Genomic DNA, 72089 nt, shown 5'->3' with positions numbered 1-72089 from the left:
GACAAGTTCCCAAGCCTCCCCCAAAATTCCGTCGGCTAGGAAACCAGCATTCAAAATCTGAACCTGTTGGAGATATTTCAAATTTACCCCATAACAGTTTGTCTGGAACCCCAGAAGATCCATGGCCATCCCATAATGCAAAATAAACACCCATAGCTTTAACAGCTCCAAATTTGTTTAAAAACCCAAATTCAAAGTCTCTTCTGAGACTCAAGGTTAACAACTCTCAATTGTGAGCTCCTGTAAAATGAAGAGAAAGCTGCGGGCCCGGAAGAATGTTCCCATTTTGAAACATTGGGAATTGGAGCATGGACACGGGAGGGGTGAGAGGAGAGCCAGAGAGAAACTCCGCAGAGCAGACATTGAATCCTACAGTTCCATGTTCAGCACCTGAGGCACACACAGCATGGTATGGACTGTGGTACGTGTGCGTCTGTCTCCCCATTTGCGCACACATGAGCTCGTTCTTAGGCTGGGTCTAATCAGTGTCTACAGCTTTCTCTATAAATATGCTGCGTTCCTGGAAACTCTAACATGTGGAAGTTCCTATTAAAATCCGGCTCACCCTAAAAGTTTTGAACAGAGCACCAGGTCTCCCTACAGAGAATCCAACCCTGACATGTGTGCTCACAGGCTTTCCTTTAAACTTTGGGTAGGAGACTTTATAATCCCATAACTTTGTTATCCTGAACCTGCTCCCACCCTACCAACTCCCCCATAAACAGCACCACGTGTGTGATTCTGAGTTTTCCTCCTGGGTCGAGCAATATCTGGAACCTGCTGGACTACAGTTGCAAAAGCCTCTGAGAATCTAGGCAGCTCTACCTGGGCAAACATTTTTGTAAGCAGTCTTGCTTGAAGAGAACACTGGCCTCACTCCTTTTGCTAAGGGAAGTCTTCCAGGTGGGTATTCAGTTTTACACCCTAGCACTTCTGATGGACAAGGTCTCACCAAGATCTGAGATGCCACGACAGTGCCTTCGTATCATCCTAGCAAACTGGACAGTTTTTACGTGTTTCTATTCTCTTAATAGTTAAAACTTCTTATACAATTTTAAATACATAATTTTGTTTTTTAACCAAAAAAATCACATTTTCATATCTTTATGGTTTGCTTTATGTTCCCAATGCTCTTGCACCTTTTAGGACATTGTCGGAGGAATCCTATACCCACATCAAACACTAAAACAACTGCATAGAAGACAGCCAGAAATCTGGTGTCCCAAACACCCCTCATCCCCTCTGGCTTTCTGGTGTCTGAAGAAACTGTGTCAGTATTGTATTAGCTACTCTTCCTATGGCTGTGAATGAACTCCTAACAAGAAGCGACTGTGGAAGGAAAGGTTTGTTCGTGGTCCATGGTAGGAGAGTATAGTCCACCACACAGAGAAGGCATGGTGATGGGTGGCTTCTAGGTGACAGGAGCTTGCAGAAGCTGCCTAGAGGAAGCAGAGAGACAAAACAGGAGGAAAAAGTTTGCTATAGATCTCAAGCCCACCCCTGGCATCCACCTCCTCCAGATGTCTCTCCTCCTCAATGTCCCTTCCTAGATAATACCACCAAATGAGGAATTTGTTTTCAAACACATGAGTCTATATGAGCCATTTCATAGCCAAACTGTAGCAAAGATCAAATGTCTGTGCTTCAGACAGCCTTGACATGGCCCAGGCAGTGAGGACGCTATGCTGTCGTAGAGTCCCTAGCTCGTATGAGAGCCATCTGAGCTCCGAGGTATTGGGAACGTTCCATCCTGGTCTTGGGTCCACCTCTTACTCTTTATCTACTTATGTCTATTAGAGCCACACGACCAAAGGAGGAGTTGTGAGCTTCAAAACACAGGATGCCAGAGAGTGGAGTGTAGTTATATCGCTGTCCTATGACTCTCTGTCCTCCAGTTACAGCAAGATGCCGTTCTTGTTACACAGTTATGGCAAGTCCATGGAACAATACTGCGGCGGCAGCCGTGTCTTTAGTAATGATGCTTCCTGGAGACATGGATTCTGGGTCTTACTCCTTACCTCAGATGCAAGTAATCTTGAGAGATGCTAGGCTACATAAAAAGTAAAGGCTGATTAAAATTTGGGTTTGCCATGAAGCAGTGTCTGCGAGGTAGCCATCAGAGTTGGTAGGAATGAAAGTGACAACTTTTGGAAAGAGGCCATGACCATAAAGGTTGGCTGACTTGTTAGAACTTCAGTGACAAAGAGAGGGTGGAATGTTACAAAGTTCATGGGCAAATCTTGAGCCATTTTTAGGCCCTTTGATGGCCATTTATTGCCCTCTGCTGTGCATGACCTAACATCTTTGTAAGTGTTAGACGGATCGTTTGGAACGTACAGACCCCATTTTCAAATCAACCGAAGGGCTAAGAACGCTGTCCGATAGTATCGAAGGACTCAGAGGTTCCCTACTGGGTTGTAGACTGCAGCCCTGATATTTCTAACAACGTCTTTGAAAACTCTGTTATTCTGTCACCTTATTTGTTCAGCTACCATAAAGTGTTCATGAAATTGCTACCTCACTGGAACATGGTGTTTGGGAAAAATTAAATCTGGGAATTAAAAATTCCCAGGCCACTGCCAGTCATACTCAGTTCTGGAATCAACCATCTCTTGTTCCTTTGAGATGGAAGTTAATTCTTTCTTCTACAGTATGGTGGGTCTTTGCAGTGATCCATCTGTTTGCGGTACCTATGCTCCCCTAAGTAACTCCTTCTTGTGCCCTGTGAGAAAACCTAATAATCTCACTGGTCTCACCAAATTGGACTTTGGTGATATCTGTCCATCTATCATTGGTGCCTGTCTTAAGGTTCTACTGCTATGAGCAGACACCATAACCAAGGGAAGTCTTATAAAGGACAACATTTAATTGGGGCTGGCTTACAGGTTCAGAGGTTCAGTCCATTATCATCAAGGCAGGAACATGGCAGCATCCAGGCAGGCATGGTGCAGGAGGAGCTGAGAGTTCTACATCTTCATCTGAAGGCTGCGAGGAGAAGACTGACTTCCAGGTACTTAGGATGAGGGTCTTAGAGCCCACAACCACAGTGACACACTTATTCCAACGGGGCCACACCTTCTAATAGTGTCACTCCCTGGGCTGAGCATATGTAAACCATCATGGTGCCCATCTGAGGTGATTATAAATTCATTTGTGTGCTCCCCCCCAAAAAAAGCCACAAAAATCACCATGGCAGAGGTACTGCCACAAGAGAGGAGAAGTAGGAAGCTGGGGTTGGCCTCCAACTTCTTAGATGAGGCAGAGAGTCTTCTGTATTGAAAATAACAATGCCAGCTGTTCATGTCTAGCAGACGGTGCAAACCCGTCTTTAAGCCAGCAGAAAGTAAGTCCTGTGACTGGGCCAATGGTCGCTGTGAAGACCAGGCTTCCGTCTGTTGTCTTGTGAACTCCTGACTGAATAGACTGAATGTAGGTATCCGTGCTCAGAACCGTCCCAAGGAGATCAGCAAACATCTCTGCTAGGTCAACATTCCTACTGAGTCCTGCACCTCTGGTTTCAATGCATTTCCCTGAACGACATTACAGGTTTTACTCTCGCTTTAATTGTCTTCTCAGGTTTTAACTTTTTAAAGCAAAGCTCCTGGTCTCTCTGGGCAAGGAGTAGCCAACACCTCAGGATAAGAGATCAGATAAGGCACCAAGAAGGTGCTTCCAGTGGTATGACCAAACTGAAAGGATGTGGGTCTTGAACTAAATACTCAAAGGTGATTTGAGGGGCGTCGCGATGGATAGTAGCCCTTGCTGGCTCAACAGGTCCCTCTGCTAGCAGCAGAGGCTCAGCCTGGCAGAGAACACTTGGCAGAATGCACAGTGGGACCTCCTGAGCTCTACAACTCTCTGTGCAGACCTTCCTCTGGCATTTCTGCCTGTGAGTGGCACAGCCTCTCTTCACAGTACAGGGGACTTGCTGGCACTAGGCTTGTCCTGTTTCCAAGTCTCTACCGCTGCCTGATGCTTGACTTTATCTTTCAGTTCCTGTCCTTGTTCCATTCCTATGCTGTGACTTCTAGAAAGACAGCACTCACCAGAGTGTGGTGTCTTCATTAAAGGAAGGCTCACCATTGTCTTCTCAGTGGACATCCACACCAACTGACCTTAGTAGACTTCAGTGTGAGATAAAAGGGAGGAGGTGTGTCGGAAAACAATCAAAGAGGACTACAAGGCCCGGCTTCTCTCGCTGGGGAAAGAGGGAAGTGGATTTTGATGGGAACCACGTTTTATATTCTTCCCTTAGATTTGTACAATAGTTCCACTTCAAAGCCCCCATAGAATCCATGTAGTGCATCTTCTAAAGCGGAATAGAGCCACTGGACTGCAGGGATAGGAGTGCAGAGGAGAAAGGGGTGATCGAACCTGTCCTGGAAGGGCACTGGGTCATGCCTGCTCCTCAAGGGGCCATGAGCAGATGCTAGGGTGAGGCTTTGAATGCATTTGTGTTTCTTCATCTCAGTGGGGAGTGGAGACAGAAGTCATTTCTGAGGTCAGGAAGAATGGCCACCTTGACCAAGGAAGTTAACGAACATCCCAGAAGCATTAAAGTGTCAGCTTGTCTCCAATGTGCTATGGATCTAAGTGACTGTCATAGGGCTTCACACACACACACACACACACACACACACACACTTGGAGAGACAGAGACAGGGTGACAGGGAGATGTCAGACTTCTCTACCCTATGGCTTTGGTATGAATGCTCTCGCTAAGACTGGAGCAGGGGGATGGAGATGGCTCACCTGGTAGTGATTGCCTAGCATTCATGAAACCTTAGGTTTAACCCCAAGCACCACATAAACCAGGTCCAGGGCCACAGGACTTCAATGCCAACACTCGGGAGCTGAAGGCAGGAGGATCTGAAGTTGAAGATCATCCTTTGCTACCTAGAGAGTGCAAAACCAGCCTGAACTAGAGACACCCGGACCCTAATACAAAAGGGAAGCTCAGATGTAAAGACTGGCTCTCTGCTTCCAGAAGTTTACCAAGATCAAGTGGAAAGGCATCCAAGACAAGACAAGCAGAATGTCCCCTGCCCTCCTCTTTCAGTAGGTACAGGGAACAATGTTAGATCCCCCAGTCACATCCATGTGTCAGACATTTGTGAGTTGTCACTGTCTGTGTGCCAGGGATGAAGGGAGAACAATTATCAACAGCCTCAACTGAAAAACAACGACAATGAGTATCCCCTGGCCTCAGTCACAGCAGCAAGTCAAGGTGTATGAACAAGCCAGGGTGTAGGGCTTCTAAGCCAGGAACTTGAATAAAACAAAGGTATGATGGCTCCAAGGTAAGGTTGAGATTTTTATTGAAGATGTGAGGGAGACTACAGACTGGGGCATCTGGAAGAATCCAAAGCAGTGAGAAAAAAAGGAGTAGACTTGACATGTTGTGAGAAAGGAGAGAAGGAAAGAGGAGAGGAGAGGAGAGGAGAGGAGAAGAGAAGAGAAGAGAAGAGAAGAGAAGAGAAGAGAAGAGAAGAGAAGAGAAGAGAAGAGAGGAAAAAGGACCAAGAGAAGGGATCAAGAGCTAAGAGTGAAGGACTGAGAGTGTGGCTGAAGCTGCAGATTTGTCTAGGAATTAGAAGCTAGAGGAAGGGAAGGGGAGGGGAGAAGAGGAAAGGGAAGGAAAGGGGAGAGAAGGGAAGGGAAGGGAAAGGAAGGGAAGGGAAGGGAAAGGAAGGGAAGGGAAGGAAAGGGGAGGGAAATTGAGGTGAAGGGGAGGGGAGGGGTAGGGCAAGAGAAAGGAGAGCAGGAGAGGGAAGGCAAGGCAAGGGAGAGGAAGAGGAGGGAAGGGAGAGGAAAGGAAGGGAGGGGAGGGGAAGGGAGGGGAGGGGAGGGAAAGGGAGGGAAGGAAGAGGAAGAGGAAGAGGAGGGAAGGGAAGGGAAGGGAAGGGAAGGCAAAGCCTTGGGCTAGACAGGTTTAGGGTAGGGCATGGGGTGAGAAAGCTGAGAGGAGTCACAGATACTGAATGAGTCTACAGGCCAGCATGCGCTTTGGCATGCCAATAGGCACCAAATGGCACAACAGTTAACCATTTGTCCTGAGTTTCTTTGCGACCTAACAGAACTGAGTCACATCTTGGAGAGCCATGGTCATTGAGCAGGGCCTGGGCATGAGTCAGAACCTAGGAGGATGTGGAGCAAATGAATGTGACCCTGTGTGACCATGGAAACTGCTTCAACTACTCCCGGCACTGTATCTACTGAGAGGTCTGGAATCCCAGTAACGAGGACCGAAGTGAGGCAGAGCAAGGGAAAGTGGTTGGGCCTGCAGGCATGGACTGGAGCCCCTAACTTCTGTGGAGGGGTTCTGCAGAGGCTGCTCTCATTCTTTCCCTTTGAGCCAGACAGGTACCTCATGGTACACCAAAACCAGCACTGGGGTGGTATGACCTGGAGTCCAGCAGCTCTTGGAGGCATCAGATCTGGGTATTAAATGGCTGCCAAGGGCTGTAGTCCTGGCAGTCTTGCTGGGTGGCTGTTCCAGGGCTTCACAAGACAGGCGGGTCATCTATCCAGACGCCGTGGCTGTCAATGTATGGGTGGCAAGTTCTATTGGAGCCAAACAGCCAACCCCCCCACCTGGGGTCCGGCTGCATGTGCTTGCAGGAGGAACACTCATTTCCAGGTCCCATGTAGGCGCCCAGTGGGCTGGAGGCATGCTCCCAAGAGCAGAGCCTATTTGGGGTACAGGAATCTCATCTCAAGGCACATAGGGCATGCCAGGGGGCACTCTCCAGGCTCCTCATCGGAAAGAGTCACTTGAAAGTTGCCAACAAATCTGTGCATCCATGTTAAAAATCAAAGGGGTTCTGCATAAAAGGGGACTCAGCCTCAGATATGTATGTACATATGATGCATGTGTGTAGTATGTATGTTATGTATGTATGTTATGTATTTTCTGTATGTTATGTATATATGTATGTATGTATGTATGTATGTATGTATGTATGTATGTATGTATATATATATTAGTGGTAGCATCAGACCCAAGACCTAGCACATGCCAAGCAAACAGGGTCCCTCCAGCTCCAATCCTGACTCGGCCGACAATTTTGTAAATCATTTCCACATACTCCACCAGCAAGTTCTTAAAGACTTAGTCAACGTGGAGTATATTACACGAACTTCCTCTCTCACATATCCACTGGAAACACGAGCCTACTTGTATGACCAAAAATAGTTCACATTACAAATACAGCTGTTTCTATTTTCAAAAAATAGGGCTCATTATTTATCAAATAAAGGGCACTAAGTACTTATGAGCTCCAAAAAGCTAGAAAGCCTGTGCTTGCATTTCGAAGCTTCTGCTGAGATGTTAGACTCCTCTGAGCACCCGGAACACCTGAGGTGGAGAAGCCGGGCTTCTGCCTTCTCCATGAACTTCCAGGTGACTCCATGTGCAGCGCATGTGAGCATCCTTCCCTGAATCAGACTAAGATTCAGGTCTGGGATGTATGAAATGCCATCTGAAGACTCAACCTACCATTTTTCTTTCACTCTAGAGCCAGCCTGCAGATAATGCTACACGAACAGAACACTCGCCCACAACAATGTCACGCATGAAGCAAGGAGACAGGGAGGCAAATGGGACCAAGCCACATGCAAGCACACGGGAGCTCAGGGAAGCAAAGCAATCAGGTGTACTGAGGGTTCTTCTCTCGGTACCAGGTGCCCTTGCCCAGTATTTAGAATAGTCAAAACCGTAGGGCATTGTGGGGAATCCCATGGTGGGTGAATAGAGACTGCTCCCTCTGTTACATAGGGAACCTCACACTTCCAAACTAACAAAATACCCTGCAGAGAGTAGCCTGGCTTCATTAAGATTCTGGAACAAAAGCTATGAATTTCAAACCTTAGCTTCTTCAATAACTTAACTCAGCCAATAAGCATCACGTAAAATTGATTCCTAATAAGGAAATGAATAAATGCTACTTAATGGCTTTGGTAAGTATATAGATGTGGACGAATTATGGCCCAATAAAAATAGCTGTTCTGCCTTCCCCTCCACATTTACCACTGCAGGGAACACGGGCCGGCAGTGTCCCACAGCTGGAGTGTGACAAAGCTCACGTTATCACCCTTCTCTGCCTCTCACAGGTGACCTCCAGTTATGTGAGGACAGTTCCACTGCGTACCAGCTTAGTGGCTTCCATAGACCCATTAAACTCAGTGTCAAGCTTCTCTCCAAGGAGTGAGACAAATGTTGGCACCTTCCTGCCTTATTACAGGGCTGCTAAACTGACATGTAGGAAGTGCAGGTAACATACCTGCCCGCTAATATAGCCTATATATTTTATCTTGCCCCAGAACATGCCTCAGAGACTGATATGACACATGTATATGTGTATGTATGTATGTATGTATGTGCACACACTTACACATAAATATGCATTCCTCAGAGACAGATATTACCTATATAGAGATAGAAACTACATATATATTTACATAAATATACATTCATTCCTGAGACACACATTACATATATGTAGAGAGACAGATACTACATATTCATCTACACATTCACATAAATATACATTCCTCAGAGACCAATTCTACACATATGTGGGTATACACATTTACAGATAAATATGCATTCCTCAGAGACATGTATTACATATAGAAAGATGGATGCTACATTTATATATACACATATATAGATATGCATTCCTCAGAGACAGATACTATACATGTATATTGTATATATACATATACATACACATTTACACATAAACATTTTAGAGACATATACTACATATACATATGTACACATTTATGTAAATATGCATTTTCAGAGACAGATATATATATATGTATGTGCATATAAACACACACACACACACACGTATCCTACATGCAGCAGTCAGTGAAGCAGTCCACAAATCTTCATTGCACTGAACTGGCGATGAATTTTTAACAAACTCCAGAGATTATTGTTTTAAATAATACATCATTTTTTTCCAACAGATTCAAACATTCTCATTTCAAAGAGCTTAATTGGGTGCCATCGTCGTTTTTGTAAGTTTTTGTGTAGAACATTATTAATGACGTGCTACAAAAAGGATTAGCCCACACTGTCTGGGTTGCTTAGCATTTTGGTTTCAAGAGGAGGAGCTCATCACAAAAGCCCAAGGAGCTCCTGTTGGAGGCTTCCATCGGCAACTGTTGGCCCCTTAGCGGTCAGAGAGAGAGCCATTAATGAAGCCCCAGAATTAAGGTGGGAAAGTGGATTGGGAAGAGAAGCGAGACGAGAGAAGGGGGCCTTCTACAAATTACAGAAACACAGAAATAAAACCTTAAAGCTCAGCAGCTGACCCTTCTCCCTGGGGTGGGATGGGTGTGTAAAGCAAGACATCTGGGAGCACCAAGCCACCGGCTAGACAAACAGGCCCGGAAGAAGCAGCAGGATTTCCCACAGTGGAACAAAACCAACATGCTTTAAACTCCACTTCCCTACTGCCCACAGGCCTTCAGTGTGCTGTGTAAGGTCACATGATCTTCCTAGATTTACTGATGTATCAAGACACAACCCTTGAAATTTATTGGTGAGATTTCTAGGGTAAGCTTTAAAACGCCAAGCATGTTGAAATGTTAAGGCGTCAGCCACATGCTTTGGAACAGGGTCATTCCTCATGCGACGTGGACTTTCATCACACAAATTGGATACGATTGATCTAATAATTAGAAGACGCAATCTGAGTTATTGCAGACCTTTATCGATTAGGAAGGACCCCTATCTAGTGCCCAGCTGAGGGAGAAGGGGTTGCTGTCCCACACAGACCTTCGCTGAAATGGTCGTCACTGCCTTTGGGAAGGCATGGGTTGCTAAGTCAGAACCAGCTGGAGCCTCATTTTCAGTTAGAGCGAGCCGGAGAAAAGGCTGTGCAAAGCATTTGTAACAGGAGGTAGAAGGCAAGTGCTGCTTCTGTGTGCCGTGGGTTTACCTAGAGTCTACCCTGAACATCCAGTGATATTTATATCTCAAAGCACATCATATACCGCATGTGCAAAAAGCCTTTCCATTGAAATTTATGCAAGGAAAGACTATTTATTCTTCAGGAATTCCAATAAAAGCAGAATTTTTTGGTTCTCCGGAGTCTGAAATTCCTTCGTGGCAAATAAATTCCGCTTTGTGGGTGTTTTATGGGCTATTCAAAGGGAAACAGGTAAACAGCTGTAAAAGTAAGTTCAACTCACCTGTAGAGCTGGCCTTCCCTGCAGAAATGTGAATGGCTGGTTTGGGGGTGGAATTTCTTGTTTTCCTTTCTGTGTGTGTGTGTGTGTGTGTGTGTGTGTGTGTGTGTGTGTGTGTGTGTGTTGTGGTGTGTTTGCGTGTCCCCGCACATGGACGTGCACATGTGTGCGTTTGCATATAGAAGTTGGGGGTTGGTGGGGGAGTCTTGCTCCATTGGTCTCCATCTCAGTCAATGAAGCTGAGTGTCTCAATTGAAGCCAGAGGCCTCCAGCATCACCCCTGTGACCGTCCACCTTGTTTCTGGGCTGTGCCTCTACCACCTAAGCACAAGAATTATAGTAGGTGGGGGCTGGGGATTTAGCTCAGTGGTAGAGCGCTTACCTAGGAAGCGCAAGGCTCTGGGTTCGGTCCCCAGCTCCGAAAAAAAGAACCAAAAAAAAAAAAAAAGAATTATAGTAGGGCCTCGACACCCACCCATTATTTACATGGGTTCTGGGAGCTCTGACTCCAGTCTCCACGCTTGCTACATGGGCAGCAGGCACTTAATCACTGGGTCATCACCCCAGCCCTGGGCTAATAGGTTTCCAGAGTGCTCATCCACAGGATCTATTTACCTAACCCATTCTCATGTCAGGTGAAGTGTTGATCCACAGAATCCCATGCCCCTAAACGCCAGCCGCCCTTTGTAACAGACAACAGTTTATAGAATATGGCAGTGCCTTATGTAGGTCTGTGTGTCAGACATGACATCTAATTAAACTTTTTGTTCAAACGAGCCAGGAGATTGACACACCAACTCACATAGGTAGCCCCAAGAAGTGACCACGTACTTACACACTGCAAGTCAGGAAAATAGTGGACAGTGTCAGGACACCTCTGTGACAGGATCACACAACACTTCCACCTGTGCGACTGACCACCAGGAGGTGTCCTCATCTGCTCTGAAATTTGCCACCTCAGCAATGAATTAAGGGGTGGAGTACTTGACTAAACAGGAAGAGGGTTTCGTATGCAAACGAGAGGGCCTGTGTTTGCACCCCCTCCAGAAGCAGCGATGTGCTCTTTCAATCCTAGCACTGGAGATGTAGAGACAGCAGGAAGCTTGGAACTTGCAGTTCATGGAGAAAAGACGCTGCATTCACACTGGCCCGAGTATATAAGATACCCCTCTGCTGCCTCCTCCCTAAGGCCTTCATTCTTGCAACCATGAAATAATTTACTCAGCATTTAACCCAAGTAGAATCCAAGCCAACGGACCGAGTGTTTGATTCTGTGCACAGCGCCTTTGTGAGCTGGGTTTGGTGTTAGAAACGCTTGCAGTTACACATCTTGCCTGTTTGTGGTGTCTCTTGGGAGTGAGCAGACAAAGGGAGTACTGTCTGCAGTGTCTCAAGCCCTGACTTCCAGAGCTCTCTTTCACTCACACCAGCAGGGGGTGAGCTTTGTCCTTTATGACAACTCATCAGACGACTGGGGATGGGTGGCGGGTGGGTGCACAGAGAGGACACTGGGCATAATCTAATCTTTTCCCTCTTCTCCTGTCATGCATGCAGGGAGATAGAATATTGTAAGTGAAATCAATTGGCTAAAGTGTTCCTGAAACTGCTGACATCAAACCGCGAGTTTGCGAAGGCCACTGATGGTGCTTCTTTGAGCCTGTGTTCAGCCACGCAAGGCTAAGCCTCCAATAGCCCACCCGCCCGTGAGCAGGAGAGCACGTGTGTCTCCTATTTCACAGAGCTTTGAGCATGAAGGGGTGAAAAGCTTTCCATCACCTACACCCTGCCTCCTCTCGCCTGCCCCCTTAGCTTGTCCGGTAGACCACATTTCAAATAGGGTATCAGTTGTTACCACCACTGTCAATGGTTATTGAAACTCTAGCATCCTGAGCACTGGGTACTCAGTTGTCCTGGGAGAACTTTGTTCCTGTCCAAATTCTAATGAGAGGAGTCCCTCTTAACCCCACTTGATAAGAATAACCTGAAGCAACAGGAGACAACTGGTCTACCATTACCTGGGGCTAGGTTGACCCTGTGGATGACTGTGTGTAAAGCTATGGTGCCCATAACATGTCAGCATATGTCCTCATCAATGAAGTGCATGGATGCGTCTCTGGAGTCCCCTGGTAGCTAACTTGTGTTCAGAAATGACTCCAAGTCTTCCCCCACAGTCTTCCCTGCCAACAGCACATCACCCATTCCTCTAGTGGTCTTCAGGCCCTATACCCGGACTTCTTGTGGCCAGCCTGTCACTTTATGTGCTTAAGGAGGGTTGACATGCAGTGGGACTGGGAAGATGCCAGTGCCCCTCCCAGCAGCCAGTCATCTGGGAAGGACACTTGAGGATCCCCTGTAGAGGGCTAAGGTATCAAACCCAGGAAGAAATCTGTTCAGGTGGAAACAGATTTGGGGAGGACTCTGAGGAGGACAGAATGAAAATATAAATTGTGTGCAGATGATGTGTGATTGTGTTGAGGGAAATGGGGGGGCCAGGATCAGAAAGGAGGATTGACATGTGTACCAACTGGGACCACAGGCAGAGCTTAACGCGTGCTAGAAACCCATTACTGAGCATGGGGCACAATGGGGAATGAGAATAGTTAGACCTCAAAACCAGCGTGCGTGCAGCTAACTTGTATTGGCTTGGAAGCAGGTGTCTGAGAGACAGCTGGAAGGCAGACAGTGCCATGGAGCCCCTGATCCAGCTCCTCAGAGCCATCAGCTTGGTGTTGTTTCATGCTGGGTTCCAGGGCTCACTGTGTGCAGCCAGGGCCAGCTGGTCCCTTTCAAGTATCTCCTGGTCAGCACAAGCCTCAAAACCAAGAGCCCATACTCCCTGTGTTTCATCATTGACAGCGATCATCATGGTATATGCCTTCCCAAAGACGTGTGCCAGAGGGAGATGCCATGATCCCTAGAACAAATGTACACCTGTATATGTGGGTGTGAGTGGGTGCTTGCACCCATACATGTACACATCAGAGAACACATGCACACATGTACATGAGCATGTGTGTAGAACCAGAAGGAGAGATATACTTTCCAGGGCTGGTCCCACGCTCAACACACACAGAGCTTTGATACCTCATCTGGGAACAGGTTCCAACCTCAGAGCAAGAGCATGAAGGAGAAAACCTTTAGTCCAATGAGAAATAAAGAGATCGCTAACTCAAATTAGAATAACATTTGCTCTTCCTTGGGTTGTCTCAACAACCCTCATCTCAGAAAGGTTGTGGCTTCTAATGTTTCGCTAGTGTTTCGTGTGTTCCTGATGAGAGTCTAACTCTACACTGGGATCAGTGCTAGATACCTCCCAGATTTATTGATGTTTCCACAGGAGTTTTATTTTCAATAGTGTATATTCTAAAGTCAATATGATCAATGGGCTTTTTCCTTACAAAATGTGTGTGCATATTTGTGTGTGTGTGTCTGTGTATGTGTGTGCATATGTGTGTGTATGTGTGTGTTTGTGTGTGTCTGCATATGTGTGTGTGTCTGTGTGTGTGCACCTCTGTATGTGTCTGTACATCTGTATGTATGCATGTATGTACGTGCACATGTGTTTGTGTACAGTCATGTGCATGTGTGTGCATGTACATCACCATACCTGTATTCTTGCAGATCCAGATTCTCCTGACACAGGACACCATGAGTAAAGTTAACGATTTAGAGAACCTGCAATTTAGTTGTAGAAATAAGGCATTCCTGTGGAAGGAAGGTCTTTGACCTAGTCACCAACAGACCATTTATAAATGTAAACAAAGCATACTGAGGCCACGGAGGATGCAAGCAGAAAGCAGAGGACATGGCAGGAGAGTGTGGGAGAAGGGGCTTCCTGAGAAGACCACTGTGCAGCCAGGTTACCATCGAGGCAACAACCACATGGGCCATCCAGAGCCAGGAAAGGGCTTGGCTCTGATCCTGGATTCTGGAAAGCATGGCTACAGAAGCAGACAGTTGACAGGAGAACAGCTCAAGCCTGTGGAGATGAAACTGTCAGTGTAGACAGTGGGGGCTTGAAGTGACTATTCAGATATGCTGGGATTCAAACACTTCTCAGGGATTTAGGTCAGGGATTTAGCTCAGTGGTAGAACGCTTGCCTAGCAAGCACAAGGCCCTGGGTTCAGTACCCAGTCCAAAAAACGAAAAAAAAAAAAAAAACACTTCCAGAAGTCTACCCACAAACATGCAGGGTATGTAGAACCCAGGCCTTTGAGCATGTTCAAGTGAGGTGTACACAAGAAGATGGCTTGGAGAACTTTCTGAAAGGCATGGGACAATCTGAGGGCATGCTACTCAAGTTCTGCAGTGAGCAGAACCTAGCTGGAGACCCAGTGTCTCATCAAGAGAATTCGATCTTCAAAATACTCAAAATAAAATAGAGACCACAGAGCTATGGATGGGTAGAGACCAAAGGAAGGGACAACTACCAAGTCCTCTACTCCTCTAAGAGCAGCAGGAGGACAGTGACCAGCCCCATCCTAATGGCTTGGTCCTACAGCAAGTGCAAATGTTGCCCATCCACATACTTCAAAGCATCAGCAAGAGATGTGGTCACTGGTCCTGCTAGTTCTATAAGACTTCAAACATGGTATTAAAAAACTAGATCGTAAAAGGCTTTACAAGAAAGATCAGGACAGAGGTTTCAGTTTCATACTTTTTAATCCTGTTAAAACTTCCTTTGAATGAGGCACCTAATGGGTCCCCTGAATATAATTCTGAAGCAGGCGTTTTAACTCCTACTCCATGATAGCTTCATCACCCAGTTGTCCGTCCATGACAGAGCACTCTTGCAGATGCTCTGTCCCCACCTGAGAGTCTACACCTCTACACCCAATACCCTCATTTACAAGCAAGAAAACAGCACAAGAGAATGTGATGCTTTCCAATATGCAAGCAGGGAGGTGTTCAGCGGTTCTCTTCCCATGATGCAATGCTTGATGCTGCTTCTTCCATGTGCAGGCATGCTATCTACATATCATCATGTACACGTGTACATGCATTTTTGTGTATACGTGGAAATAAGTATAGAAGTTTATCTTTTCAGATGTATGTGTGTGTACATATGAGCATGTATGTGTATATGTATGCATGTGTGCATATATGTGTGTATGCATTCATGTATGTATATGTGTACATGTGTACACACATGTGTGTATATATGTGTACATACACGTGTACACGTGTGTGTATATGTGCATATGTATGTGTGCATATATGTATGTGTGTAAGTATGTGTAATGTATATATTTATGTATGTATGTACATTCACATTTGCTATCCTGAGTCTGTGACTTCTACATTTGTTTTTCATACTGTTTGGACTTAAACAAGTTAGGTCAATATCTTACAGTTCATAACTGAGAGATGCTTTGAGCATGTGCCACACTCAGGACAAAACACGGAAGCCTAAATAACATGTCAACAGCCATGCTGGATAAACACCACCTATATCCAAGGGAGGACATGCAGAAGACTGCTAGAACAGAGCACCCAGTCTGTATCCATCTTGGTTTGCTATTACTGACGAACTGCACACAATTTATTCCCATCTGCAGATTCACCTCCTTCTAGTCAGTTACTTTGTTCTTTTCCTGTGAGAAGCAAAGTATCCATTAGACTAGGAGAAACAACGTGTATGTTTGTGAATATACATGAATGAAGCATACACGGCAGGCCAAGACAATGCCTGTATTCATTTGCATTCTGTTACCATGGTGATAAACACCATGAGCACCTTGGGGACGACGGGGCTTATTCTGATTATACTTCCATGTTCCGGCATATCACTGAGGGAAGTCAGCCCAGCATTCAAGCAGGAATTGTAGCAGAGGACATGGAGGGATGCTGCTTACTCGCTTGCTCTTTGTGGCTTGCTCAGCCTGCTTTCTTAGTGAAGGCAGGACCACTTGCCGAGGGGTGGCACTGCACACGGTGTGCTTGGCCTTCACGCTGAAGTCATTAATCAAACAAAAGCCTCACAGACATGCCCACAAGCCAGTCTGACGGAGACAACCCCTCAGGTGAGGCTCCCTCTTCCCAGGTGACTTCACTATGTGTTGACAAAAATTAACCAGGACAATATTATTTCTTTGAAGTTCACAAATGCGGCCGCTGCTTATGGCATCTGCCGGAGGTGCATGACGAGTGATTAATTGAGCATGACCGAGATGTACCAGTGCCTGTGATATGTTCTGAGAATGAAGGAACAGTGTGGGATGCACCTGGGCAACGATAGCTTCATCGCTGGCAAACTGCCCATCAGTGGCGATCACTGAATGTGCCACTAATGCCTTCACACAGTGACATCAGTCTCACAATCACACTGTTAACACACCTGTCACATCACATAGCCAACACTGGTTTTTGGGTTTTTTTTGTTTTTTTGTTTTTTTGGCTTTTTTTTTTTTCATCAAGAGCACTACAGTCAACTACGTAGACTTGGATTATTTGATATCAGTTACAGTCACTACATGATTGCATATTGGGCCTCCTAAGTGTGCCACTCACCTTACAACCAATGCTTGGTTCCCTTGGACCTGCATCTCCCCAAGTTTCCCATTTCCCAACCCCTGCAGCCTTCATGGGCTTCCCCTCTGAGCTTGGCCCTTCATATTACACAGACGTGTGAGATTATACACATGTGAGATTTCAGATACACACACACACACATACACACACACACACACATACACACACACACACACACACACACACACACACACACACACACACAAACGTGAGATTACCCAGCATCTATCTTTCTGGCTTCCTCATATTTCACTTAGCATAACATCTTGTAGGCTCCTCCACGTTGCCATGGGAACACGCCTCCCTTTTATGGATGAATGATATTCATTTGTGTGCTTGCATGAATCTCACATTTTCCTTATCCATCCGCAGACACTTAGATGGTCTCTAGATAGGCAATTGTGGTGAACGCTGCCATGGACATAGGAATCCAGATGTGTCTTTGACTTACTGACTTCATTTCCTCTAGGTATAGACTGAGAAGGGGGAGGCTCGGCTAGCCTGTAATTTATTTCGGATTTTTGGAGGAAAAAATATGTTATGTTTTCCCACTGAGAGTGTATACGGATTTCATTTTCTACCAACCCGTCCTCACACACACCATCCCTAGTCTTCCCAATCACCGTGCTAATGTGCGTGAGGTAATGTCTCAGTGCCGTTTAAAGCTGCCTTTCTCTTTCGGTCCCCAGCTCCGAAAAAAAGAACAAAAAAAAAAAAAAAAAAAAAGCTGCCTTTCTCAGGATAGAGCTCGCCTTTGGGGACCCCCGGCTGTTGTCTTCTCTGTAGACTACCTAAATCCTTTCTCTATGCTTGAAAGATTTCATTTTATGTTTAACATGTGAATATGGATGTGTATGTGTGTGTGTGTGTGTGTGTGTGTGTGCACATGAGTGCAGGCGTCTGAGGAGTCAGAGAGGCTGTTGAATCCCTTGGAGCTGGAGTTACAGGTAGCTGAGAGCTGCCTTCAACGGGTCCTGGGAACTGAACTCAGGTCCTCTGCAAGAGTAACATACTCTTAACTAACCACTGAGCCTCCTCTCCCGCCCACCCCTGTCTTTTGGCCTTTTATGGGGTTGCTTTTTGCCATTGATTTGTTATTGTGGATACTAACCACCTGTCGTACATACTCTGAAAACACTCCCCATCCCACGGGTTACTGTTTCTTATTTTTTCTGTCTTACTCTTCAAGAGATTGGGAGTCGCTATGTGTAATCTCACACTTCTTCATTTTTACTTCATGTCTGTATTTTTGTGACAAATCCAAAACGCAGTCTTTACAGAGATTCAAATAAAGGAGCTCCCCACATCCATTATTTTGATCTAAGTTTTTTGTGATTACCTTGTCTTTCAAGTTAGGTCTTCAGTCTATATCCCATTGGTTTTGACGTATTGTACAAAGTAATGGTTACATTTTTCATCTCGCTTGTAAGGTGAGTGGTACGCTGATGGAGCCCGATATGCAACCATATAATGACTATAGCTGATACTGCATAATCAAAGTCTACGTAGTTGACTGTAAGTATCTCGCTACAGTAAAAAGGTGGCTACGTGATACGACAGGTGCATTAATCAGTGTGATTTTGAGAGCGATTTCACACCTATTCTTAGACAAGAGACTAATGCTTCCCTGATGAATTTAGGACTACAAACATCCATATGTGGCCAGGCGCTCCACCCCAGCTGTGTGTTTATTTTTTTATACCAGCGCCATATTGTTTTGATTACTATGGCTTTGTAACGTAGTCTGAAGTTGAGAAGTAGGATGCCTCCAGCTTTGATATATCTCAGAACTTTTTTGTAGGATCTTTAAGTATTTCTACAGACAGATACTATTTAACTTCTTTCCTTCTGACTTATATAGGTAGCTTTGATTTCCTTTTCATGACTAATTGCTTTGGCTAGGGATTCTATGCTGTGGTGAACATCCTTGTTTCATGTTGACCTCAGAGAAAAAAAACATCCAGCTACTCACCATGGAGTATGTATAGTTGAAGGATCATATATGGATTGAATCATATGTGGATTTTCTGGAGTTAAAGTGCATTGTTGGTAAAGATCATTTATAGCATTTTTATTATGAAATTCCATTGGATTTTGTCAAATGCTTTACAGCAGGCACCAACTGAGATAATCTTACGATTTTTATCTTTTGTGCGGTTAACACATCACCTTTACTAATTTATATAGGTTGAACCACTTATCCCAGAAATAAATCCTTTACGCTAATCATTTGTGATCATTTTGGCATTTTGTAGAACTTTATTTGCTATTATTTTTGTCAAGGATATCTGCAGATACATTCAACAGAGATATTGGCATGTCTTTGCTCTTCTTGGAGTCTCCTTGTATCTGGATTGGGTAAAAGGCTAATTCTAGTCTTACGAAATGAATTTGAAAGTGTTTAGATTTTTGAAAAAAAATGAAGACCTTTAATGTTTGAAAGAAGTAAAGTCATAACCCTGGTCCTCCTGAATATTGATATAGTCTCCTCATTCATCAGTCATCAGATCAGATATTTTTACTTCTTTATCAATAAATCTCAGAAAGTTGTGTGCTTCTAGGTATCTATCATTTTATTCTAGGCTGTCCAGCGTCTTAGCAGGAGGTTGTCTATAATAATCTCTTGTCTCCTCTGCAATTTACACTTGTTCTTATGTTCTTTCTCTCTCTCCTTCTTTTCCTGGCCTAGATTAGCTAACAATTAATTGATCCTGTTTATCTTTTCCAAAACCCTAGTATGAGTTTATTGTCTTATTTATATTTTTAGTCTCTGTTTCATATATTTCTGCTGCAATCTTTAATATTCATACTACTCGGTTTGGGTTTTACTTACTTCTTTCCTAGTCTCTTGAGCTGTGAAATTATTTATTTGAGGGTTTTTTTTTATCTAGCTTAGACTTTTATTGCATAAATGTCCCTCTTAGAACTGCTTTTACTGCCTTTCCCTCTCCCTCTCCTTCCCTTCCTCCCCCGCCCCCTCTCTCTGATGTCCCATTTTGTCTGTTCTGAGAGACTTTGTAATTTCTTTTTTATTCCTTTTTGGTCCAGTAGTTGTTCAGCAACATGATGGCCATTTTCTACATATTCTGAGTTTTCTACCTTTTCTCCTGTTACTGATTTTCAGTTTTGTACCACTATAGTCAGAAATCCTTGACGATTTAAATCTCCTTTAATTGGTTAAAACTTGTTTGTGGCCAAGCACATGATCTATCCTGGCGAGCATTCCATGTCACTAGGGGAAAATCCATTGCACCACCTCCAACACTGCAAAAATCTTAACTGACTGCCTTTCCATCACTCCCTGGTGTGTGAAAGTTGCTCTCTCCTAGCTGCTGTCCAGATTCCTTGTCTTCAAATTTGACAATTTGATTATTCTGTGTCTTGGGGAAGTCTCTGGGTTGATCTTTCTTGGATTCCTTGAGCTTCATGAATCTGGATGTCCATATGCATCCTAGTGTTTGAGAACTTTCTCTGAATTGCTTTTCTGTTCTCTTCCTTGCCTTGCCGTCTGGGGCTGACAGGACAGATGCATCTGTTTCTTAGATGGTGTCCTGTGGATCTCCTCCACTCTCGTGCTCTCTTTTTGTGTGTTGTTCCTCAGGATGACAGTCTTCAGAGGATTTGCCCTCGATTTCACCAGTACTTCCTTCTAAGGGATCAATATTGTACTTCAGCTCTCTACCGAACTCTGTCATTGTGGTCTTCTGCCTCAAGACTTCTGTTCTCCAAGATTTAGTTCCCTTTATGGCTCTGAGAGAGAGAGAGAGAGAGAGAGAGAGAGAGAGAGAGAGAGAGAGAGAGAGAGAGAGAGAGAGAGAGAGAGAGAGAGAGAGAGAGAGAGAGAGAGAGAGAAGAGAGAGAGAAGAGAGAGAGAGAGAGAGAGAGAGAGAGAGAGAGAGAGAGAGAGAGAGAGAGAGAACATGTGCAGGTACGTTTTAAGCCAGTGCTCACTGATTTGGCTCTGAGGATCCCCTCTCTCTGTTCTGAGAGTCTACCGGAAGCTGTAGTAGCAGTATTGCTAATATGAAACAGTTTCCATATTTCCTCCTCAGTATGTTTGTCATTGGGATGTCTGAAGGCTACTACTATTTCTATGTTAATTTTGTCTGCTGCGACTTTGCTGAATGTATTTATCAGCTGCAGGAGCTTTCTGATATAGTCCTAAGGATCTTTCGTGTATGGAATCATAAAATGATATCATCTGCAAATAAGAGTCCTGAAGCTTTTGGCTTCTTCCTTTCCCGTTCACATCCGCTTTATTTCCTTCACCATCCTATTGCTCTGGTTAAGGCTTCAAGCACTGTACTGGGCAGGATCAGGGAGTTCGGACATCTTCCTCTTGTTCTTGCTTTTAGTGAAGACGTGTCAAGTTTCTCTCCATTCTGTGTGATGTTGGGGCAGCCTGGTTTTACATTACTATGATTACATTGTGACACGTCTCCTATTTCCCTAGCTTCTCCTGAACTTTTATCAAAAATGGGTGCTGGACCTCGTAGAAGGCCCTTTCCTCATCTAATGAGCTGATCACGTGGTTGCTGCCCCCGCGTCTATTTGTCTGGTGGATTGTGTTTATTGATTTACATGTGTGGGAACATCCCTGCGTCTCTCGGATGGAGCTCGCTTGGTTTCAGTGGGTGATCTTTCTAATGAGTTTTTAAGCTCTGTTTGCAAACATTTTACTGAGGGCTTTTGTATCTCTGTTCATCAGGAAGACCAGCCTATGGCTTTCCTCTTGCCACGGCTTCCTCTGGTTTAAGCATCAGTGTAATGCTGGCTTCATACGCGGGGTTCGGAAGCAAGCTCTTCCTATTGTATGGAATATATTTTAGAATTACTGTGTTGGTTCTTTAAAGGTAGAAGTCTGCAGTACACCCAGCTGGGCCTGTGATGTTTTGGTTGAGAGTGTAGGGATAATCTCGTATGTTCTACGTAAATGCAGCGTCTGTCAATAAAGAGCTGAACAGCCAATAGCAGTCGAGGAGAGAGTTTGGGGGAGTTCTGGGGAGAGAGGATTCTGGGAAATGTTTGGGTGGGAGGGAGATTTGCCATCTGGACTTGGAGAAAGTCAGGCATATGAAACCGAAGATAGATAACCAGACGTGTGGCAAACAGAGACTAGTATAAATGAGTTAACTGAGTTATAAGCCTAGATTAGGCCTATGCATTTATATTAAACAATAAACCTCTGAGTTGTTATTCTGGACCTGTGAGCAGACAGACTTAGAAAAGCCCAAATAGGGACATGAGATGGCGTTTGGGTTTGGGGTCTTGCTTTTGTTTTAATTGTTGATTCCATTTCTTTGCTCGTGATGGATTTATTTAAATTGTATCTCTTCTTGGTTTAACTTTGGTATATCATAGACATTAGAAATTTCATCCATTCGTTCAGAATTCCAGCTGTCAGAACAAGGCTTCGATGCACATCCTCACCATGCTCTGGGTTTCATTGATACCTGCCATGTTATCTCCACTTCCCTCTCTAGTTCTATCCCTTTGAGTCTCCTTCCTTTTGTTTATTTGAATACGAGTTTCTAATCTTGTTAACCCTTTCAAAGAACCAACTCTTCATCTCATTGATTCTCTGTGTTGGTTTTTATTTGTTTTTATGTCATTAATTCCTACTCTGCTCTTGATTACTTCTCCCTACCTCATTAGCTCCTGCTCTGATCTCGATTACCTCTCCCTATCTACTGTTCTGAGGTGTGGTTCATACTTGTTTTCCCGAGGTCTCAAGGCACATCATTACGATGTTTGTTTGAATTCTCTCCGGCTTTTTGATGCAAGCACTAAGTGCGCTGTGTTTTAATTTTCATTCATTTCTAGAGAGTTCTTAACTGTTTTTAATTCTGCTGTGATCTATTCCTCATTCAGAGCGCGCTGTGCACTCTCCACAACTGCGCCCCCTATGGTTTCTCTTGCTACTGACACCTCGCTTTGTTCCATTGTAGCCAGATGGTTCAGGGGATTATTTCACTTTCCCTCTGTAGAGAGAAGCTTTATGCCGGAATATGTGGTCTGCTTCAGTGAAGGCTTTACGTGCTGCTGAAAAGGAAGTGTACGAGTCTGGCGTTTGGATGGAATGTTCTGTAGGCTCCTGTTAGGTCTCTTTTATTTCTGATGCTGTTTAACTCTATTAAATCTCTGTAAACCTTTTGGTTGGGGTGATCTATCCATTGGTAAAAGTAGGGTGCTGAGTTCATCTAGTTTTGTTGTGTTGGGGTTAATCTATTGCTTCGTGTCTAGAAATCGTTTAATGATGTCCCATACACATGGACTTGGTGCATATGTGTTTAGTATGTAGAGGGTTTCTTGGCCAGATGTTCCCTTGATCAAATGAAGGGCCTTCTTTATCTCCTCTGGGTTTGAAGTCTATTACGTTGGGTATTAAAGGAGCAACTCAGGCTTGTTTGCTCCAATTGTTTGGAGCATTTTTACACATTCTATACTCTAAGGTGTTTTCTATCTTTGATTGTGAGGTGTATTTCTTGGAGGCAGCAAACAGTAAAACTTTTAATCTGATGTCTTTTGATTTAGACACTTGATATCATTGCTTCTTAAAGTCACTATTAAAAGATGTGTGGATTTCTGTCATTTTGTTAGTTTTTGTTCTTTGTCCTTAATCCTCTTTTGTTTAATCATTACTACACACACACACACACACACACACACATGCACATACATATATATTCATATTCATAATCGTACATATACAATATCATACACACACTAAAGTACACACACACATATATACACATACACATGTACACACATGCACACACATACATATACATTATTATATACATATAAATAATCATATAATACACACATACCCACACTAAAGCACACACACATGCACATACATATATAATATATACATAATTGTACATTTACAAAATCATAAAATACACACACACACACAGGTCTATGCCCTCACCTCTTGAATGTCATTACCCTTTTTCTTGAGTTCAACTCAAAACATTAATTCAAGTGTCTTCTGCAGGATTGGCTTGGTGATGATAAATTTCCTTAACCTGCCTTTATCATGGAAAGTTTTTTTCTCCCTCACTAGTTTTGCTTGGAAGGTAGTTTGGGCTGGCATGTGTGGTCTTTTGGAACCTGTAGAACGTTGGTTAGTCCCTTCTGGTTTTAGTCTCTATTGCAAGATCAGCTGTGTGTTTGGCCTGTCTCTCTTGAAGCTCCTCACATCCCTCCTTGTTCTGCACATTCAGTGTTTGGATTGCTGTGTGACAGAGCAAGTCTCCTTTCCAGTCCTGCCCAGTTTGTGTTCTGCAAGCCTATTGCACCAGGATGTGCATCTCTTTCTCAAGGTTTGGAATTATTTTTCTTCTATGAGTTTGTTTAAAATATTTTTATGCCTCTGACTTGGAACATTATAATTTCTTCTCTTCCTCCTCTTCTCCTTCTCCGCCTCTTCTCCTCCTTCTTCCCCTCTTTCTCCTTCTTTTTCCTCTTCCTCTTCTCCTCCTCCTCCTCTCCCCTTTTCCCTTTCCCCTCCCCTCTCTCCCTCCCTCCCTCCTCCCTTTCCTCCTCCTTCTTCTCATATGATTCATAGGATGGACCTTTTTGCCACAGAGCTCCTACACATTCCCTTCTTGGGTCTTATTTTAGTCTTAACATTTTCCTTGACAGGCTGCCCTGTTTTCAAGTCCCAATATTTTCTCTTCCCTTTGATCCATTTTGTGCTTTGTTTTTGGTTTACTAAATATTTCATTTCAAGTTTTATTCCATTTTGGATTTCCTTCAAAATTCTACGTATTAAATCTTATTTTCATATCTTTAGTTGTTTTCATTTCATTCCACTTTTGTGTTCTTTTAAAATTAATTTTTAACTAATTATTTATTTTATTTACATCCCAAATGTTGCTCCCTCTCCTGGTTCCCCTCCTAGAGTTCTTCACCCCACTTCCCCTTTGCCTCTGAGAGGGTGCTCCCTCCTCCTCCCACAGCATCCCCCTTCCCCAGGGCAACAAGTGTCTACAGGATTAAGTGCACCTTCTTTCCCACTGAGTCCAGACAAGGCATTCAGTCCTCTGCTACATATGTGCTACATACGCTTTGTTGAAACCATTGTCTTGTGTTTAGACAGGGTTGTTTTTCTCGGGGAACATTGCTATGTCAGTACTGATTTTTGGACTGGATATATTATGTTGGATACTTTGGAGTGGACATATTATTTTGGTTATTTATGTTGTTTGTGTTTGTACAACATTCCTCAGCAGCTGGACTTATGCCATTGCTACTGTTTCTGTATGTCTGTCCCACCTTCATTGTGTGGATATCTGGATCTCTGCTTCTTATTACTCCAGCTCGTCAGGTTTTGTCACAACTAATTTTCCATCATGAGGTTCCCATCTGACAGGACTTCCTCCAGGATTGCAATCTAAGAAGGGCAGAGCCAGGCCACATGGCTACTTCTGGGTCCACACTGGAACCTAAAGTTAAGGGGCCTTTTGGGAAAAACTAAGAGTGGTATGGCTACTGCATGGGTTGGTACTGAGACAAGGATCTGATTTAAGAGTCCAAATTGAGCTGGAGAAAGAATGTCTATTACCAGGTAGATAGACTAATGTAGATTCCACTAGGTCACTGGCCAGCCCCCTAGGTAAGTAGGGACGTTCAGAGACCACAGCTAAGAAAGGCAAGAATAAAGCCATAGTACCACATCAGGGTCTGTAGCATTTTCAGAGTTAGTGGACCTGCCTCTGGAACATAGATGGGTGAGCCTCCTCACAGGTACCTGAGTGAGTAGGGCTTCTAGACTGTATCTGAATGGAACTGGAGACACATTAGAGGACCATATCGGGTCCCCAGGCAGGCCCAAGGCAGGGTTGCCTCCTGAGACATGGGAAGGTCTGTCCCTTGGAGAGCCCATGGATGAATAGCATCTCAATGAACACAGTGAGAAGCATTGGAGGAGTAAACTCTTCAGGCCTGTTTACTGAGGCACAGGGAGGTGTAGCTCCTCCCTAGTCCCTTAGTCGGTTAAATCTGTGGCAGCATCAAAGTCAAATGAGGTTGCAGCTGAGATCATAGATGATGGGATTCTTCCTATTCAGAAGGCACAGTTAGGGCACTGAGCTATCTTCTCAAAGGAGCCGCCATGCTTGCAGACTCCCAACATTGTTCACAAACTCCTCCCAGATTCTAATGTTCCTGCAGAGTTTTATTTCTGTCCCTGGTAGCCGCCAGCAAACCACTGATGTGGGGAGCATGGGCAAGAAGATCACCTCTTTTATTGTGCAAAGTCACTGTCCCCAAGGGACAGTATATTTTAATATTGAAAGATCTATTGCAGAATGTGGTGGGGGATGCAAAAGAAAACTGGTTATTAGCAAAAAAAAAATTCATACATACGTGGAAATAAAAATAGCAAACTTAGGAAAATTGAGCCTCGTTAATGGTCAGACTGAGAGAGAGAGAGAGAGAGAGAGAGAGAGAGAGAGAGAGAGAGAAAGAGAGAGAGAGAGAGAGCACTCTTCATCTTCCTCACCAGAGTTATGAATGGCTATCATTTCTCTGCAAGATATTTCTGTGTTTCAAACTTTCTACAATGGTAGTATTATTGTTGAAGCCATCAGTGGGACGGGGGAGAAGGCGGGCAGGGAGTGTCGTGGTGTTGGTTTAGGGGCCTATTGTAGATCTGGTAACACAGCAGGCAGTGCCAGATACACTTAGCAACACACTATGGAGGATGTAATATGACATTTCCCCAAATCTCGATGTCCAAATAGGAGGAAAACGGATTAGACCTTCACCAGTCAGTATATATAGAACACACGTACGAGTATCCTTGCTGAAGAAAATTCAATGTCTCTTTAAAATTTACAGAATCAAACCAGGCATTGTGGCTTATGTCTGTAACCCCATCACTCGGAGGTAGGAGACAGGAGAATTGCCCTGAGTTCAAGAGAAGCCTGGGCTACTGGAGTGAGATCCTGTCTCAATAAATTAATTAATTACTTAAAATTATAGACTCGAAGTCACTGAAGTTACATATTGCTGGAGGCTTTGCCTGTGCCATCTGTAACGTCGCCCAAGCCTGTTCTGCTATCTTTCCTCGGGACCTTAACTTTAAATTTCCTACAGCAACCAAGATCAGAGGCAAGGCCACAGAACCCAGCCCACGCATGGCATGCATCGCTGCCAGCGCAATGTTTCTTCTGGCTTTCAGCCAGGAGCAGAGGCGGGAGCTCAAGCAGGATTTCCTGCCTTCGCCCAGAATTTGCAGGCTTTTTTGAGGTGGGCGCAGATGTTGCAGCTCCTTACTTAGAAATAGTTTGACCTAACAAAAAGAATTCTGAAGCTTACTTTCAGAGGAGAGAGACGGCGCATGTACACGCTATCCACTGAGCATCTAGAGACAAAGAGACAGCGCATGTGCACGCCATCCACTGCCCATCTAGAAACAGAGAGCGCATGTGCAAGCCATCCACTGCCTACCTAGAGACCGAGAACACTGCTCCTATTTCAACTTCCATGCGCCATTGGAGAACCATTAAGTGTGTTCTCTGGGAAACTTAAACTTCGGAACAATCCCTTGTACCTCAGAGCAGGTGACAGTGCGTCTTCTAAACCAGAGGCAGCTGCAGCATCCAGCATGTTTCCCAGGGCACAAATAAACACAAGGGACTTTTCATGTTAAAACCAGGTTTAATTCTCCTGAGGTCAAATCCTTGCAGGTTGAGAGGTATATATGACACTGGGCTTGACATTGTTCGAATACCCACTAGACTGATTTGTGAGCAAAAACAAAACCATTTCTTCATCCTTCGCAAAATTCAAATATATGAAGAAAAGTTTGTTCTGTACAGGCCTTAAAGCCACTTAGAAGTAAGAAAGAAAGGAGGGATGAATCTCCGCAGAGAAACAAGTTAGCTTTTAAAAGAACCAAAGCGGTCTGGCGAGACAGCGATAACCGAGTTCTAGCCCTTAGGACCCACCCACACGATAGAACAGACAGACTCCTGATTTAAAAGAGAAATCAAAGTCTAAAAACACAACAGAGTTGTTTAAATAGTAGACAGTAAAACGGAAGAAAGGGAGGATAAAATTAATGAAAAGAAGAAGACAGGAAAGTTATTCAAACAGGAAATAGAGAAGGAGTCAGAGGAAGTGAAGGAGGGGCTCAGAGGCTTCAGGCCAATAGCAAACAGGGGGCGGGGCAACATTTGTATTATACTATCATAGTCTCTCCAAAGATGAAGGGAAACTGGGGCTGAAAGTACACACAAGCAGACAGTGCAGGAAATTCCCAACATGGTGATTACTGTGCATGCACAGACTTTAGTGATCAGGCAAAACAGAACAGGAGGAAGCCAGGGAAGTCCATGGCAGGCATGCTGTGGTTAAGTTATTGAACACCAGGGACAGGGGAGCACCGCTAAAAGCGAGCACCTCTAAGAGGGAGCACTACCGCATATTCATAGGGATCCTGAGTTCCCATCACAGTGGACTTCTCAGCAAAATACACCAAGGCTGATAAAGGGCATAGCATCTTTTTTTTTTCAAGTCCTTTAAAGAAAGAAGCAACAGACCTAAAACTATCCTTCACAAATTGGGGCCGCAGGGAGGAGGGGGGGTGTATATGCCTGGCTCCAAGAGAACTCTTAAATCACAGCTAAAACCAACTCTTTTTTTAAAAAAAAAACTTTTTAATACTTTTAGTTTCACATCATGCACCCCAATCCAAGTCATCTTCCTGTCCCTTCACATGTACCCTTTGCCCTTACAACCTCCCCACAAAAGAAAATAAGACATAATCGTAACAACAACAACAACAACAATAACAGTAAGATTGTTGTGGAAGCAGTCGTGTGTAACACAGTGTGCCCTTCTGTCCACACATCTTTACCTGCAAATGTTCATTGCAGTGAGTCATTGGTCTGGTTCAAGGCCTCTGGCTTCTGCTACTCCAGCAATGCTGGATCTTCACTGGGACTTCTCTTGGATATCCTGATGTTGCCCTGTGTGGTGGAGACCCTGGAGCTTTGGACCTCAGGACTGGCCCTTTCAGACACAGATCATAAATGAGGTAGATATTGGGATGGACCAGTTCAAAACTCTGGATCTGGGTCTGGGAGATAATTAGGTTGGCCAACCCATCAGCCTTCAATTAAGATTCACAAAGATACAAAGGTGTTTTATTGAAAGGGGAGACTTTTAAATAAATTCTCAAAAAATATATATATCCATTGAACAAAATAAATCTCAAATTTAAATCACAGACATAAAAGTAAAACAGAAATCTAAAACGCTTTTAGGGGGGAAAAAAGGAAAATGCATGCTGGGTTTTTTGTTTGTTTTCGTTTTCTGTTTTTGTTTTTGTTGTTTGTTGGTTTGGGGGGTTTTGGTTGGATTTTTTGGGGTTTTTTTGTTTGTTTGTTTGAGTTTTTTTTTTTCTGGAAGAGGGGTATTTAAAGCTAGGTAAATACCCCTAGATTTAACAAGAAAGCACAATCCATTGAGCAAGACTTGGCAAATGACACTATATCAGAATGTGAAGTTTGATCAGTGAAAGCTACCGTTAGGAGGATGCGCTGACCACCCACACAATCCAGTCTTTTCCAACTGCTTATCTACTAAGAGACTGGAATCCAGACACCGAGAGCTTTCAAAAGTCAACAATAAAGTCCTGTGGTAGCAAAGGCATGGATAGACCTGTCTCCCACAAGGCCATGTAGAAGGCAAGCCACACAGGGAAAGGTGTCCAACAGCCTGGGAAACTAGAAAGTGAAAATTTGAGGCACGGGTGCCTCTGTATTTTCCAGAATGGCTAAAATAAAGAATGAAAACTCGTCAGTACAAGAGCACACAGAAGTAGACCACGCACGTCGCTGGCATGAACGTGAAAGGTGCAGAGGCTCTGGAAAACAGTTCAGCAGTTACTAATAAAACTAAACAGACAATTACCACATGATCCCACAATTGTGTTGCTTGGCATTTATCCCAGATAAACGAAAGGTTGTTCAAACTGAACTTTCTATAAGAATGTTCAGAGCGGCTTTCTACAGAATAGACAAAACCCACTCAGACACCTTCAGTGAGTGTATGGTCATTCAAGGCAATCCATGAAATACTACCCAGCCGTAAACATTACAGCCAGTGCCTGATTTGAGCCAAGACTCCCATGAATGTTTCTTAGAGGAAAGGACCAACCCTCAAGGCTATCTATCCATGGCACTTGTGCTGTTGTGCATTTGAGAAGTAACAAAGTTACAGATGTGGAGGGCCCATGAGTAGTTGCAAGTGTCAAGCATATAGACAGAGGAATGGAGAAGTAACAAAGTTATAGATGTGGAGGGCCCATGAGTAGTTACCATGTGTCAAACACGTAGACAGGGGTGGGAGTGGGGGCAATGAGGTGGGTTGTGATGGAGCCAGACTGAGATTTGCCTGTAGTGAACTTTCAAAAACTAATGTGTATGCAAATGAGTGTGGGTGAAGCAAGAGAGCTATCAAAAGTGCACAACCTGCCTGGCTGTCCTGGTGCACTAGACTTTTCACAAGAGGCATAAGAGAAGAAAAAAGACCACTCGATCCTCATTCTCCTTTTGGGAAGTGCTGATATGTGTGGAGTCCCTGGACGTCATGTGTGTATGGGTGTGTCGTGTGTATATAGGTGTGCACGTGCACATGTATGTGTGTATATGTGTATGTGTGTGTGTATTTAAAATCTTCCTCATTTGATCTTCACTTTAATTACTGAGGCAAGATCTCTCATTAAACCCAGAGCTCACCAATTTGGCAGTCTAGCTAAGTGTCAAGTGCCAGGGCTGCCTGCCTCTGCCTCCTGAGAACTGGGATTGAAGGCTGAGTGTCACATACCTCCCACATTTTTTATGTGACTGCTGGGGACTTGAAACCCAATCCTCACACTTGCACGGTGTGCTGCTCGGTTTCATATGATCTTGATGCAGCCTGTAGTGATCTGCGAAGAGGGAACCTCAATTAAGAAAAGCCTCCATAAGACCCAGCTGAACACAAGCCTGTAGGTCACTTTCTCAGTTAGTGACTAATGGAGGAGGGTCCAGTTCATTGTGGGCGATTTCATTCCTAGGCTGGTGGTCTCGAGTTCAAGAAGAAAGCAGACTGAGCAAGCCACAATGAACAAGCCAGGAAGCAGCGCCCACCATGGTCTCTACGTCAGGTCTTGCCCTCTGGGACCTGGCCTGTTTGAGCTCCTGCTGTGACTTCTTTCAGTGACAGACTGTGATGTTGAAGTGTAAGCCAAATAAATCCTTTCCTCCCTAACTTGCTTTGGGTTGTGGCATCCCATCATAGCAATAGTAACCCTAACTAGGATAGACAGCAAGCCCTTAACTAGGATACACAGCAAGCCCTTGTCCACTGACCAGTCTCCCCAGCCTCCTGCGTTCACGCATGCACTGTAACTGTCAATAAATGGCTGATTCTGTTTAAAAAGCAAGAGGGAAGAGGCAGAGAGTCTGACAGTAAGGTCACAGAAGCAGAAAGACGTCAGGAGATGAAGGAAGTCATATTGTTGGGTCTTGGTTCGATCAGGACTTGGAATTAAATGAAGGGAGAAGCGAGCATGGAGCCCATTTTATGGGCCAGCAAAGGGATGCATTGGGACTGCTCCCGAGAAATAGACAGCCACACAGCATCCCGGAGCCGGTGTCATGAATTCTGTTGGTGACAGAGAGGCAGGATTCTCAAGCCCAAGTCTGTCTGCCATTTACAGTCACACGGGCTTCTCAGAGTCGGCACATTCACAGCCGAAGCCAGGTACATTTTCATTCATCTCCTCGTTGCCCTCCCACGACCTGCCTGTCAATCACTCAACCCTTATTTCCACCCCCTCAACACTCCTTCAATGGTCCCAGCTGTCAATCACATGCCCTACCCCAGTGCACACTACCAGCCTGGGCCTCAGAAAAGTATCTGACATTTGACTGTGAACTGAATAACTAAGGAGCACGGGATCAAAGAATATTGGAAGGGGGAAGAAGCAGAAGGGAGAGCGGGGGGGGGGACGGGGGAGTAGGAAGAATGGAAGAAAGATGTCATCTACAACAGCATTTTTTAACGTTTTATTGATTCTTTGAGAGGTTCACATCATACACCCCAATCCCACTCATCTCCCAGTCTCTTCATATCCACCCTCCACCCTTCTAACCTCCCCACAAAAGAATAGGATAAAAAAATAAGAAAGAATTTTTAAAAAGATCTTGTCGTGGAAGCTGTAGTGTGTCACAGTGTGTCACACAGTGTAGCCTATTCACACATCTTTACTTGCAAATGCTCACTGCAATGACCCATGGGTCTGGTTCAAGGCTTCTGGCCTCTGCTACTCCATCAATCCTGGATCCTCACCTCCTCTTGGATATCCCGTTGTTGCCCTGGAGATCCTGCAGCTTCAATCTGCAGGACCAGCCCTCTCACACACTCCATAGTTCCTAGATGAGGTAGATGTTGGGGGTGAGTCAACTCAAAGACCTGGATTGGGCCTGAGTGGTGGCTGAGTTGGTCTACATGCCAGTTTTTTTGCACCAGCATCACTAGAACCAGCTCTCCAGCACTCCCCTGGCTAATTCACTCAATGCTAGGGCCAGCGTGGGTGGGGTCAGTTCTCCTGCTCTCATGACCTCAGGATTGGCTCACAGGTACCCACAGCACCAGGGCCAGCTTTACTGTGCTATGCAGTCGAGGTGCAGGGCTCACTCTCCAAGTGCTGCAGCCAGAGGGGTGGGACTCATTCTGCACAACCCTTGGACATCTCTGTGGTCCCAGGTGACAGCCCAGATCAGGGATGTCCTCATGGTCCTCACTGGTAATATGAGTCACTGACATTGACACAGACCCCTGCTGCTGCATGGCCATGGACTCAGACATGGCCCTCAGCACCAGCACAAGCTAAGACTTCACCATGGCCTTGGGTGACAGGGCAGGCTGCTCACAACAGGCTGCTCCTCTCTACCCTCACATCTCCAGCTCCACCTCTCTGTATGGTGCTCAAATGGTTCTGCTTCTTTTTCTCTCCCATCTGTCCACCACATGCTTGTAGTGGCTCCTACTGCAGGCAGGCTATGTGGCTAGTGGGCCCCTGAGTGTCCTCCTCTGCCTGCCTGCACTGCACGGTGTGGTGGTCGGTGGGATTCTGGTGTCTTCTACTTCTCTCCACCACAAGGCATGACAAGCAGGTGGGCCTCTGGGTGTCTAGAGCCTGCCTGTGTTGCGTGGCACCATACTGGCTTCGGATGTCTCCCACCGTTCCTGCTGTGCTGTGTGGTATCAAGGTGTGTCTGGGTGTCCTCCACCTGCCCTTGCTCCATGGTCATAGAACAGCAATTTATAAAGGTTCGTGTGACGGTACATGTTAATTATCAAGTTGGCAGAATCGGGAATCACTTAAAAGGCCTCTGGACAAGTCTGCTGGAGTTGTCTTGGTCATGTTAACTGAGATGAAAAGACTTGCCCACTGTGGGTGGCACCCTTCCTTAGACTTGCCCACTGTAGGTGGCACCCTTCCTTAGACTTGCCCATTCTGGGTGGCACCCTTCCTTAGACAGAAGATCCTATAGAAGAGAGTAGAACACAAGCTGAGCACTACCATGCAGTTGCTCTTCATTCTCCTTCTGGACCGTTGATACAATGTGGCCAAGCTCCTTTGAGCCCCTGCTATTGTGCTTCCCCTTCTCTTCTGGATCATTGATACAATGTGACCAAGCTCCTTTGAGCCCCTGCTATTGTGCCTTCCCTCCGGAGGCTGAGTATAACCTAGAACCATGACCTAAATAATTCCTTTGACCCTTAAGTGGCTTTGTCAGGACATGTTATCACAGCAACAGAAAAAGAAACTAAGTCAGTCAGCAATGAAGCAAGGAAATAGTCTGGGAGAGCAGGAGCCAGGGCACAAACAAGAAGGGGAGACGACTGCACCCAATAGCCCAGAGATGCCTGGTGGGTAAAATCACCTATTGAAATAATTTAATGGGGGGTTTCTGTCCTACTCTGTCCCCTCTAGCTTCCAAATAAGAAATACAGAAACTTGGTGTTTTATTTACAAGCTGCTGGCACAGAGCAGGGCAGGTTCTGAGCTATTCTAACCTATTTTCCAGCAATGGGTCGCAGTGTTACTTACAGTCTGGGTGTTTCCCGGTTTGCTGTGTTTCACTGTGTCCTCAGGAAGAATTGCTCTTGGCCACTTGCTTATGGTCCATCCTGCCTCATGGTGACCCTCTTCTCTCTTCTCTATCCTCCTCATGGTCCCTACCTGAGATATCTATCTATCTATCTATCTATCTATCTATCTATCTATCTATCTATCTATCTATCTATCTCAAGTCCACCCTCCTCTCATTCCTGCCCAGTCACAGACTCCAGCCTTTTTTTGTCCGATCAGAGATTGTTGGAGAGTGTTCTTTACAGCACACTGGTCAACACAAAGCCCACGGCTGGAACGAAACCTGATCTTGCAGCCCAGATTTCAGCATCTGAATACCCAGTGTGCAAGGGCAACCCCAACAGTCCCCTGACTTTGAATTGCTAATCCTTCCAAGTTTGGTGGGTGGGTGGGGCGCCTGCAGAGCTAATGTCAACTGTAAAGGAGAAAGATGGAGCTGAGGTTGTAGGCTAATGAAGGGTCTGATAGAGTGAGCTCAGCTGACAGAGGCTGGAAGGAGGAGCCAACAGAGATTAGAACACCAATCAGAAGGAAGGCTGGAGGCTGAAGGGAGGAGCCAACAGTGAATAAAACACCAATCAGAGGGAAGGCTGGACTATTGCTGCTCCTACTGGTTTTCTTTCTGCTGTGTTAAGCTACCAACCAAAGTAACTTAATGGAGGGAGGGTTTATTCTGGCTGGTGATGTGAGGGTGCAGTTCACAGTGGTAGAGAAGAGATGGTGGTAGGTGCTTGAGACAGCCTGAAATAGAGAAAGAGTTAAGGGCTGATGCTCAACTCAACTGTCTCCTCTTGCCCAGACGTCAGTCCATGCAGCATTATTGTCCACATTTTGGGTGGGTCTTCCTCCTTCAACCAAGTCAATCAAGAAATGAGCTCACAGTCACACCCAATTTTTCCCCCCTGGATGATTGTAGATTCTGTCAAATGGACAATGGAGAGTAACCATTACACCGTGTAAAAGTATTCCCAAGGAGACTGAAGAAGGTGAAAGGGGGAAGCCAGTTCACCATTTGCAGGAGTGAGAGGGGAAGCGATACACGGACCCCAGCAAAGCCGTGCCCTTCACTACCGACAGCCTCTGATGTCACCACATTTGTGGGTGATGAGCTAGCTGATAAAGAGCAGGTCCAGCGAAGGCAGTCATCTTCGGCAGACTGGGTGGTTTTACGGTACAGTTAGTGATGAATGACGACTCTACGGGGAATGTTCACCATGATGTGAACTGAAGGGCAGATCCGGGTCACTCAGCAGGTCCACAGAGTCCCGGCACAGCCACACAGGTGCTGAGGGAGCTCAGAACTACAGGAGCCAACCTCCTACCGTGCCACGAGCACTTCAGGGCTCTGAACCTTGTCTAGAGCCTCGTCTGACTCCAATTCTCTGTTTCCATGTCCTACAATGCTCCTAGCCTACTAACAAACGTCATTCGTTGTCCCAGAACAGAAAAGATTCCAAAATTCATGTTCTCCATCATTCAGACGCAGCCTGTACCACAGCAGCCTCTGGTAACTTGGCTGATTCACTGGCCACGATGCCTTGTGTCCTCATCCATCACCATTATCAGCTGCATTCACAGCATTTCTTCCTTGGGCAGAAAGTCTGAAATGCAAAGGGATCGTTAAGACGGGGAGAGATGAACCAGTGAGATACCAAGCCCCAAATATGTGCTTTGTTAGGGACTCGAATGGAAATCTGAATCCAGGGGAGAAGGGACTCTGTCGGAACATGGTCACGTGCTCCTTTCAAAACATGAAAAATAATTCCACCCTCCAGAAAAAGAAGAAAAATGAACCTGACAGATTCATTCTCTCCTATCTTGAGGCTTCTCCTCTGAGCCAGTGCATCAAGGATCAGTCTGAACAAGCAAGGCCAGGCCGGGAAGGAAGATAGCCAGCCTGCCATTGTTCCTAAGTGTGGGCACTCCTTGCCAGCCTGGGCTGGTAGCTCAAATGTGATTAAGTGGCTTGTCCCAGAAATTTAAAAAAAAATTAAAAAAAAATCAGTTTACAGCCCAAATGCAAACAGATTCTACAGCTGCCTTCCTGCAGTCCCCTTCAAATTTGGATTTTCATACCTTCTATTGTATTTCTAATCCAGAAAGGGGGAGGGGGGATGCATCCTGCAGCTGCTGCCTTACTGCAAATTCACTCTTCTCTCTCCACGGAGGACAGGACACGCTCCACACAGCAGGGTGGGCAGAGGTTCTCCATGCTGGCAAACCATTTGTAGATTTGGAAAACAAGGCAGGGATCCTCCTTGGGGACAGTTTTCTCCATATCACAGTGGAGACTCAAACCCCTTAGATAGCTGCTGTCACCTGTTAGGTGTCGCCTTTAGGGTAGGTTTTTCATATACCTAAACCTGGATGTGAGGAAGCCAGGCCTGGGACACAGCAGGTGTTCTGTCAGTGTTTGCTGGGTACTTCCCCAGGTCACTGCAGACCAGGCCCCTCCCTCCCACCTCATCAGGACTCCACAGTGGCAAGAGTCAGCCTCAGACACAAACGTGTTGCAGGAGAGGATGAAACAGTTTCTTAGTTTGCTACACAATTACCATCATTTACAACCCTCGCCCTGGAATATTAAGTCTAAGCAGACGCTTTCCAATTTACAGACTAATTTATATAAATATTCATCATTTCATTATGCCGTTGGTGAATCGCTTTCCTGGAACAACTTTTAAGTCTGAACTGTTGGGGGGGAAAGTCCAAAGCTGCCTCAGCTGGGCAGCTCCTTCTGCTGGTGTGCAGGGACTGAGCTTGGCTCCAGAGCCCACGTCAGTCAGGGAACTCACAACCACCTGTAACTCCAGACCCCTAGGCTCCATCTCTACCTTCTGGCTTCCACAGACAATTGCACTCGAGTGTGCCCACTCGCACACATTTATAACCATAACTTTAAAATAAAAATAAAATAGTCTTATTTCTGTATTTACTTATTTTTTTTAATTTTTATACATTAATTAAAATATAATGGTGTGACCTTCCCCATTCTCTTTTGGAAATCAGGGTGGAGAATCCTTAAAAAGAAACTGAAAGTAAATTATTTCTTAAAATTTCTTGACATGGAAGGGATTGGAAGGGGAGGAGAGCAGTATTGTATCTATAGTTCTGTTGTATGCAATTGTCAAATGTGTAGAACATGTAAATTAAGAGGACATTTCAGGGGCTCTCACACCCCAGGAGGTTTGATTTGCCTAAGTCCAAATCAAGACGGCATGGGCCATTGTCAGTGAGCAAGCCTACTGTACTCAGCCATTGGGAGCCTACTGTGCTCTGCTATTAAGACTGTCTTTCTCTTCCACAAGGACAGAATCTCTGTCTGTTCAGAAAGCTGGAGCACTGCCCAGTCTTTTACTAAACAGCCTATGAACCCATTTCATGTTTTAAATATATTTAATTTTTATTTTACTTTAGTGTGTGTGTGTGTGTCTGTCTGTCTGTCTGTCTGTCTATCTATCTCTCTGTGTCTGTGTCTGTGTCTGTGTCTGTGTCTGTGTCTGTGTCTGTGTCTGTGTCTGTGTCTGTGTCTGTCTGTGTGTTTGGCCCAAACATGTGACAATCACAGGATAACTTGTCCAAGTTGGTTTTCTTCTTCACCATGTGAAACCAAGGAATCACACTTGGGTTGAAAAAAATTTGTTGACAATCACCTTCACCCACTGAGCCATTTCACAAGCCCGTACAGGCCCATTTCTGCGTGTTTTAATTCTGTGTGTTTGTGTTGTGTTTGTAGTGCCCATGTGTGGCCCATGTGGAGGACACAGGATGACCTCCTCAATGGCTCTCCACCTTCACTTTTGAAATAGAGTCTCTTACTGAACCTGGCCCTCACCTAATGGCTAAACTGGCTGGCCAGCCAACTCCATGATCTGCTTGTCCCTACCTCATCGTTTTTCTGGGGTTACAGATGCCTTGGACCGTGCCTGAGTCTTCCTATGGTTGCTAGGTAGCCAAACTCAGATCCCCAAGCTTCTGTAGCACATGCCTTGCAGATTGGAGCCAGATTCCTAGCAACATCTTTGAGTATTCCCCATGAAAAGTGCCACAGGTGAGGCCAGAACCAGTACATCAGTAGTGCTCACTGTCCATTCTGAAACAGAGCCACGGGACAGCCTCGTGATGAATGAACGACTCTGGGCAGCTCCTCAGTCAAGACTAGTTCACGAAGATGAAAGACATGTCAAGATGGCTACAGAAGGAAGGGAATTAGAGAACCCTTGTTTCTTCCAAGGCACGCAGCTCAGCTAGTTGTTTCTGTGCAGACATCACTGCTGGAAAAGTGTGTAGCACAAAACAGAAGCCAACTACCTCTGTGTTGAAGTCAGTGTTAGAACATGGCGGACAGAAGGAAAGAGTACTTCATAGGCAGGCAAGATGGCCTAGCCAATAAAGGCCCTTACCAAGCCTAATGACCTGAGCCCCATCCCCATAGGAAAGAAGGAAAGAATTAACTCCAGCAGGTTGTCCTCTGACCTCCACATAAACCACAGTACACCCTCACACCCCACAAACTCAACTAATTCATTAAGATGAAAATTGCTTTAATTTTTCACTATAGTACTTTATACACCCATTTTTTTAAAGAGAAAGGACCACTGGAAAGCCTTTCCAAGACCGTGCTGTTAGCCAGTCACTGAGGCAGTCACACAGAGCCCTCTCACGGACTCAGTGATAAATCCAGAAGCAAAATGCAATTACAAGAAATTCCAGCTCCATAATCTATGATCTTTCGTATTCCGATTTTAATTCAAAAATTTAATATGAAAACTCTTATTTTAGGGAAGGAATGTGTCTGACAAGAGGTAGGCTCTCCCAGTATCTGTAGAATTGATGCCTGGTGCAGACCACATGGCAATAGACCAGGACAGCTGCCTACCTGTGCTGTCTTCCTTGGTGAGATCCTGAGTGCTTTTCAAGATGGGCTAAACTGACACGACATGAGTGAATGTTACCATGTGTTTTCAATCTTTATTAGAAACATATTATCCTTCCTTGGATGTATTAGGACCTGCAGGACTCATATTTCCACCACTGCTGTGCTGTATATGTTCTCTGTTTTGAATTTTCCCTTCCTCCTCTCTGCTGCCCCCCCCCCCCCGCCACCACCTTTTTAATTTAACTAGAGAAAATGACATGTTAATTTCAGCTCCACCTCTGGTGGGTCATCTTCGGGTCAGCAGATTAGAGACATCAGCAGAAGAGACAAGACAGCGCATTCCAACTGCAGGGCAGGCTGACCCAGCCATCAATCAGGCTGACGGCAGCATTTGAACAATGACAGTCATCTGTCAGGAAGCAGGAGGTGGCGTCTCATTAACACACTGCTCACCTGCCCTGAGCTACACCTCGCTTATAATAATATCCATCATTCACCTTCAAGGTGTAGCTTTTTTCTGCTCCATGAAATAACAGGCGCTCTGTTTCCTCTCTTCCTCCTCCTGGAGTTCACAAGAGCTAGTTGCCTGTAACAAAAAGAGAGACCTCGGGAGAGATAAGGCAATGGGAAGGGGTGGGATGGTTAGATGGGATGGATGGATGGATGGATGGATGGATGAATGGAGAGATGGGTGGGTGGGACGGTGGATGGATGGATCGATGGATGGGATGGGATGATGAATGCACAGATGGATGGATGGATGGATGGATGGATGGATGGATGGATGGATGGGTGGATGGATGGATGAATGGGTGGATGGATGGGTGGATGGAGAGATAGGTGGGTTGGAGGATGGATGGATGGATGGATGGATGGGATGGGATGGATGAACGCACGGATGGATGGATAGATGGATGGATGGATGGATGGGTGGATGGATGGATGGATGGGTGGATGGGTGGGTGGGTGGGTGGATGGATGGGTGGGTGGATGGATGGATGATGTGGGATGCGATGGGATGGGATGGATGGATGAACGCATGGATGGATGGATAGATGGATGGATGGATGGATGGATGGATGGATGGATGGATGGATGGGTGGATGGATGGATGGATGGGTGGATGGATGGGTGGATGGATGGGTGGATGGATGGGTGGATGATGTGGGATGCGATGGGATGGGACAGCACATGACAGGACAGGACGAGATAGAATGGGCTGGGCTGGGCTGGGCTGGGCTGGGGCAGGAGGATGGCAGTAGGGGAGAACATGCTGGTAACATCTGCCAGTCTTCTCAGCATCGCACATGGACCCCTGGTTGCCAGGGTTGCTGAGGAAGTCATACATATCCATGAAAAGCCAAGGTGATCCTTAACTCGGGAGTCCTATTCGCTCCACAGCACGGTAGCATGTTCCATGGAGGACTGGCACACGCTGAGACCAACGTCTGAACTTAGTATCTCCCACCACTCAAATCTGTTAAGCATGAAGCACTTTGGCCCATACGGTGCCTGCTTCCCAGTCCCAGCATTTGATCCATCTGTGCTGAGGAGACCCTGCCCACAAACAGTACAACAGAAGGAATAACTACATTCTCTGAAGGACACTGTCAAGAGTGTCATTACTCAGGTAAGCCCATGCCTTGGACCTGTGCACCATTTCAACAGGTCATAAATGGATTCCTTCATAACGTCTGAATAGCAGGCCCAACACTCTAGACTCAGTCACTATCCAGAACCAATTATAAGCTACTAAATAGTTTTCCTCTTCCATTGTTGTGGAACTGAAGTCAAATACATGTATGCACACACACACACACACACACACACACACACACACATACACACATTCTCATATAAACATATATATACACATATGTAAATACAAACATATACACACATATACACATAGTCAATGGTACACACATATTCACACATAGAGGGACAGGCAAAAGCCCCCTCCTTGTTATTCTTGGAAAAGAAATGTAATGACATAACTTTTTTCCAGGTTCGTAAAGTTATAAAAGACCACTGAAGTGTAGGGGGAATCATAAAAGTGAAGCCAAGAGCAGCAAGGTGACTGCAAGCCAGAGGACAGCAGAGGCCCAGGTCATAGGCCCACAGTTCCTCGGTCTCCTGGTCTAGACGGAGTCACAGGTGTGCACTCAAAACACATTCTATCCGCAGAGGAGAGGAATGAGGAGGAAAAGTAAACATATGGGGGATATACATGGCGAGATGGTAAGTTTCCCTTCTAGTCACACTGAGGCTACAGACCACCCCAGGAGTGAGCAAGACAAGCTCTCCACTTGGCTAGCAATCCGAGGCAGGCAGACCCTGTTCATACGTCGTCATGCCATTGAGGTGTCATGCCTGCTGCCGAGGCAGACCCAGAGGGTAGCATACAATGGCTCTTTCCTGGCTCCTTCTCCCATCTGATCATTAAATGCAATAATAATAATAACAACAACAACATAACAATAACAGCAAGAATAATAGACTTGAAAACTGGAAATCTGATTGTACCACATGGTGACAGTTGTGGCTTCTGGTGACCAAGGTTGGAATCATTCAGCAGTTAATGTCCCTCCTTCCTGGGTAGCACATGAAGGTCCCAATGACTGTATGTCCTTCCAGGAGCACGGTGTTCATAGCCGCTCAGACAGAGAAAGCCCCTCCTCTAATGGCTTCCCCTTGGTGCCACTGTCAGGTACAGATGAGTTTGGAAGACCCAGTGGTACTACTAAGATCACAAGCAGAGAGACAACAAATGGGATAGCGCTAGTTTGGCTTTCCCTGACTTGCAAAGGTCATTATCACGCTTGCTCTGAGGTGGGAGAAAAAGAAAATGCAGGCTTTACACAATTCTAATTTTATCTGGATCACACAGGATTAAAACATTGATTTTCCAGTAGACTATTGGAAGATAAGAGGCATGTTGGGTACAGTAGGCTTTTTCAGTGCGAGGAACCAGACCGCCCCTCTCCTGAGTTGTTTATCTGCTATTAGCGAGCTCCCTATGCTTACCGTGTCCCTTTCTGCATAACAGAAATTACTGTCCAAGTGTCCTGTTTTATTTTAAAAAAAACTTATTTTAAATCATCTAGATACATGGGTCAGGCTTTTCCCAATCAAAGCTGCTAGGATCCTTTTGAAAATGCACCCCAGATGCATGGCATCGCTCTTCCTGTTTTTATTGATTAATGATACTGAAAAAAAAAGCCACCAAATTTTCCTTCTTTTGAATAAGTTTCGCTCTACCCTTTCCTCTCTCTGTCTCTCTGTCTCTCTCTGTCTCTCTGTCTCTCTCTGTCTCTATCTCTCTGTCTCCTCTCCCTCTTTCTCTCTCTCTCACTCTCTCTCTGTCTCTGTCTCTCTCTGTCTCTCTGTCTCTCTGTCTCTCTCTGTCTCTCTCTCTCCCTCTCTCTCTCTCTCTCTCTCTCTCTCTCTCTCTCTCTCTCTCTCTCTCTTTCTCTCTCTCTCTCCCTAATTGCCCAGCCTTTACAAACCCATGCCTGCAAAAGAAACAGCCGTCTATTGCCCTGTCACACAATGCCTGGCTAGGAAAGCTATTGGGTTTATAGAGGAGACAAACATTTCAGGCTTGCCATTCTCGGGTAATGAAGCATGGCAGTAGAATATACCTGTGCAGCATTTGATAAAGATGAGCTGACATGCCAGTCCAAATAGGTTCTTTTGTGTGTCTGCACGTGTCTACCATCATTGCTCTCATCTTAAACAGGAAGGTAGCAATAACAGCAGCAGCTGGCAGGCACCGTGAGCGGAAGAGCGGCTCACACAATTAAATGTCGTTTACCCCTGCCCTTTATTCCACTCCCACTACCCTTAATTCATTTTACGTTCTCTCCCATTCCATGCAAAGAGAAAAAGAAAAAAAAAAGAAAAAAGAGGAAAAAAAGAAAGGAAAGAGAAGGGGAAAGGAAAGTGCCTCGATTTTTCTTTCTTTCTCTTGCTATCTAATTCCTTTTGCAGGGCACCGGGAAAGACAAAAGGCAAAATCCCTGAGCGTTTAGCCCTGGGTTTTAAGTTAAAAATGCCTCTTAGTGGGGTTTTAAGGCTCCTATTTTTTTTTGATTAATGTAAAGCAAAATTCAACTCTACAGTTACACATGGTAGGTACGTAAGCCAGACAGACGGCCGGCTGAACTTGGTACCTGGGTGTGCAGAAAATGTCTATTGTTGCCTGATCTCCGACGGAAAGAAAAAGAAAGCTCGGGAGGCGAGGCAGAGAGACGGAGGCAGAGGGAGACTGGGTAGTGTGTGGAGTCTAGGGGCCCAAACGTGATGTAGAGTCACCTCGGGTAAGGTGAGTGTTCACCGTACCTGAGGCTGAGTGGATATTTGTCTGGGCTGAGTGCTTCCTTTGTGTTTCCCTTCTGTCCTTGGGCGATCACAGGGGTCATCCGTGGGTACAGCACGCCATGATGAATGTGGCCCTGGGATGGCAGATCTCAGGCCACAGAAGGATGCTTCCTGTGCGCGCCACACTCAGCCTTACTCACTGAGGCTTCTGCAGTGTCTGCGTTCACACTGCTGAGGGGAAACAGAAGCTGGCCCTGTTTGCAGACTGAAACACTGGCGCCCCTGGGACTGTCAGTACTACACAAAGGGCCTCCATGACTTGAGTGACATGTCTCCTCTCTGACAGAAATCCTGACGCTCACGTTAGCTATGCCACAGTGAGGTGGCAGTCCGGCCACCTAAGCTGCCGTAGCTTAGGATATGAAATGCTCCCATTGAAAGGTTGGTTTTAGAGAGATGAGTGTACCATAGGGACTCTGTCTTCAGTGAGGGGCTGATGCACTGAGGGTCTCAGGGTTGAACGGACCATCAGGAGGCTGTAGAAACTGAGGAAAGCAGCTTCTGACTGGAGCAAGTGGGAGGAAGAGGTGTGGAGAGTCCTTCCCCGAGGCGGTTGTGTACCGTTGACTCAAACACAGCCATGTTAAGGACCCCAGTGCTTCACATCCATGGCAAAGTCTTCCTGAGTCGTCAGGCTCAGCAATGGCAAAGCCTTCCCAAGCTCAGCACAGACACTGATGGACTGCTAACCTTTAACAGGAGACAGAGTGAGCAGGACTATGCAGGGAGCTTCCTCCTCCCAGATGACCGCCACCTGAGCTCTCCTACAGAGGCTGGCTAACCTACCTGCTCCTCCTTCTGCGTATAACACACTGAGCCTCCAGATTGCTCCAGGTGTGTGTCTATCAGAGCCCATGGCCCACCTATCCCTTGCTTCTTCAGTCCCTGTCACCCCAGTTAGGCCAATCCATAAGTCCTGCGCGTTGCAGTAGGGGGCATGCCTTCAAGAGGATGTCCTGTGCGCGCTCTCTCTCTCTCTCTCTCTCTCTCTCTCTCCCTCCTTCCCTCTTTCTCCCCACCCCCACCCCCGCCACCCCTATGCTTCCACAGTGGAAGGCAGCCTGGTCTGAGGCAATGGGGACAGCCAGGGTCAAAATAAATCCTTTACAATTTCAGGAGATTTTTCTCAGATACTCTGTCTCGGTGAGGAGAGCTGACTCTTGTTCCTCTCAGTCTCAGTCCTCATCTCCTCACACATACAAACCAGAGAGTGTCTGTATTCACTGTGCTTACGGACAAGCAAGAACGCAGTCACCATGGAAGAGGGAGGTAGTGTAGGACAAGTGTCATTTTATGTCCACAGACTCTGTGCAGTAAGTCTGTACCCAACGGAAACGTGGACGGGGGCATTAAAGGGACAAAAAGGTGGGATGTGCTACCAAGGACTCAGGTTCAAGCCTTGGAGTTACACTGTGCAGACACTTTGGCTTCTCTTTTTGTAAAAATGGAAGATTCTAGACTAGCTATGGGAAAGGAGAGGGAACCAAACGGCAATCTCCCTGCATAAAAACACTGGTGAGTCAACAAATCCTGTACACAAGCTCACGTTACCGTGGTTCTGAAATCAGCCTTTATAGATACATTCAAATTTCAAAATTAATAACCAAACAAACAAACAAAGCTGTGCTCAAGCCCAACAGCTTGGTGATGAACTGAGAGACGGGGCGGCCCACCTGCCGGGTTGTGAGGCTTCTGACCATGCAAAGGCTGAAGTTGTATAAAAGCTTTCCTATCGCTCCTGTCTTGTTGAAGTCATTTTACCTTCTTCATTCCTTCAGTCTGCAGAATAAAGGTGAAAGCATTCGGAGACATTTAAGGCAAGGAGCCTGTCCTTGGGCCAGGTGACTTGTCCCTGAGTAAAGGCCAACAGAAGGGCTGACCACAGGAGGCAAATTTAGGGGAGAACCAGCATAAACAGCACAAAGCCAGCCTGTTCCTTAACCACACAGACACAGTGTTGCCAACAGAAACTCCTAAAGTTACATCAAGTTCTGCCTTTTTCTTTAGAAGTGGGATTGATGGGCCCTTGGTGAAATACGCCCTCATCCACACTCATGAAGCCCCTCCCTAAAGCTGTGTAACTGGTAAACAAGGCTGGGTATGGGATGTCTGGTGGTGTAGCTGTTCTAATAATACGGCCTTTGTGCTCTTTCCCACGCTGGGGTAGGCTTCTTCATGAAGCAGCTGCCTCAATTACCCACACTTCCTCTGTAAGCAGTCCTAAGAAAGTCATTGGCTCGGCCAGCCGAGCTTGGTCAGAATAATTTACTTAAACTGTCGCTGCCCTCTTCGTCCCTGGTAAATAGAGAGAGGCGCCACAGGAAAGAAGAATCATGGTGCCCGTTCGTCTGTAAGAGTGTCTGCTTATTATTTGAAAGGTACACTTTACAGGGTATTCCTTCAAGCGTGGACGCCCCGTTTGAAATCCCCATTGCAGCTTCCCAGTCGCACTGATTCCCCTCCCTGCTAGATGGCCTGCTGGGGCCTTCTGTTTTCCGGAGGTTTGCCCTCATTCTCACCGGCCTGGTGGAGCCTTTGATCAGGAACTCTCAAGAGGTGTGTTGACTGAATGAGTCCCTGGTCTCCTGCCTGAGCCCTGCTCCGGCTCCTGCTCCTCCCCCTCGGCCACGTCTGAGCATGCTCAGTTTCTCTCCATTTGGGGGCGTTATCCTCTGACTACTGAGAGTAGCAGGGCATTTTCTGCTCTATCCCATGAGCAGATTTCTAATTGTCACCCTCATCCTAGGCAGATTCTTCCTGCCTCAGTGCCCATTGCACTGAGCCATCTGTGTCCCCTCACAGTGCCACTGTAAGAATCTTATGACGTACCTCAGTTACTCTAATCAATTTTTCTCGGGAGTGTGATTCATACCACAGTGGACGTGGGTCCTTTAAGCCTCTGCGTCCCTCTGAGGTGAGCAAGGCAGGGACTCTGTTCACTCTCCACTGTCTCAGTGTTTGTCCTGTCTGTGAACAGAGTACTTCAGGAAGGTCGAACCCAACTACACTCACTCAGGATCAAAGGGCACTCCGAGTCTCAGAGGAAAATCTGCCCTGGCATTTTTGTCCCCAAGGAAACTCTGGCCCGCCTTCCTTCCAGGCCTTCTGTGAGGCCTGGAATCCGCTGAAGTCAAGAGTGACTTGTGAAAGGGAAAGGATAAAGCCATTGGCTTGAGGTACACACCCGAGGTCATCCTACAGCTGGTCCTCAATGGAAAGGTACCCAGGTAAAGTATCCCAGATGCTTGCCAAGACTCAGCCCCATTACCCGGTGAGAGAGGGGGTGGGGAAACCTGGAGAAGTCCCGAATGATTGACCAAAATGGTTTTGAAATCTCTAGACCAAGGACCATTAATCTGAAAGTGCCTGTGAGTCGATTTGATTTCAATAGGAAGCAAAGGCTCCTTTTGAAATGGATAGTGACAGCGAGGTCCGTAGATAACAGGCTGGTAATGACAGGACCGCTCCCTGAACAAGTCACAGAGAGCCCTCGCTGGCTGCATTTCCATAGCTCCACGCAGGTGGATTTCAAGACTGGCATAAGAATTGTTCCCTTTCTGTTTCTACCCTGGCCCTACCCACCCTCCTCCATTCTACCCAAGGGAATACACAGAAGGGCTGGGCCTGAGCCAAGCAGGACCCGTGGACAGATGAACAGACAGAAGAAAAAAAAAAAAAAGACAGGAGGGAACCTGGTGAGGAAAGGGCAAGGAGAGAAGGAGTGGTCCATGCAAGACAGGAAGACCCTGTGGTCACAAGATGGAGTCCCTGTGAAGAGTGTTAGCTGGGGAAACAGATTCCTCAACAAAGGTAAGTGTGAACAGTAACTACCAGTCTTCATAACAGAAACCCAATCTGTATCCTCATAAAAATCTATTTAAGCTGGGAAGATGGGTCAACAGGTGGAGTCCTTGCTATGCAAACATGAGGGTCAGAGGTCAAATTTCTACAGCCCACATAAAAATCAGGTGTGGCCCTATGTGCTTGTTTCCCCCCAAACACACACACACACACACACACACACTATGGAAGGTCTGAGACAGGACGATTTCCAGAGTTTGCTTACTGCCAGCCTAGCTCCAAGTTTGGTGAAAGAAAGACCTCTTAAGGGTGCCCTCTTAAGCAGAGGACATTGGATGCTCTCCTTTAGCCTCTGTATGTGAGTCCATGAACAGATACACCTGAACACATACACCACACACATGATGTGCACATATACACACATACACACATACAAATGACTAAATGAAATAATTTTTTTAAGTAAAGTTTTTCTTAAAAGAAAGGAAGGAAGGAAGGAAGGAAGGAAGGAAGAAAGAAAGAAAAAAGAAAGAAAGAAAGAAAGAAAGAAAGAAAGAAAGAAAGAAAGGAAGAAAGGAAGGAAGGCAGGCAGGCCAAACAGTGGTATAAATATTTGGAGTATAGAAGAGACATGGCTGCCATTTTAGGAAAGAAGTTTCCAGAACAAAGCAATTCAGTGCAACATGAGGAAGGACGACAGGAAAAAAGAAGGAACCCACATTGCGTGTGCTTATGCACATGAGTGAGTGAGTGTGTCTTCAGCATAGCACCAGCAGCAGGGACTGTCACTGGAAGGACAGCGGGGCAAGGTCATGGGCAGACATCCCTCTGCATCTCCACTCCACAGGCAGAGGAATTAAGGCTGATTTATGAATGTATTTCCACAATTCACTTGAAAATTTGTAAGGTCTGTGCAGCCTGGCAAGGAAAAAAAAAAAAAAGCAAGGCCCTGTGAAGGAACGCGCCTGCTCCACTTTATTGTAAAATTATCCCGTGCTACCTCTCTAATCCCCTGAAAACAAATTAAATCCTCACTAAGCTGACTTTAAATCAATAGTTTCATTTAAGAATAGTGTGACTTAATAAAAATAAAAAACTAACTGGTCCAGCCAATTTAAGAGGGAAATAAATCATTGCCCAAAGAAAAATAGCAGATTTGACTTGTATATGGGCCCCGGCTCTGCTGCGGGGGGCTGAAAGCCTGTGTCTAAATTAACTCCAGTGGCCAACGAAGCCCAGAAGCCCCATTAGGAAGCCTGTGGGGGCTGTGCACCCTAAGAGCTGTGCACAGTGAGAAACTCCACAGCTTGGGAAAATCACCCTTATAGAGGAGTCAGGCTCTCTGACAGCAGCCATGAACACACAGCCCATGGATCACACACGTGGCCGCGGTTCATCCCTTCCACTGCAGAGCAGAACGGCTCCCTGCAAAGACGTATCAGCTGGGGAAAGTGTTTCTTCCACATTCAGGACCAAAAGAGCAATTAGGTATAAACAGAAAGCGTGAGGGACCAAACAAAATAAGGACACTGGCTATTTGATAAGATCCCTACACATAAAGCAAAGAAAAAAAAGATGAGTTGTGGAGTAGAGCTTGATTTTATTTCGTTTGATTTTATTTTTTTTAACATGGCTGCTGCTGGTTTGTAAACCCCGAGAGTTACCTGTAGGGTCTGGGGAGTGGCCAGAGTTGCCTCTAGAGGGACAGAGGAAAATGCTACACTTCATTCTATTTGGCTTATTAATCACATAGATGAGAAAAATGCCCGGGATACAAAATTGTTTAACTAAGAAAGAGCTGAGATATGTAAGCACACAAGGACCAGCACGGTCATCCTATCAGTTGTGACTGTTTAAACATCCTGGAGGTTTAAAAACCAGAGACCGTGGGCTCCAACTTCTCACGGATGCCAGCAAGATGCTTTTCTGACCCCTTCGACACCAGCAAATAATGCAAATGCTTGCAGGGTCTGATGTAAACCCGTGGAGTCCGGCCGGACGACTTGATCCGCCATGGTTTCTCTGGGGAATGATTCAATTTGTTCTCCAGGAAAATGCCTAGACTGTAGCCCTGGTGCCTGCACCGCTCAGCCCCACTAAAGACCAGGGAGGGCTTGGCAAGGGGAAGGGCAAAGGCAAGAATGGCTGGGTCTCCTTTCTGGATGGCTATTAATTCTGTCATAGAAAATCCTTGATATCCATCTTCCCAATGGGTAAAACAATTGCATGGCCATCCCACAGGTGAGAACCCTGAAAACCATGGCAATTAAAGAAGCTCCAGTCCCGGAAGAAGTAAGGGCCATTCACAGCTGTAGCCACTTCAAGTCCATCACATCTTGGATTGGGGCAAGTGATGGTCAGCAAGGAGTCTGGAGGGAATTTTCCAAACCCGAGTGAATTAGGGCTGCAGGTGAAGTGAGTTAATGACGATCTTGTGACATTGGTCTCAGCCCCACTGTGACCAACTGACCTGATAACCAGGAGCTGACAATTGATTGTTTCTGTCTGTGGTGAGTTAGGAACTTTTCCTTTGAGGGAAGGCACACGTTTTTTTCAGTGCCTTCCCCACTGAGACCTGTCCCTGTGGGAAGTTGTTCAAGCAGCCACTCCCCAGACAGCATTTTCAGATCAGTTTGGAGGGCCAGGAGAGTGCTTGCCTGCGTGCACAAAGCCCCAGCTTTAACCCCCAGCATTGTATAAACCAGATACAGGTGGTGCACACCTATAATCCCAGCACAGGGATGGGGGTGGGGGGATGTGAAAGCAGGAAGATCAGAAGTTCAAAGCCATCCTTGGCTACACAGCAGGTGTGATGCACACCTAGATTACAAGAGATCCTGTCTCAGAAAATAAAAGTCAGCTTCCAAGAGCCCTCTCTCAGTTTGGCAGGGAGAGAGCTGGACTCTGGGCTAAAAAGCTGCAGGTGAGCAAGGACACAGGCTAGCTCACCAGCCATCCTGATCCCTGTGCTAACAGCAGACTCATCCTCTCCTTTACAATATCCGGTCTTGCAGCTTGTGTGGCAAAGTCTGTCGGCAGCCAGCACAGAGCTTCAAACTGCCCTGAGCAAAAGCCGGTATTGGAGAAGGGGCACCTCATCTCCGTCTCCGATACCTTTAAGCTTTATCCATGACCTGAACTAAGACGACTGAACGATAAAGTCTGTGTATCTCCATTCTTCTTTCCGGAGCCATGGCCTCATCCTGAGTCCACTTACACAGACTGAAAGACTGAAAATATGCCCAGAAGAGACAGCTGGCCCTTCTGAAAGCCCTTTGTTAGCCAGCAAACCAACCTGTGTCTGTGGTTGTATAGGTCAGCAGAAACATGACCTCTGTGATAAGCAGCAGCTGACTTAGTTCCGAGCCTTGGAGAAACCACCGCTCCAGCACATCCACAGCCAAGGGCAGGTTATACACTAGATACCCCAGGCACTTTTCTCTGGTGGAGAGACAGCCATCTCCAAAGCTTAGCCAGTGTTATCCAATGTGATGGTTTGTATATGCTTGGCCCAGGGAGTGGCCCTTTTAGTAGGTGTGGCCTTGTTGGAGTAGGTGTGTCACTGTGGGCATGGGCTTAAGACCCTCACCCTGGTGGCCTGGAAGTGAGTTTTTCCATTAGCAGCTTTCAGATGAAGATGTAGAACTCTCAGCTCCTCCTGCACCATGCTTGCCTGGATGCTGCCATGTTCCTGCCTTGATGATAATGGACTGAATCTCTGAACCTGTAAGCCAGCCCCAATTAAATGTTGTCCTTTTAAGACTTGCCTTGGTCATGGTGTCTGTTCACAGCAGTAAGACCCTAACTAAGACATCCAAGGTCCTGACGATGACGATACCAAACAGGAAGTAAGCATCCAGTGTCCTCGATGTGAACGTCCCCAAGGGAGACTCAGGGCTCCACATGCTCAGGGAAAGGCTCACAGGAAGACCCACAGGCAGGTGGCTCAAGGGCAGAGCTTGAATCCTGGCTCAAAAGTAGGCAGCCCCTGGCTGAGCCTCACGGCCAGTTCTGTATGATTTCATCAAATTCAGATAATCAGAGCGGTAGCACACGACATGTAGATTACAAGTTTCTAGACTTCGTGTAACATCAGACACACCACAGCTGAGGAGGCCAGCACAGCACAGCAGTATTAGCTGAGGCCAGGCTTTGAGATCTCAGCAGCTCATTCTTAAGTGCACAGCCAGTGAGAGTCGGGGGAGCCTCCAGAGACCACACGATGTGAAGGGGTGTCAGAGAAAGAAAAGGTCAGCGTCCCCTTGCAAACACAACCCTGGAAACCCTGTGGCTGCTTGCTTACGTTCCAGCCTCCCCAGAAACAGTGCAGAAGCAGAAGAGCCGAGCCAATGGCTACTGTGGTTTAACCTGAGACATTTCCAGTCAAGTTCTTCAACACCGCATCGTCTCCCAAGGTCTAACCTGCCATGCTCTGTCTGTTCAGGTCTTTGCCACCAGGAAAACAGAGGTAGTCAAGTGAAGGGCTGTGAGATTTGCAGTTGTTTTTGTTTGTTTGTTTGTTTGGACTGCTTCTACAAAGAAGTTTGCTTCTCATACAGTAGAGAAAGTCAGAGACAACTCCCCAGAGGGTCAGGTCTTGCATCCTCCATGTTCCTCCTCCAGAAGGAGGAAGTGGGGGCTGGGTGCTCAAGGCATGGGCCAGAGGCCGTATTCAACCCGTTTCTCTACAGTGACCAGTTCCCGTTCCGTGTACACGCCTGCTTCATATTCAGAACTTTGCCTGCTCTTGCAGAATGTTTAAAAGCCTCAAGACACATTAATAATAATTTTAAAAGCCCAAGAGATTAAAATATCGTATGATACACAAATGAGAGCAAAAATCACCAAGACGGCATCTGGGCTCCACGTCTCCTCCACATGTAGGTGGAACGGTGGCTCCTCACCCAGGGAGCCCTTGGGTCTGCTTCTACAAGCCACCAGAGCTTGTCCCAGCACTCCATCCTGGAAGGTGTGTCCCCTGAAATAGGGGCCTTGGACAGGTGAAACCTTCCTCTACTCAAATACCTGGAGTCCTGAGCTGCCTGTGGGACCTCGGCCTTCTACGTTAGCGAGCAGCCTCCCGCCTCTCTCTGAGACAGCCAGTGGCCCGTGCACCTGTCCTTCTCTGTGCTTTCTCAGTGTGTGGGGAACAAACCCTCAGTATCGACGTTCACCTTAACAATTAAATTGCATTCGAGAGTATTCCAAGGACTTCCCCGGGAGCTTTCAAGGGCTACAGAAAGATTAGAGCCAGCTGCTCTGGGCACAGTCCTCCTGGCCCACCCTACAGGATCCAGAACGCTTCTCTGGTACAGTGACTGTTCCTCCATGACTGTGTGCTTCTGCTAATGAAGAGACTTGAGGGCAGAGACCAAATGGTGGCTACTGTTTTGTCTTTCAGTTCTTGACACATAATGGATGTCAGAGGAAGCAGAGTTTTGAAAGCTTTGTTGGTGCACTTTTTGTTTCTTCGTTTCCTTGCTTCCTTCCTTTGTCTTTTTAACCCATGAAAAGTAACTTGTTGACCCCCTGCCCCAGACCTCACGGACTGCTACTGCTGTTGACACCCTGTCCTAGACACCAAACCACGCACCTATATTTCCATAGAGGGATGCCCAGGTCAGTGCATCTGCCGAAGGCCTTCACGAAAGAGATACGTTGAGCCAAATGAAGACTAGAAGTATACAAGGGGAAAGTATTTGTCCAAAAGACAATGTAGCCTCAAATGTGGGACATACGTGTGTAGAGTCCTAAAACCATCAACATAACTGGGAAGCCCAGTGTAGGAAGCCCCACAAGTGCTCCATTCAGAAAAGCAGGACAGGGCAGGAGGGTGGACAGGAAAACTTTGGTGTCTCTGGAACAAAAGCTGGGGGAGTCTACAGTACTTTATTTCTGGGACTCGTTAGATTTCTAAATGGTTTTTAAATGTTTCATTTTTTTTAAAGATTTATTTACTTTATTTCCTTTATGTGTATGAGTGTCTTGCATACACACACACACACACACACACACACACACACACTATGTGTGTGCTTGGTGCCTGTACAAGTCAGAAGAGGGGGTCAGAGCCCCTGGTACCAGAGTTGTAGGTTGTTACGCTGGGAACTAAACCAAGATCTCCTGCAAGAGCAAGAAGTGCTCTTAACCACTGAGCCAACTCTCCAGCCGCTCTAAATGATATTTTAGGCCAAAACTCTGCAAAAGCTTGTTTTTACGAGTTACAAAAAGCCCAGAAACAAAGATATCATTAAAAAAAATTAGTGAGACTGTGAGACTTCACTGAATTAATGCTAACAAGCATAAGACATTGTTATGCATAGTTTGTCTACATCCAGAACTGCTGCTGGAAAGTTAACAATTGAGAAATTATGCCCCCCCTCTCTCAAACACACACACACACACACACACACACACACACACACACACTTTTGAATAAAACATGTTTCAGACATAATTATATAAGCAGTCAACAACTCCTCCTAATTGATTTGTGAATTTTGTCCCAAGGAGTGAATCCTACTTTCCTCAAGAAAGAAAGACACTTTTCTTAGTGTTCAGCCCTATTCTTAATTTATTAAGACGTTATTAAGTGAATAACGTCACTAGATGTCTTTTAAAACATTTTCAGAATGTGGGGGGTGGGGAATGTATTTGGCTATCTCCTTTAAAATAAAATTTGAGGGGATAATTTCCCTTTGGGTTTGTACATCCTAAAATCGGTATGTGATGCTGTAAAAGATCCTTATTTGGCAAAAATGCATTTTAAAGTAATCTCTTCTACAACACTGTGGGTGAGCGTCTTAAGGGAGAGTCTTTGCAGTGAGCTTAGAGTATCCGACAAGGGACATTATCAAGTTCTTCTGTGCACATGTGCCCTGTGGGTTCTGCCAGACCAAAAGGGTGCTCTCTGTGAACTGCCCCACAAGGCTTCCCACCACAGGGGCGCTTTCCCAGTGCCTCCGAAGGACTGGTAGCCCGTGACTCAGATCACTGTAAAGGTTTAAATGGTTCATTGCTGCAATGGTGGCATCAAGGTTATAGGTATGAGGAGCTAACTCCTTTCTGATTAAACCTAAGGCCTGCTCCACAAAGGGAATCCATGCTGAGTGTCTGGTCCACAGCAGGGAGCATGCAACTATTGTTTTGGTAAACAGGCATGTCAGGAAGCTGCCTTCAAAATATTTACACCTACACCACCCACAGATCTCTGCTGCTCTCACAGACCGAAAGAGGCCTCTTTCTGCAGTGAGCTGAAGTGCTAAGAACTTTGGGGAGCTCAGTCCCTGACAGGGCATCAAGAGCTAGAGAGTAGGAAGGAGTGCTGTAAAATTCTTCTGGAAGGGCATGGACCATCGCATCCATGAACTCCCTGCTGCTACCTTTACCTTCCCAGGATCAAGCCAACAGAATCAGTCAGCACCAACGAAACAGAACAAGTGGGTTGTAAAGGTAGAAAGAGGCCATGACAGCGTGGGCATGTACCGGGGGCCATTGAGAAAGTGGGAGAGCGGGGAGTTGAGGTAAGTAGGGTAGGACACATTGTATACAACATATGAAACTGTTGATGAGTGAATAAAAGATAGCGGAAAGTTGTTTGGACGGTGATGTTCATGCTGTGTGTATTTTACAATGAAAACTGAAGATGGCTCTTTGATGGTGATATCAGCATACAAGAAGCTATCAGGCAGAGGACCCGAAGAAGGGAACAGGGTACATCAGGTTTCACCCAGGCTCACTATGGATGGGTTTTCTCCTAAGAGTTTCCTAAAGAGCACCAGGTTCCTTTAGTGTCAGTAGCCACAGGGATGCAGACGAAGGGCTTGTCTCTCTTTTCCTGGACCACACCTCTGCATCACAGGGAGATCTTCCTAGAGAGCTGGCTGGTCTTCTCATATCTTCTCACCGGGACACCTAGTCTCCGATGCTGTCCCTCAGGCTCACTCTCCTTAAAAAAGGCTGCCAAGAGTGTTTGGTGGGGAGAGATGGCTTGCCACCAAGTCTGATGAATTTGGTCTCTAGGACTCACAGGATGAAAGAAATGACCTCTGAGGCACCTTCTGACCTCCACATGCATAGTAATCACGTGTATATACATAAACATGGAGGCGTGTGTATGTGTGTGTGTAAATAAGTAAACATATTTTTATAAGAAGAAGCAAGGGGCTGGAGAGATGGCTTAGCAGAAATGGCGGCTCTTCCAGAGGACCTGAGTTCAATTCCCAGCACCCACATGGCAATTCACAATTGTCTGTCTTTCACCAATGTCCTCCTCTGGCCTCTCAGAGATGTCATATGCATGCACATGATATAGACAAACCAGCAGTCAAAGCTTTCATACACATGGAATTAGAATACAGGAGATCTTTTTAAAAGAAGAAATAATAATAAGTAAATAAGACAGAGATTCACAACTGGACAATGTACAAAAGAGTGAGGGACTACAGGACACTTAGTCTTAAATGGAATGATCCAACCCTTCCCCTCAGGGCTCAGGGACATATCTATGCAGAAGAGGAGGCAGAAAGATCCTAAGAGACAGAGGTGATGGATGACTCCAGGGAAGCAGTGTCTTCCAGACACAACAGGAGCAAGTGCACATATGAACTCACAGAGATGGTGGCAGCACCACAGGCCTCTGCATGCTCAGGGGGACAGGGTCACGATGTGAGGAGCAGAAAGAGACAAGGTCTCCCAGCGCTAGCCAAGACCGCACTGCAGCTCATACCTGCTTGCTCAAGAAAACGTAGTCTTCTCCAGAGAGTCTCACGCATATATTCCCCAGGGTGGGCCCACATTCGAGAGTAGATGCGTGTATGCGTTTCTTGGTTTGTAGTTTGTTTGTTTGTTTAAGAAAAAGAGAAAGGGCATGGAGTTGGGTAGGCAGGTAAGAGAGGGGTTCTGAGAGGAGCTGGGAGAAGAGAAAGCCATGATTAGAATATATAGAATATACTGTATGAAAACAAACATATTTCCTTAATAAAGAAGGTAATATCAAAGATTTTATGTGAGTGAAATGCCAAATATCATATGTACTCAGTTAATATTTTAAAGAATATACTTAAGCGAGTGCACACATCCAAGTCTGATTCATCTCCTGACCCTGAGCCCAGCCTACACTCCTCTGAGGTGTCTGCAACTTAGTGCAGATCCAGAGTCTTCCAGAGTCAGACCTGGAAGATTCCAGAAACCAGACTTCCATAAGAATCCAGAGTACCAGACAGAGCATCTGTGGCCTCCCTGGCTGCTGCTCTGGGTAAGTGTGGTTGCTGAGGGGCCAGCAGGTCCCTGTGAGGTGCATCTTTCACAGCTGCTAAAATCAAGATCAGCACACCCTGCCCGGTTTCCTGAGGACAAGATACTCACGGCTTGAGCTTGCCAACCACCACCAACTTTGGCAAGTGCCCTGTGCGCACACTGTGTATACCACAGTCCCTCATTCACCCAGTGGAGCACCCAGTGGGTTGTCCTCGTATATGAGCACGATAAACCATCAAAACAAGCTGGCCTTCGCCAACGACACCAGGGCTCACGGTGAGAACTCACCTTCCACATCCTCCAGCCCCTACCCAGATACCCACACATTTGCTACTCCTTCAGATTTCAGCCAAGTCAGAAGAAGTGTGTATTTCCACTCTTCTAACGGAGAGGAGAGCGGCACACAGCAGAACCAACAGCCTCTGAGAGAACTCTGAGGCAAACCCCACCTCCATTCTACATAGAGATGAGAGAGATTTGGAAATGGCATGTGATTTGCGCACCAAGGATTCAGAGGAGGAAGACTTGGGGAAATCTCCAGAAAGGTCCTCCAAACAAAATAAGTCCCCAGTTCGTCGTCCCAACGTGCTTGGATGGCCTCCAGGGGGAAACATGGGCTGATGAAGCTAGCTGACTGGCATCATTAGATTCCTGTTGGTCCTGTCCTCTAAGTTCTCCTTACCCAACCCTTCTTGTGCTAAATTCCCAGTTGAAGTTGAAAAGCTGTGGAAGCGCACCTCCAGTTGGACCTCTATCACCAGGGGAACCGTTTCTAGATTGTTCCATGCATACCCGTTCACTTCACTCTCAGGAATAGCTGACCAATAAAATCAGTCATGATGTTCGCCTTGGTTTCCGGCAGTAATCTCGGGCTCTGCTCTCAGCAGCACCATTCTCAGACTGTTCTTGTGTGCTGCCAAGCAAAAACCAGCCAATCATTCCTACTTCTGCCAGATGGCTCCACCTCCACGGGGCCACAAAAAGAGAGCCAGACAGCCCAAGCCAGCCTTACATGGGCCTCGGACTTGCAAGCTTTTAATCTGTTGGGGGAGGAGGGGCAGCTTTCCTTCTGGGCCTCAGTGGCACTGAGACTGGATTTCTCTGTTGCATTTTGTGGAGTTTAGAAGCAGAAAGGTCATAGGGTAGGAAGGGGTCACAGTTCCAGCATTGCCATCTCTCCTTCTAGGTGTCCCTTGGGCTGTATTTCATTCTTTGTGTAATTGGGATCACAGTGAAACTTGGGTCCTAGTTAGCTTCAGCTGTCAACTTGACACAGCCCAGAGTCATCTGAAGGACTCTGAGTTGGAGGATTGCCCATATTAGAGTGGCCTGAAGCCATGTCTGTGAGGAATTGTGTCAACTGTTGATTGGGAAGGCCAAGCTCCCTGTAGGAGGTACCATCCCTAGGCAAATAAACCTGGGTAGCATAAGAACTCTGAGCATGAATCAGAGAGCAAGCCAGTAAGCAGCATCCTCCATGGCTTCTGCTTCAGGAGCATCCATGATTTCCCTCAGTGATGAACTGTTACCTGAAAATGTAAGCTGAAAGAAACTTCCTCCCCAAGTTGCTTTTAGTCAGAATGCTTCATATGAGCAACAGAAAAAGTAACCAATATATGTCCTTTGGGAAAATGGATGAGGCAGAAATAAAATCACTCCTTCTGAGTGTTTAGACTGATGCCTGATGCACAGAGATATCTCACTGACTGAGAGCCTGAATGTTCTTACACAGCCTCAGCCACCACCCTAGTCTCTCTGAGGAACTCTAGCACTTCAATGTAGCACAATGTAGCACATGTAGTCGCTTCAATGTAACGCAGTGTCTCTTCAAACGCTAGTCCTTCTAGTCTTCTTCCACCTAATTTGAGATGACCTCCTCCAAGCCAAAGTTACAGAGATCTCTGTCAACTTGGATGTCTCCAAAGCTCTAAGACCCTTGCTGAACAGCTGGGTGAGAAAACTGGAGCTCAGTCGTCAACAAACCCATTGATTTCTGGGATTCATCTTTAAATTCTTCATGTGGGCTGAAGAGATAGGAGGCTCAGAGGTTAAGATCACTGGCTGCTTTTTCAGATGACCTGGTTCAATTCCAAGCACCCACATGGCAACTCATAACCTGTCTGTAACTCCAGTTCTAAGGGATCCGACATGGTCAGACAGACATACTTGCAGGCTAAACACCAATGCTCATAAAATTTAAAAAAAAGTTTAAAAAAAAACGCCATTATATATCATTTGCCTGCTTCCACCAGTGAACACTGTGTCACTTGTCACTTGGGTCACATCTCGACATGGAACATGGATGAAAAAGAGAAAGAGGGAAACCAGAGGATAGGTCACTAATAGTTCCTAGGCCTTCACCCAACACAAACATGCAATGGCTTGGGTGTCACCATGGAAACATCAGTTTTAAAAGAATTTCCCAGTCTCCAAAAGACACCAGACTCAGGAACCAGGCCGTGCCATGCCAGCTATAAGCAAGGCTGGTTCTACTTATCTCGGAAGATCAAACACACAGGAACGCATGAGTCAGCCACAGATTACTCCTAATGAGGAGTGCGTTCTGTGGAGACTGACAAGATGGAAGCCAGAGCCCTTTGTCCATCAAAGTTGGACAAGAACAGACAGCTCCTACTTCCCCAAACTTCAATCCTGCCTGAGCAGAAACAGCTTAACAGAAAATCATGACATGCATTAATATTTTCCATAAGGAGGCAGAAGTCATCTGCACAGCTGCGGCTCAAGTGGGAAGAAACCATTCAGCTCTGGGGCGTCCAGAGTGAATGCTTCTAAGACCCCTTGGCGTGTGGGGGTACACAGGCAAAACCCTATTCTTGTGGGTAACGGCCTTGTTGCATTTGTGTGTTCATTTTGGAAGATACTCCTGCAGGTCTTTCCAGACTCTCATGTCCTTGCTGGACAGTGATCTTAGGACCTTAGAATCCTTGATACTTTAGATTTCCATCCCAGCGCTAACACACATGCTACAAGAAGTGGCAGTGAGAATCCATCCTATCGAGGCTACCGCTCTCCTTTTCCACTGTGCCAATGCTGTCTAAGCACACGGGTTGGACTTGTACTATAGCTTCCTGAGGGGCAATCGGACAGCCTTTGAGTCTGTAGCACACCAAATTTTATACCCTAACAATTCAAGAGATTTCCTTAGCCCTTGAGATAACCAGAGTCTGCCAGGAAGTCCATCAAATCTAGAATGTTCTCGGCAACCCTGGAGTACTTAGTTCTCCGCTGTGTTTTTTTTTTTTTTTTTTTTTTGCAGAAGAGTTACTCAACCCAGGGACTTCTGGTGTTTGCAGCTTGCTCTTCCTGGTGACAAGGTATCCTAAGCACTGTGGGGTGTTTGGAAGGATCCCAGGATTCTACCTCCAGGCAGGAGCACTCCCACTGTGACAGCCCAAACTGCAGAAATTCCCAAATGCGCCCCCTGTTGAGAACCTCTGGTCCTAAATGAACAGGAAGTTCTTGGTTTTGACACCAGATGTCAGCCACTGCCTGTCACTCTGCTGAGAGGAACCAGCACATTTTAGCTCTTTCCCAATTCAGCTCCTGCTAAAGGGAACATAAAAGACACCCCAGAGTGTTTCACTTGGAGCTCTGCAGGAAGAACCCAGGTGGTCCCCTGGCATCAGGCTCCTCATGTTTCATGCATAGAATGTGGCCCTGGTGGAGCTCAGGTCCTGCTTATGAATAACTGTTCCCTGCTCCTCAGGGAACAAATCCTCCAGCTTTCGAAGGACACCCAGACAGGTTGCTTAATGATCATTGGGACGCTGTGGCACCGATTTTTAAAATGAAATACACATAAATATCCGAGCCTGGGGGTTATTTCTCTCCAGCTCTGATGGCCTCTCTCATCTTAAAATAATTTACAGGAATTCCACAATTATAACGGGTTCAGGGTTGTTTTTCCTTACATCACTTTACAGAGATACTTATCAAAAGCCCAAAGCAGACCCCATAAATCGCCCGCTTCCCCGGTAGGCTCGCACAGCTCTGGGTCCCATGTGGTCTAGCACAGGGTCACTTGGTGAGGGGCCAAGCTGCCAGACGTCCCTCCCACACTGCCTTTTTAATTTCCTCTCTTCCTTCCTTTATTCTCCGAGATACTTCATCTTTACATAAAAGGCACTGCACAACTTTACGGGGGGAATTTCATTTTAAATAAAATGTTCTTGAAGTTTAAAAAGAAGAAAAGGAAGAAAGAAAGGGGGTGAGAAAATGCTTTTCTTGGTGACTTGCCTGGGACGCCTTGGCTCAGGATCTTGGCCAGGTTCCCGTCTCGTTCCCCTCCGCCATCGGTTACGCTCACACAACTGGGCAATAGCAGCAAAGCCAAACACAAAAGGAGCGGGCTCCCTGGCTGTTTTTCTTAAGTCCTGCTGGCTTTTGCCAGTCAGCCCTCTCAGCCTGCTTGCTGGCTCCGTTCTGCGATCACAGCACAGGGCTTTGTGTGGGAAGTTTCTTGCAGGTGGCTGATCTCCTCCCCACCCCATTCCCTGTCCTCCTCAGCTTCTTTCTTTCTTCATGAAATGAATCTGTGGTGTGGAGACTGACCCATGGCATGAAAGACTCATGCCTTTGTGTGTATGTCGGCATGTATGCATGCATGCGCTTGCATGTGTGGGTGTGCAGGCTCCTGTGGGTGTGTACTTGTTCTAGTGAGTGTGGAGACCGGAGGTCATTCTCCATGAGGTATCCTGATTGCTCTTAGAAACAGGACTTTTCACTGGCCTAGGTTTCATGAGTGAGGCTAGACTGGCCAGCCATTGAGCCTTCAAGAGCCACCATCTCCACAGTCCCAGGTCTGGAATCACAAGTATGAACTCTGTCACTGTCATGCCCAGATTTTTACATAGATTCTGGGATCCTCCTGCTGTGTGGTGTAGGTTGAGGCTGGCACAGGTTAGAGCAAGGCCTTGATTGGACAGTAAAAGAATAAGGCGGGGACAAAGTTTCTGTAGGGAGAGAGAGAAGGAGGAGGGAGAATCAAGATGGAGACGGAGAAGGATGACCCAGATCCGGGTGGTCCTGAATTGCCGAGGTAGCTGGGATGGATTTCTGTAGGCAAATTTATCTTGTAGACTTTTATCATGAGTCTATCTTCTAGGTGGGCGGTTTCTATCTTTATTAATTGGCAGTGAATTTATCCTGTGGATGTATTGTGGATTTGGGAATTTAACGTATAAATCTAGTTCTTGAACTACAAGTTTCTAGAGCTTTGATTTTTGTCTGGCTAAAGAGGACAACGTGTGAAAGAAATGGCGGAGAGGCAGTTGGAGCATGCAGATCTGTTTCTGTTGCCCTCGAGGAGGGAGAACACGCAAGGGCCCGCAGAACGAGATGTGTGTGTGTGTGTGTGTGTGTGTGTGTGTGTGTGTGTGTGTGTGTGCTAGCACATGGTAACTACTGCCTAGGGGACTGGGCAGAGAGGGTGGCTAAAAGGGAGACAGCCGGGAGAGGGACCTCATGGTAGAGTACCAGCCGGAGTGAGCGGATCCAGCTCTCAGGAACTGGAAGAAAACGTTCCTTTTTAATCTTACCGCGACAGTGTGTCAAACACTTTGCTGTGTGAGCTAGTGCCCTAGCCCTTGAAGGCTCATGGACAGACTTGGCTGACACACAGTGAGGTCCACACTTTGACTTCAATGAGTTTGCAGAAAATAATGTCTCCTATGGCTTACTACGAGGGAAGCCTAGAAAAGAATTTTTCCTCCTTTGGACCCCAAAGTTCACTCAGTCCTCTCATGTTCGGGTCCCTTGTTAGTCTGACTTGTCTAGGGGAATGAAGCAAGGAATGGTTACAATGTCATTCTGGAGGAGAAAAATATTCTACAAAGCAAAGAGCACCTCGAGTGTATTTGTGATTTCTTTCAGCAGTGTGCCATCTCCCTGGGGACAAGCATCCGCACGGCTCCCTCTGCCCTTCCTTACAAGACTCTGGTAGCACCCAACTGTGTACATCTTCCTGACTTGAGATGTTGTGACGGTTCACCCCATCAGGCTCCTATTGTACAATGATTCCTAAATGGGCATGCCCCCAGGTGAGGGGTGGTAACCCTGAGTTTAAGACAGGTCTAACATATGAATCAGCAAGGATAATCAGTCAATACTATGAACGGCGTCTGTGGTGTGAGGAAGGGTTTGTGTTTGGAAAGAATGTGGAACTTTTCTCACTTGCTTGCTAAGCACCTGGAGTAGCACACACTGTTGCTCAATAGGACAGACTTCGTTAGAATGCTACAGGGTGATTAGGAAGGTGTGGGGCGTCTACATGGAAAGATTGGGTGAGTGGAGGGAAAGAGGAAGGGAGGGCCTCAGCCAACATCCTACCCTCGCATCCCCTCACCTGAAGTGAATTAGAACTTAAGAAACGTCCATGTCCCAGGCTGCTACTGCTGAGATCGTGAAGCAAGTCAGAACCTCACATTTAATGTATGCAATTTAAGCACAGGAAGCTGTGGAGACTGGGGAGTGGCCATCTACATCCTGCTGAAGGAGATGCTTAGTGAGAGATAAGAAGCCTAAGGCTGGGGATGAAAGCGACTGAAATTATCAACTCGAATAGAGTTGGAGCAAATCGGCCATTCTTAAAATGAGCCTGGCAGTCAGTCCCCTTGGCAGCAGAAGCTTCGCTCCCACTACATTGAGGAAATCCACTGCTCACCAGACGCTGCTGAACATGACATAGGTGGGTAAGAAGTCCTCGTATGATTTAGCAAACTATGTTTTTAACCCGAAAAAAGAAAGTGACCGGTAACATCACCCATCTCTTTTCTTTTCTTTTCTTTTCGGATCTGGGGATCGAACCCAGGGCCTTGTGCTTCCTAGGCAAGCGCTCTACCACTGAGCTAAATCCCCAACCCCACCCATCTCTTTTCTTTATCACTTGCTTCACACTGCTTGTTCTCTGACCAAGCAAACATTTGGAATCAAAGTCAAGTTACATATCAATAATTTTAAAATGAAAGAAGTGAATGATGAGGCTTCTTACATTTCAGAGCCCTCTGGAGAGATGACTCGGTGGTTAAGAGCCCTGGCTGCTCTTCCAGGGGAGCTCGGCTCATTCTCAGTACCCACACGCTGCTCGAACTGCACATAATGTCAGTTCCAGGGGATCTAATGAGCCACTGATGTGTGTGTGATACACACACATCCATGCAGGCACGACGCTCATGCACGTGAAGTAAAATGAATGAATCTACACTTTTAAGTCCTGAACAATCTTCGGCTCCAGGAATAGATGTCGTCAGGACTCAACACACGCTGAATGGAATGAAGACGGGTGCACAGAAGTTGCTGGATTATAGCTAAAGCAATAAGATAAGAAAAATGTGTACGACTGCATGCTCCCATTACAAAGGAAGAAAGTCCCGTGTCAATAACCCAGGTGCTCATGGGAAGACAGAAAGAACATCAAAATAGCCTGACTGGAGCAGAAAACCAATAGAGTCTAAAACAGAAAAAGTAGAGAGGGGGAAAAAAATCACTGAAATCTTTGAAAAGATCAAGAAAAATACCGTGGTTCCTTAATAAAGTGAGAAATTACTCCCATTGCATTATTAATGCTTGGAAAACAGCAGAGCATGCTACTACATATTCTGCAGACATCAAAAAAAGTAATCACAATTCCATGACACAAATTTGACAACTTGATGAAATGGAGCAATTCAGAAAACACCAACGAGCACGGCTCATGCACTACGAAATAAATAGAGTCGCTCCACAGTGATTAAAGTAATACAATTTCTTATTTGAAAACCCCTTATGGAGCTGTCTGCAGGCCCATATCCTTGCGCAGAAGAATTCTACCAAGCACTTAAAAATTAACAATACTACACGATTCCATCCAGGAAACAGGAGGCGGGCCTCTCTGTGTGTTTGATGGTCAGCGGCGGCGTCTTGATACCTGAGCCACACAGAGCACAGGAGAAAAAAACTACAGACTAGAACCATGAAGGGACATTGGCATAAACAGAGAACATTAATGAAGTGCAGTAAAGAGGACAATATGGGTTTAATTTGCATATGTGTTCATGCGTATTACAGACATATATTCAGGTGAAGCCTACTCCAGAGCTGAAAGGTTGGTTCAATATTTGAGAATCACTTTCGGGGGGGGGCGTGTGCTCATAAGGTTCCCCCCACCCATTGCTGAAGAACTATAGTTATGGCTGTTGAAGAGAGAGAGCCTTAGTTCTCAGTGCTGTGGCTGTTGTGCTTTACCCTCGTTCACATAAATAAACCCCGCCCCCCATCACGACCCTCATCCCCCCACCCCACCCCCATTCATTCGGGCAACAGTAACTACATACAGAGGGTCCCAGAGGAAAAAAACGTGGGAATAAGACAAGGGTGGGGAAAGAGTGTGACCAGACAGGAAGGAGATAATAGTAGATAACAGGGGTCTTTATTTTTATGTATCCTTTGAAACTCCCCTACTCGTATACAATGTATCCTAACCATGCACCCTCCAAACTCTCCCAGGATTCCCCATCACACCTCCCTCTCTATGTCCTGCCCTCCTTTTTTATCTTTATTTATTTATTTACCTACTGATTTTCAACCCACTGAGTCAGATTAGTGCTACCCAAGAACCCATGGGTGTGTTCTGCTGGGGCTTGACAGACCTACCAGTGGCCACAGTCCTAAGGAAAAGTGGCTCTTACTCCATCATCCAACTTCCAGGAGTTCCTCAGCTATGGGCAGACCTCTGAGGAAGCTCCCAGTCTATGCCGGAAGGTTTCACTGTTTTGATCTTAGGTGGATCCTGTGCAGGGAGCCATAGATACTGTAAACTGATGTGTACAACAGCCATGTCATTTCCAGAAGACAGCATTTCATAGCACTCGTAGGGAGAACTGTGATCAAAGAACAGTGTGTGTGTGTGTGTGTGTGTGTGTGTGTGTGTGTGTGTGTGTGTGTGTTAAGGTTAGTAGTACAGCTGGAGACTGAATATCTGCCCTCAGAAGGTATATATTAAACCTAGATGTGGCAGGAGTTGGGGTAATGCTTTGCTAGGTTATGAGGACTCTGATTAGATCTACTTCAATGTTCCTCACAGCCCCTCCATGAAAAGACATAGCAAGAACCTCTATATCCCAGAGAGCAGCATCCACCAGATTTCAATTCTGCTGGCACCTTGACCTGGTCCTTCCAGAACCCCGGAAATACATTTCTGTTGTGTTTTAAGGCATTCCGTTTTACAGTGTTTTGTTAAAGCACCTTATGTGAGCTAAGACAGTAGTCCACTCTGGTAACAAGCCAAAGTACAAAGGTCACACGAGTGTGTTAGTTGATGCAGAAAAATATTTCATCAACTCAACGCAGATTCATAATAAAACTTCTCATAAAACTAGGATTGGGGGAGAGATGGCTTCCACTCAGTAATGAACATTCACACACACATACTAGAGTACGGATTGCCTTCTCCTCAAAGAAATGGCAAGGATGCTTGGCCTTCCTATTGCCTTTCTTCAGGGTACTCGAAGCTGAATACACCAGAGTGCAGTCAGCCAAGGAAAGAAAACAATAGATCTGCTCCACCAAATAGGAGTAACACGTCCATACACACTCACATACTCATGCACACATCGTCACACAAATACCGGTGGCCTGTGGTAGTTGTGTATGCTTGCATACATAGTCATACACACATACTCATACATATTTTCATACATGCACGCACATACCCACTCATAAACATACACCCACTTATGCACACCAAGAGACACACACATACAAATTACCCTACATCACACTCATTCACATGCACACACATATAACACCAGTTATTCAGGGTCCCGAAGGGGCGCTACCCTTGGACCTAAGGGGGGGGGCGAGAGAAGAAGGAGACCAAGCAAAGTTCTGTTGTCAAGGTCTCATTTGTTGAGAGAAATGTACAGCATTTAAAGCTCTGAGGCAGGAATAGAAGCAGGAACTGAAGCTTAGGGTGGGGGCGTTTGGGAAGTGCCCAAGGATATAAGGTGAATCACTACACTGCAAGATATCCTCCTATAACAAAGAGGCAACAGTCTTCCGGGGACCTGTTCTTTGAAAAGGTCGAACCCTTCTCAGGAATCTGCTCAGGGACATCCGGTGTTTTGCTCAGGCTGAAACATCCTGTCATTGCTCCCAGGGTCTTCCTGGGAGAGGCTTTAGTTCAACAATCTCATGTCTGTATGGCAGTCATTTCAAGGTTGAACCTCTGTGGCCATGCAGCCCAGAGTCACGTAGCCACCTTGAGCTATGCAGTCACAAAGCAGCCAGGCCCAAATCCAATATGGCTCACTACACAGGTATATCACACACATTCATACACATCATACATATTACACATGCATGCATATACATGACATATTTCATACTTATCACAAACACATACATACACATATAACACACATACATCACATCAGATATATTCACACACACATTACAGATATCACATGCACTCATGCACATGCATACACTTTACACACACACAGAAGCACACACATCACACAGGCACACACAAAACTCTTACACATTTTCTAGTGTAAAGGCCAGAAAATCAACAAGAAAAAAGACCTCACAGGGTTCACTGGATGTCATTCACAGTAGCAAAGAGACAGAGCACCCCAGACGCCCATCAGCGGGGAGACAAACAAGGTACAACAATGAGAATTTATTCAGTCACAAAGAAAACTGAAGTCATAAAATTGGCTAGAAAGTGGATGGAACTAGAAGACACTATTTTAAGTGAGAATTCACAGGATCTGAAAGGTAAATACTGTATGTTCTCTCTCGTCTTCAGATCCTTGCCTCTTAACTAGGGAACGAACATACATATCCAGGTAGGAGGAAATACAGGTAAAGGCCAGGACAGTAAAAAGGGGACCACGTGACTGGAAAAAAATGTGGCTTCATGGTAAGGAGAAAGGGACTAGAAGTAGATAGAAGGGGATTATTGGGAATAGAAGGAAACCTCGGAGGAGAGACAGAAGGAGATGCAGGATGGCGGGGTAAAGAGAATCAACCAAAGTGAGTTCACATGGAAATTCCATGTGCAGACCTGTTAAGTTCGTTTTAAAATTAAAAAAATAAGCCCTAAAAAAAAGGAAAGGAAAGAAAAAGAAACTAATGAGTTCAAAAGTTCACAAACCAAAACAAAAAAATTAGCCAGCATAAAAATCATTGATTTTTTTATGTAGCAAGAATGAAGTTATAGAAACAAAGTAACAAAGTCAATATACAGAATCATTTATAGTCACACAAGTGAATTTTTTTAGAACATTTTGTTTCAAAACTGAAAATTCTGAAGTGTGAATGTCACTGAAACACATACAGAGCTTGACCACTGAACTACAAAACTCTAATAAAAGATTCAGTCACTATCTACACAAAGGAAAGACACGCCTTGCCCATGGAGTGAAAGACTCAGTAAAAAGATGCCTATAATCTCCTATCTGGTATTCACACTGATCACACCTCTTCCCAAAACCCTAGGGGAAAAAAGTTCTGATATAAAAATTATTCTACAATTGATAGGAGAAAGTTCATGGCCAGAATGCCAAAACCAGTCTTGTGAAACAAAGCAAGAGGAAGCATGCTAAATGACATCAAGACTGGCTTCGAATGCTATTTTGACCAAATTGTCTGGTACCAATGGAGCAGAAACAGAGTAGCGGACTGAAAGAGCAGAGGACCCCACGTCTTCAGAACTTGTGAATACACAGACTTGGTTTCTTGTCCTATTGCTTTAATAAAATCCTTGACCAAAGCAACCTGGGGGAGAAAGGTTTCCTCTGACTCACAGTTCAAGAGTACACAGTATGTGCCACAGGAAGTCAGCGGAGGAGGAGGAGAAGCGGGTAATGCTGTGGCTGGACTCAGAAGACAGGGACAATGGGTCCAGGATACTCATCACTCCTGTGCAGTCTAGAATTCCCCACCCAGGAAAAGGTGCCACCTACCATTAAGACACTTGTGGCTAAAGATAAATCTTAAATCAAGTCACGCTGAGATGGGGAACCATACAAAAGCCTGCAAAACTCAACAATAAGAAAAACAGTAGTTTGAATAGGAAACAGGGAAGAGACATTGTAACGTGTCATCAGAGAGGACGTGTGGGTGCCGTAGGTTCAGCCAGGGAGATGTGAAGGAGACCAGTACGAGACATTATTATTGCAACTGGAAATGATAATTAAATAGTGATGTTGATATCAAATGTTGGAGAGGGAGAGACAAACTGGATCTCCCACATCCGTGGAATCATACATTTACCTTTTTATTGTGGCGGCTTGAGCTTCTTTGAGACAAGGTCCTCCCATGACAGCCTAGTTGACCTAATTCTTTCTACGTAGCTCAGACTTCCTAGTGACTTACAGAAATCCTCCTGTCTTAGCCCTCCAAGTATTGGTACTTTAAGCCTTTGTCACCATGTGTGACTACTCTTGAAAACAGTTTGGCAGTTTAATTTTTAAATACTACTACTACTACTACTACTACTACTACTACTACTACTACTACTAGTGCTAGTAGTAGTAGTAGTAATAATAACAATAATAATCTAAATGGTATTCAGATAAACAATTTAAATGTTTGAATAATTAATAATCTTAAAGTTAAACAGACTGTAAGAGCCAGGGCAGAGGAGGACCAGAGAAGCGGTGTCTTCTGGCCAGGACAAGATGGCAGTCCTCATGAACTCTCCGGAGCGGTGTGTGCCTGCCATGATCAACATTACATCGTGGAGCGTGTGCAGCATATGGGGAGCCGCATCCATAGCTGAAGGCCTCTGTGAAGGCAAAGTCGGTTCCCTTTGAGGGTGTGTCCCCTCCTAGACCAATGGCACCCCAGTGGATGGCCTCGAACTCCTGAGTATATGGGCATCACCAATGAGACTCCATGGGCTATAAAGAAAAAATAAAAGACATACACTTGGGAGAGGTAGATTTGAAAGGAGGAAGGAGAAGGAGTTGGGGGGGGTGACTAAAAATATATTGTATGCATGTATGAGATTATTTTAAAATTAATTTAAAAAATCACATTAAAGATATTCAACATACTTACAGGGAAGTCCGTCAAAGGCATGCATGTGTGTGTGTGTGTGTGTGTGTGTGTGTATACATATATATATATATATAATATATGTATGTGTGTGTATATATATATATACACACACACACACATATATTTCAGAGACATAAAAATGGAGGTTTACACAAAACTTTGGACCCAGTTATGCATAGGAATTTTGCTCACTATCAAACTGTCCTTTGGTAGGTGGACCACCCTGTGGCACAGCATGTCCTGGAATAGTACTCTGCAATGAAAAAGCACAGACTTAACACACTTGAATGAGTGTCAGGGACATTGTACCGAGTGAACGGGACCTGTTTCAGAAGGCCACTGTTACATAATGATGGCCAAGAGATGAACTGTTGCTACTTGGGGGGCAGAGGGGGGCAGGAAATAATCTTCAGAAGCCCTGGAACTTGCAGGGTAGTTCCGAACTTGGGTGGGGTAGTGTCTGTGGATCTACAATGTGACAAGATGTCCTCCGGCCGCACACAGCACACCAGCGTCCCCTTCCTGGCTTGATGTAGCCTGAGGCGAGCACTGCAGGGAGGTGGGTGTAGGAATCTGCCTCCATGAAATCGGGGCCTCTTGAACTGCCTATGCAGCTTCCTGTGGGCTTGCAATAATCCCAAAGCAAGAGTCTTGAATGCACCATAGCTTTTAATGAGGAAAACAGTGAGTCCATGCAGGGGAAAGGCAAATCACAGGCAAAAAAAAAAACAAAAAACAAAAACAAAAAAAACCGCAAAATAAAAACTTTCCCGCCCTGGCTGTGACCAGACCCGTTCCCAGGTCACACAGGAAAACAACAGGAACCCTTTGCTTTTCAGAAGGTTCTCTGTGCGGGCATTTTTGTTTGCATATGTGGGAAGGGGGGAGGGGAGGCGGAGGGGGCTCCCCTCTGCAGGTGGCTTTACACCTTGCATCTGCTGCCTTCCTCATCTTCCCTGGGACTTTTTCATGCGACTGTCTTACCTGCATGAAAACCCAAGTTTAACTGCACTTCCTTCTCTTCATGAATGTCAGAGCTGTGCCTGGATTTGTGCTGTTCGCATGTGTCAACACCAGGCTGCCCTGTGCTTAAAGCCATAGACTCACAGTTTTACATCAGATCTGGGGTGGAGCACAGCTTTCTGCCACTATCACAAACACGTGAGATGGTCAGCTTATAAAGACAGAAGGTCTCTTTCGGTTCACCATTTCACGCCATGTCACCTGTTGCTTCTGGGCTCAAATGTGGCAGAACGTTGGTGGGGTTGGGGGATGAGGTGATGGGGTGGCAGTGAACAAGGCTGCCAGACTCATGATGATCAGGAAGCAGAGAGGGGAAAGGACTGAGGCACCACTGGGGCCTTACTCAACTCCCAGAAACCAAAGTTTCTCCACTGGTTCCCACCTCTTGAGGGTTCTAATCTCCCAACAGTGCCACAGGCTGGCATGTGACTTAGAGGGATATTCGAGATTCAAGCCATTGCCCATTTCATGAGATCCAGTCACACTGGGCCTGATTTCAGGCCTTTAAGGTTGTGTCCTTTGCCAGTTCTGCACTGGCCTTCAGGCCAGTCTCTTTCTAGACTCAGTAAGACCGCACTGCCCTCACCTGGGTCCCTGGTTCCTGTGAGCCCCTCCTAAGCTCTGTACCCCCTGAAGCTTCCCAGATGTCCAGATAACAATTGTGATCAGAAGGTTCCACCGCACAGGCCCCTAAGAGCCATCACATCTGTTTCCAAGAACTGTTAATGAACCACCACCATGTGGGGAAGTTGTAAATTTCACATCAATCCTAGAACTTTCATTCTAACTCTGATTACTGCTCACTGACTACATCTAGCTACGAGATCAGGGACATTGCCAAGCTCCTACACCCCAAACAGAAGGCAGCCTCACTCTTGGTGACAGGATTCTCTTTGGTTGCTGCAGGTGGCATTGTGTCTCTCCATGTCAAAACTTTGGACACGCCTAAAGCCTTCTGTGCCATCCATGGAGGCTCACTGCGATGATGCCCCTCCGGTCCTGCAGCCCCGAGGGATGCACCGGAGCAGACACTACCTAAGGCTCAACGTTAGCAAAGCTCACAGCTAGACAAGGCCATCCTCTCTCTCTCTCTCTCTCTCTCTCTCTCTCTCTCTCTCTCTCTCTCTCTCTCTCTCTCTGAAGATCCCTACCTTGTATTCATTATGCTTTTCCCTTCCCTTCCCTTCCCTTCCCTTCCCTTCCCTTCCCTTCCCTTCCTTCCCTTCCCTTGTCCTTAGTTGGGTTCTACGACTTCCCAAATAGCTCATGGCAAACAGAAATGCATTTTCTCTTTCATGGCTCTGAAGATTAGATGTTCAAAGTCAAGGCGGTGGTGGGTCCCAAATCCTCTGGAGGATATAGTGAAGAATGCCACCTCCCATACATAGGTTGAGGTGCTTCTCTTACAAGGTAGACCCCTGTGGCACTTTCTGCCTCACCTCTTGTGGTCTGCTGCAGGGGCTCAGGGAACCTTGAGGTGACCTGAATTTCTTTGCTGCTTGACGAAACTTCTTTGCCTAGAATAGCCATGAGCCATGAGCACCCCACTTCCTGAGGTAACAAGGAAGCTTCGTCATCTTCCTATCCAGCATGGCAGCCAACGTGAATAGGTAGGTAGCCACTGAGTACTTTTCACTCTGGAACTAAGGCTTAGCTTTTTCCTTACACTGTTTAAGATCTGGAATCCTGGTATAACCAGCAGCTCTCCTGTGGCGGCCACAGCTCTCTATGTCCACACCTGGGTTTGGACAAGAGAATGCAGGATCTGTCTTACTGAT

The 72089-nt window shown here is 45.9% G+C and overlaps 1 long non-coding RNA gene across 1 annotated transcript; it reads right to left on the bottom strand.

Moving 5' to 3' along the window:
• Positions 1-34555: 34555 nt before the first annotated feature.
• Positions 34556-41473, bottom strand: LOC134483069 (uncharacterized). The gene is made up of 2 exons (XR_010059928.1): positions 39279-41473; positions 34556-35503 (listed from the first exon to the last, which is right to left on the bottom strand). It is a non-coding gene; the product is annotated as an uncharacterized LOC134483069 (long non-coding RNA).
• Positions 41474-72089: the final 30616 nt, after the last annotated feature.

This window comes from Rattus norvegicus, chromosome 18 (genome assembly GCF_036323735.1).
Source record: "Rattus norvegicus strain BN/NHsdMcwi chromosome 18, GRCr8, whole genome shotgun sequence".
In the NCBI taxonomy this organism is placed as follows: Eukaryota; Metazoa; Chordata; class Mammalia; order Rodentia; family Muridae; genus Rattus; species Rattus norvegicus.
This window is presented reverse-complemented; position numbering and strand designations above follow the sequence as displayed.